Below are 55,011 nucleotides of genomic sequence, written 5' to 3'. Positions count from 1 at the left end.
AATAAACTCACAGAAGGAAACTGGTTGTTTGCCGTGTCGACTCTTTATGAAAAGAAGCTGGATTCAACCTTTCCAAGCTTCTTCACTCCACTACATATATTTGACAGCCACAGTTACTGGTTTCTTTACTAGAGCTGAAATGTTAAATTATGATATGCACTTAACATCATTTTATACATCAGATTAATTGATAATAGAAAGAATTATTATCAGCCCTATATTTAACAGATTAGAATCCCAGAAACCCAATATGATGAGCTTGTAGAATATAGTATGATGGTTCTGATTGCTGAAACCACCAAACAGTAGATAAGAATGTTTAAGATTAGTTCCACCTCGACAAGCTATGACATTGAAATGCTTCGTACATGTTATTGGATTTACAATAATTATCCAATAATGTATAGACTAAGGTAAAAAGGACAGGAGCCATTCTGCTGCACAATGAATTTTGAGTACATTTTGCTGATAATACTTCTGTACTTTTACTTGAAGGTCCAGTGTGCAGGATTTAATGGCATCTAATGGTGAGGTTGCAGAACTGACACATCTCACATATAGGAGAACTATAATGGCTGGTGCTAAAATATTAAAGGGCCTTTTTACAGCCAGTGTTTTGGTTTGTCTGTTCTAAGCTACTGCAGAACAGCATGGCAGACTCAATGGATGAGGGCCAGCTCCCTATGTAGATGTAAATGCCTCAATCAAAGGTAACAAAAACACAATGAATCTTTTTTGGGGGGGTGATTATGAGCTAATGAACATAGTACTATATTCCTAGATACCACTAGATCCTACACACTAGACCTTTAAGACAGAATTTGAATGCCGGGTTTTAATTTGAAATGGAGTATTTTACACTGTGGCACTGCTACTTTTACTCCCACCAATCGTTGTATTATTGATTGTCTGTGCTGGTGATTTAGTTATTGAATTTTTAGTCCTCACATGAACATTTGGCTTATCATTATGAGTCAGAATAGCAATGCCTGAGGTATCGTGATCTGAGGAACACGGCCCACTTAACCTACTGCAGAGCCCTGAGGCAAAATAAACTCTGGGGTCCTCCCACTCTCTTTGCTTTATTATTTCAGTTGATACAGAGCACATTTTCAAACATATGCAGTTTATTGAAATACTGTTTTTGGGGCAGCTCAGGCCCCAGATGCCTGTATTACCTGGTTGGTAATCCAGCTTTGTGGAGAAGGGGATATTTAGTCTCTGGTGTGTGTGGGGGAAACAACACAGTATATGAGAGGCTCACCCCCGAATGTCCTCATATCCATAAACACCCCAGCATACACCTGACCTGCACAGGGCTGCTTGGATTGGATTTGCCTCTTGGCAAAGAGGAGCAAGGACAGTCACCACTGAAAAGTTAAAAACAGGCGATTTATTCATTATATGTACAGATAAATATTAGAATTTGTTTATTAAGTGGTCCCTGGCCACCTATCATTTTGCAAAAGCGCCCCCCGGGCAATGCCAGTTGAATATCCCCTGCTGTACATTATCCTTGCCCACGTTGTCTATAAAAACAGCACACTGCACACTTTCATCCCGTTGATTTAATCCATTTTAATAAATAAATACAGAAAAATAAGTTCATGGCTCCATAGAGACGTGGTCCTAGTTACAATGCAGGTCAGTAGACACAGACACACTGAAGAGAGACAGGCTGCAGTCACACAGGGACAAATAATGAGATTTTATCCCTCCTCTGCACAGATTATATGCTTCCACGGCTGATGAAATGCGAGTGATAATCTGATTTCACGTGACATCCGCTCCGTTTATACAGAAGGCGGCGAGCGTCCCATCACAGGACACACGTTAATAACCCAATGTGTTGTACCCGTGAAGCTGCAGTGACTGACAGGAATACACTGTGTTTACTGAACTATAGGAGGAAGATGTAGTTTATAGCTTTGGCCTTCTTTAACTTTACAAAACATTTCATTTCTTGTCTCGCCTTCGAAAGAGGAAAAATACAGTGCGAATGAGAAAATACAGAAACACACAGAGGCATTATATGGTAAAATAATACCATACAGAGGGACTCCTCAGCTACACAATGACATATCACATCATTCCGTCTGGATGACTAACAAATCTATCCATCAGTACAGGGATACTGTTTGTACAAAGCTATCAGCTACAGTAGTTGTACTGTGTGCAATTCATCATTCAGACGTTTACCTCAAGGTACTTACAGTTACACAAGAACAATGTCCTGTCAGATCCAAGACACATGGAGGTATATTGTGATAAATAACAGTAATAACATGCACAAAGTCACGTATCTCTTCAGAGAATTAATACCTTTGTCACGTTATAATAAAAAAAAAAGATCAACGAACTTCATTTCTGCACATCCAAAATAAGACTGTTAAACTGTTCAGTATGAATAAAAGAAGAAGTTCAAATACAATGGAAGACCTGCATCCCAATCAATGATCAATGATCCTATCAACAGTATTATACAGTGTGTTAGGACAAGTCATTATATCAATCAGACTTTAGGATTAAGAGAACAGAAAATCATATCATCATCTCAGTCTTAGGCATATATTACACAGTATCATATATCATATATCATAACAGTCTCAGTCTTTCTTTAATAGAGCTTATATTAAGAGCTTTTAAACCAAAGAGAGAAGCAGGTTGTGCAAAGGGAAGAGGAAACGAATGCTACTCTGTAGCAGAAGCTGGTTCAAAGTTCATTCTAATTCATATATTACAAAATATGAAATCGTGGATCTACTGGACCATTCTGACCCTTGGAGCTTTTTACAGTCAGAACCAAAGTGACACAGTGGCCATGTACAGTGTGAAACCCATTTCATCGTTGTAGGCACCTTTTAAACAAACAAAACAGACTATAGCTTATTCAATAAAAACTGTTGCACCCTTTACGTCTGTCTCTCGCTCTCCTCGTCAGCCTCCTTTCCTTCCTGTAGGTCCAGTATTGTTTCTAAGCTACAGATTGGACACAGTCTAGTCATTGTAATTCTATGGTTGCTCCTGTAACAGCAGCAAATGCATGAGGTTCTACTAAGTCTGACTACTGTGCTGTACACCACCTCTAGCTTAATACAATGTTTATTACATGAGCACAATGCTAGGACTTTGTAGGTATGAAGCTGTACACGTCCCATCCTGGTGTTTGCATGCTGAGGGCCTTTCCTCTCCCGCCTCAAGGTCTCTGCAGCAGAAAGGCTCAGCGGGCAGCGCAGCGGTTTGCCACTTCACAAGGTATGTGCTCTGCAGCCGACCACCTGCCTGCTGCTAAACAGTCTGCACATCCCAAGCGAGCGAGCAGCACATCACAGGCAGCACAGTTGCACTTATAGCACGTGGCAGCAGTTGTACTGAGCCAGCGGCAGGATCTTGGGCTTGTTGTGAGTCGGTATGTTAAAGGCAAGAGCTTTCTCACACAGAGGGAACTGAAAGAGTCTCTCACGCAGCTTTATGCTGTGTCGCTTCCCCTGCTCCACCCTCGGAGCGGCCTCATCACGCGTCCCCGGTGCATTGTGGGGTTGAGATCTGTCTGTCGAGAGGTCATCTCTTCCGCCCTCCTCTGTTTTGTCGTCTTGTTCTGATTCCCTTCTCATTTCCTTCGCCCTCGCCTCCTTCTCGTTCAGGATGAGTCCAGAGGAGGACGCGGGGATGGAGGGCGCAGAGGATTCAGGGAGGAGAGGAGGAGGTTTGTTGGTGTTGTTGTTCGGCTCTGTTTCCCCGTCCTTTTCTTCCTCTGAGTTTGTGGAGTCTGGCTGCCCCTGACAGCACGGCACCCCAAAACCAGGAAGAGATGGCGGAGGGACTTCAGATGTCTGACAGACAGGCTTGTCTCCATGACTGACTGGTTGGTCTGAAATCACGCACCCACTGTTTTCTTTCTCTATTTCCATCTCCTCCATCTCTTCCTGCTCCTCCTCTTCCTCCTTCACTATCTCCTCTAAGCTCCCTAGTTCTTGTTCCTTTTCCCTGCACTCCTGATCATCTGCACCATCAACCATCTCCTCAGCTTCTTGTTCTGGCTCTGCTACCGACAAAGATACCAAACCTTCACCCTCTTTTGCCAAACTGCCCTCCTCTTCCTCTTCCTCTTCCTCTTCTTCCTCACAGATCTGCTGTAGTGCAGGCAGGTTCTTGGCGACTGGGGGCTCTTCAGCCGGAGGCTGACGGAGGGTAAAGCTGAGGCTGGGCTGCCAGGGGCCAGGGAAGACCTGCTGAGACTGGGGCCTCGTGGCAAGCAGGTCACCACACTCAGGTAAACCTAAGCGGGGGGAGCTGGGTGAGAGGGCCCCTGAGAGCCAGTATGGTGGGGCCTCTGGGCTGAGCAGGGCGTCATCCAGCCCCTGCAGCCAGTGATGGGCCTCAATCTCTTCAAGTGAGGCGCGGCGAGACGGGTCTTTCTGGAGCATCCTGGAGATCAGACTGACGGGGGAAAACACAGAGAGGTTTATTGTTTCATGGAGATGATACGAGCTGCGGTTTGCTTGCTTTATTTTCTGCATCACATTTGGATGATCAGCCATTACAGCAAATGAATTCACACAGACAATGAGCTGATTAAGATCTGATCTGTCTTCTCCACACATCTTACTGAAATTCCCTGAAACCTGTTTAAGTTTAATGTCCAGAAGGTTGTTCTGTTCCATTCTGCTCCCCTTCTGTAATCAAATACGCCATCATGTGGCTCAGGGCTAAGTCATATGACAAGTGCTGGTTCAGATGTACCAGGATGTGTTTGCTGCTGCAGATAATCTAACAAACCACTGGGTTGAGGGTACTTTCTGCCTGTTGCCTTCTAGAGAACAGGAAATCAGTGTATCAAGGCATTCATTCAGGAAGCTTTCAGAGCAAGATCTGCAAAGAGATGTAGCCAGTGTTTTACATGTGCAAGCTGCACTGCTGTTCTGCAAGCTGCAAACCGCACCAACCACTGTTACATAAATTCACATAATGTCATGTTTCAGTATTTTTAAAATGCCAGTTTCACCATCCTGGATGTATGTATGCTCATGTTTAGATAATATTGGGTTTGTTCCATGTTTTTCTCATTGTCTACAGAGTCAATCCAATGAGAAGACCAAAACAACAATGTGTTAGTCTTTGTGTCAGTGCCACTGACTTTCCAAAAAAGCCTTTACAAAAAAGGCTCAGTAACGTCCTCAAACAGCTGGGCACTGTTGATTTTACAAAACATTATTCAAACAGGATTATATAGTCTGTCTTGAGGGGGATATTTCTGACTGCAAATTAAGACACATTTGTTGCTTTGGTGAGTATGTATGCCTCCATACTGGTGTATGTAGGATAAGAACAGGGTAATATGGAGAAAATCCAATGTCATGTAGGGCCATTGCTTGGCCCTAACTTAAAATAATCACAGTTTGTGCTCATGGTAATGATGACACATCACTCGTCAGCCAGTGCAACTGTGTGTCTAACTAATGTGTTTTGTTTGAATTCAGATTTTTTTCTGCTTTATAAACCGTAACATTACATAACATTACATTACAAGACTGGTCCAGAAAAAAAGAAGCACAATAACATGAGGTTATGTAATTATTGTGTACGTCAATCTGATTATAAATGTGTCTTTAATACTGTTTGGGAAACAATGGAGCTCAATGGCACAGAGGAAACAGCTGTATCAGGCTTGGGATACACACACTCTACTTGTTGGCGGGATCAACTAATTGTTGGTTTCCGTGTTTTCATTTGATTTGTGTAGAAAAGCTTGCCCCACCACCTAGATGACAAGATATGATACTTTTTTTTTTATTCTACCTACAGGGTTTTGTCTGAGTTCACCAGGTTAAATATAAGATTTTTAAAGACCAATTTATCTCTCACAGTTAAGTATGTTGGAAAACCAGGAGAGTAAATATGACCTGGAATTATCACATTGTTTCATAACTTCCTGGCAGTACAACAATTATTTCTGATGATAAATTAATTATGTTAATGCGACCTGCATAAGCAGCAGAAAATGGATGGATGGATTAAGCAATTAAAAATGATTAATTAATGTAAATTCATGTATTTTTTGGCAAAAACTGACACTTGCCCGTTATGAATCAATGAGCTTCCTTGCTAGTGGAGCTCGCTGTAGTGACAGTGCTTGTTAGAGGTCTGAGGGTGCTCTGACAAAGACTGAACAGCCTTCTGCACACACAATCCACTGATTAAACTAACAATATTGTTTTAATCTGCGATGAAGCCTGCAATCAGATACAAAAACATTTTAACATCCCTGCCTGCAGACTTTTAAATATCTTCTACGGCCTTGTTTGAGAAGACTTTCAAGACCTGTAGATACCCTTGTACAGGCATTTGGATTTTAACAACAAATGTAAAAGGGGTCAGTGCTTTTTAATGTGGATCTGAATTTCCATTTAGATTTCATAAACCCTTGCCAACCATCTACTTCCTCTATTGATTATTCCTCTGTTAAGTCAATACTGACCTAGTGAAATTATCTGGAAGACTGTGCTTTGAGGTTTTTTTTTTGTTTTTTTTTAAATCTCAGACTAATGTCATTTGCTCTCCAAAGCTGCAGCAGCAGATTAAACTGTGCTGATGTTTACCCTGCAGTCGTGTGAGCTGAGGACAGCGTGTGTGTTTGGATTGGAGGTGTGAGGAGTGAAGGTGAGGTGAGAAGACACACGAGTACATGTGAGTTGTATTTTGTTCCGGGGTGTTTCTGTGTGCCTCCGACAGGACTGAAACATGGTGAGACAGATGTTTTGTATTAAAGACAGCAAAAGCAAAAATATTTGACAGATAACACTCACTGTTTAAAGCCCAAAAAGTGTTCACTGTTTTAGCAAGAAACTCTATTTGCAGCAGGGTGGAGAAGCCTGTGAGATAACGAGGACGCTAACATTATCCACTGAAACGCACGCTAATGAGATGATTTTACGGTCAGCAGCTTCTTAAGATGGAGTGACCCAACACATGTATTGCACAGCAGCAAACCTTTGGGAGCAGAACGAGCCTTTAATGAAAATTCAATTTGCAATCAAGAAATAAAACTGCAAAGATAATAAAATCTTTGTATTTTACATTTAACTCTTTTTTCTAAAGCTGTGATCAGAGACGGACGTGCCAATGATTGCCATGGTTTAACGCTAGTGTCATTAATCAGTACTCACTCTTTGCAGTCATCTGAAACATGCTCTGGGACGCAGTAGCGACAGTCCAGAATCATGACCAGAGTCTCGCTGTCGTTGGTTTCCTGGAAGGGAGGGACTCCGCACACCAACATGTACAGGATCACCCCAAGAGACCAGATATCTGGAACACACACACACGTGCACACAGAACAGCACAAAAATTAGCCTTAAATAGCAAATCATGTCAGGCCTTAAAAAAGCCCAAAATCCCTCTGCTATCAGATCATATTTAGAATTCTGTGAGCTTCATTAGGGATTTTAAAAATAAATGTCCCTTTTGAATTTGACTTGAAAACACCCCTGCAGTTGTTTTCTAAAGCAGCACACAGACAAGGTGAAGGCCTGACACTATTCTATAAATCCACATAAAAGGATCAACTCTGGATCACGGTCAAAATAACAGCATTATTTATTGATTCTATTTTCCCATACCTCCTTCACACCCTTCACAGAGAGGTCAAGGGTCAGGGAAGGAAACATAGCAGTGTTCTTGCCAAGTGGTCCATGAGGTTACATTAGGTTGTTCCTCCAGGACGTGAGAAAATTCAGGAGGAAAGTGTGTGAGTAACAGCTGGGTGACCGGGTTTCTGCGTGTAAATTTTGAGGCCCACGCTGCAGACGGCTGGGCTCAGTGCTCTTGACCCCTGAATCAAACACACCGACGATGACACACGATGACACACACACACACACACACGCACAGGCTTCCTGGTGCTGACCAACATTGCTGACTGTGTGTTCTTTTCCTATCTCCTCCCTTTCCTTCCTCCCCCTCTCCCTCCCTCCCCCTAGCATCCTCACGGAGGCGCACTGACAGGAGCTCCATGCAAACTCAGAACACCCTGAACCAAGCGAGAACACTGCAGCGGCCAGTTCAAGGCAACACACACACACACACACACACACACACACACACACACATGCATGGGAATGAGTGCTGAGGGCTGAAGGCCATAACAAACAGAGGGCTTGTTGTGGTGGTGTGCTATTCTGAGAATGATCTTGCTCTCCCTTTTTTTTCCTTCTGTCTCTCCCTGTGTTTCTACCAAACACTGGAAAAAGGGAACATGGCACACGCTGTTCACATCGTGTGTTAACCCTGATGTAACACTAGAAATAAAGCCAGGTCACGTACCTAATAAACACTGCCTCTGCTAATATCACATTTGTTTCGAGTCAGCTGAAGGACAGTTCCAGTTATTTTCGACCTTGGTCTTTTACCCTAGTTTTAGCTTTCTTAATCTTTCAGCAGTTTTGTCAACACGGAGTTTTACAGCGAGCACTGAACTCCTATATTAAAACACAGAAGCACATGAGTCACAGCACATGAATTTAAAAAATGTTGCTCATTGACTTCTCACTACATTTTCACTTTAACTCACAGTTTGACCATTTTTAGTGTTCTTTACATATTCTGTTTTCTCCCCTGGCTGCTGTTCTGCTGTACTCAGGTTAGATCAAAGGAGAAGAAACAAAAGGCCTTTTTTTTTTTTACTTAAGAGGGATTCTTTGCATTTTTTTACATTCTCTGCATCCACATGTATTTTTAATACTGTATGTGTTTATGATGTTTACCTAACCCTAATGAACAACAGCACCTTTTGTCTCATTATGTATTAGCCATGCCAGTGCTGTAGCTAAAATATCTCAATAACTCTCAGGATAGACTGATATCAAACTCTGAACAAACATCCATGATCTCCACAGGATGAAATCCTAATGTCTCTGTTTTCCTCATAAGGTCATATTTTTTATCTTTTCAATATTCTGATTTATGACCAAATACCTCCAAAACTATTGACATTCTGATCAGCCTCAGCTGTAGTTAAAGGCTCTGTTCGCAATATTCAGTGCATAAATATAGCAGCAAACCACTCTTTGCTATGTAAAGATAGAGTGGAGTAATGGCGTCCTAAACAGACAATAAATGCTACCTGCGTGTGCGTGGTAATCCAAGCTTCTCTGTCTTTTGATCTAGTAAACCAGTCTGTCTGCATGTGCAGTTTAGAGCATGTGTTTATCCACTGGCTAGCTTGCTGATATGGGGATGGCATCCTGACAAAAGTTTAGCGCCCATCCTCTGGTTCCAAGCTGGTTAACATCATTAGCAATGTCAGCACTGTTGTGGATGGATTATGAGACAATGGGCCCCTGGGCACAGACATGAACGCCCCAACACATTTCTTATGTAGGAGCAACACACATAGACTTTGTGGTGGTTTGGCCAACCTAGTCTCACTCCCAACTCATCAAATACTGATGCTTGGTCAGTAGACCTCAGCATCAGCCACCAATGCACAGAGGCATCCTTAGGTAGACACTCCCCTGGCAGCTGCATTTTTTGATGCTGCGGGTGACTACCAAAGTATAAAGACTGGCAAAGTCTGCATAGGGCTGGTGGCAGGGGAGGTGGATGGGTCAAACAAACTCCGGACTTTCACCCAGGAGCCTGCTGTTAGTGTCCCGTGTGAAACCATAATTCAATCAAGTTCAAGTTATTTTAACACAACATAGTGTGTTAATATGTGTAGCATGCTGTGCTAGTGACGTATGTCAGCTGACGTTACGTTATGTTAGTAACAAACATACTTATTTTAAGCGAAAAAATTAATTTTTTTTTCTCAACCTAACCCTGTGCTAGTGTTGCCTAAACCTAAGGAAGTAAACCTACCTATGTTGTAAGTTTATTTTGAAAAAGACTTTATGCATTTAATGAGCCAAAACTGTACATATCCTGTGCAAACAGAGGTTTATTTTGAAAAGGCACAATGCATGTAATGAGCACAAATTGACACTCTGTCCCTGGGTACTCAAAACTGACACAGGAGGAGTACCTGATGAGTCACATTTTACCATGTAGGGACGCTGACCAAATGTCGGTATTTGACGAGTTAGGAGTGAGACAGTGTTGCTGCCTTGTTGGTGTTTTGTGTCTCTTTGTAGTCATGCTCCCTCTTTAAGGTAATTTTGTGTATTTTTTGGTTGTTTTGTGTCTCTTTGCAGTTCATTTGCATCTTTGTGGACATTTTTCTCTGTGATATTCATTTTATGTCATCCAGAGGGCCAGAGCCAGAGGGCCTGTGACACTCTGGGCCCTGGGCCTGTGCCCAGTCGGCCAGTTTATTAATCAATCCATCAGCACTGTTGCCTTGGTACACTGTTATAGTGTGTTAACATGCTAAACCAAGATGGTGAAGGTGATAACATTACACCTGCTAAACATCAACATGTTGGAATTGTCATTGTGAGCATGTTAGCATGCTGACATTAGCATTTATCTCACATTACCACTGTGCCTCAGTACAGCCTCAAAGAGCTGCGGGCACGGCAACAGTGTGAGTATAACTAAGTCTGACATTTATGATCTTATAACTGCTGGAAAAAATGGAACAAAAAATACTTGATATCAACTTTATTATAAAGCTGATATCAAAATTCTTTTCTGATATGTAGATGCAGAGCATTAGATGAGATATGAATGCAGTATCACTGTTTGTGCAAACAGTTTGTCAATTAGTTCTTACTATTTAACACATGTAATAGTGTGATATGTACAAGTTTTAGGATACAGATAATCCTTGCATTGCTGAGATCTGGACAGTTGGCAGGTTCATAAGATTTTACAGTGACATTAATAAGCAATAAAACATAGTGATATCAGTAAAGACCTGCCTTTGTAGAAAAACATTTTCATTATAATATCATAAGCAGATCAGACGGACAGGGATTCATGAATCTACTTTCAGTGCACAATAAAAATCCAGACACTGTGGTTCATTCAGATCCATATCTGTCCATAGATTCTCACGTACCAGTCCCATGTGTGATAAACATCAGCCATTGTCCCACATTATACTCATGATGGTCCAAACAACAGCCCTCAGTCCTTGCCATACAATGTACACTCACATGCACGCTCACGAGCACGCTCTTTTCGGTCAAGAGAAGTGTTATGCAACAGGGAGGAGAAGCCACTGAGTGCTGGGAGTGTACTCTTCTCTGCTCGCTGGGGAATATCACACTTTCTCACCATGCATTAGTTGCCTGCTGACAGCACAAACATCAACTCCACACACACACACACACACACACACACACACACACACACACACACACACACACACACTGTATAAACCAGATGTTAGCTGAAAAAGTTTGTGCGCAGAGTTCAGCAACAGAATGCATGGTCCTGGTTTTGTGGTTGGCTGTGGTCCTTTTTAGGGGCTGCCTCTTTAATGTGCGCATTTCAAGACCAAATACGTCATAAAGGGTCAGCTAAGTCAGCCTTGTTCCAAAGGGACCTCCAAGTTCAGACAAAGAATGCAGCCCTTTTTGCCCACATTTGGAGGACAAAACTGAAATATCCCAACATCCATTGCAAGGCAGTAACATATTAATGGTGCATTCAGGTCATCAGTCACTGATAAACACACTTTATCATATAAACTGGACCTATTATTGAGCCATTTTTCCTCATGATCTTGACAAATTTCATTATTCTGACATGATTATCTTTCAACTCTGATATATTGGTCCTGATAAAGCTGGGAAACGGAGGACTATGTACAGAACAGAGGTGCATTTTTCTTTAACTGATATAGCATAGACATGATTGTCACTACTTTTTTGAGTCCTTGTAGCCACCTCCTAGTGACATTAGAGTAGCTTGGGTGTAAATCCCACTCCGATCTGTCTAACACTGCACTATTTCTTGAGAATCAGATGAGGTTAATGGGTAATGTAAGGCATGTTAGGTGCTCTTAAAATATCAGCAAGACAGCAATTATAACTTTTTTAATATTTGACTTACAAAAGACAGATTTAAACTTTTATAAAATTAAGTTTTTGTCATATTTGCTTAAACTGTCACTACATCCATATAGCAGTACATGACACAGATTATTTATATAAAAAAAATCATGTTCCTCCTCCTCATAGTGCTTCTAATGGCATTTACAAGAATCCACTATGGCTGAACCAAAAACAACCAATTGGAGAAGTCACTAACGCAGCTGTCAAACTGTCAAACTAAGCTTTGCTGATCAAATATGAATTGAGATTCTGTTACTACATCGCTAATTTATCATCTCAAATGTTTTCAGAAATATTTTAGTCTACTGTGCAACAGCTGGTGCGCGGTGCTTGGTTTTGGGTTTTTAACATGGCAGCTGGGTCACAAACTTTCTCATTTCACAGCTAAACAGTACACTAAAATGTTCTTGAAAACATCTGCAACGATAAAATGCGATCCTGTGACGAAATCTTAATCCACATTCGATCAGCGCTGCCTTGTTTGACCAAAATTCACAAGCAGTGACTGACATGATTGACGGCTGCCTTAGAGAATTCTCGGCTCTGACTGGTTGTTGGATTCTTGAATATTCCATTAGGAACACTAAGAGGAGGTGGAGGAACATGATTTTTTTCACAGTCTATCTCTCTCACGTACTACTGTGTGGATAAAGTCACAGTTTCAGCAAATATGACAAACACTTATTTTTATAAAAGTTACCAACCACAGCTTTAAGTTTGTAGTCAGAACAATAAGAAGGACAACTGATGTCAACTTCATGTGTCTTTAGCTCCTCCTTTACACACACTCACTCACACACTCACATGCTGTTCCTTAATGACTCAGTTTAGTGTTGTGTAATTTCCCCCCAAAGTGATGTTACTGTTTTTGGATTTTGTTGCTAAGAGAGATGGTTTGTTGTCTGCTCTGTTATATTTCCAACACATCAAGCGGCGGTGTTCTGGTTTTGGGTTTTACAAGCTCCACTTACAAGTCCTTGTTGATATAAACAGCCCTCAGGTTGATATAAAAACACTGACAAAGAGGTTTTGTCTGAAAAATGATTATCCAACTATTTTTTGATCTGAATGGGATTTTATAAAGGGGCTTTCCATGAGCTGCTCCCAGCTGGGCAACAAGCAAGCATCACCCTCCGCCCTGGAGCAGAGAAATGAGTGGCATCAACTCTGTTGCAGGCAGCCACAGAGGCGGCATGGAAAGTCATTATTCTAAATGAAACTTTTTGCTGTGGGTCAATACATCACACTTTGTGGATACTGGACAGCACATCAGAGAGCTCTAACTTAACTTGACCTCAGACTTCATTACTGTGTCTGACTTATTTTGATTCATCTTCCTCATCTTGTAAATGCTCTTTAAAGGACTGACACCAAAGTCTGTTTTAAAAAGCAGCTCTGCACTGTAAAAAAATAACTGTCTACTTGGCTCAGTTACTGAAGTTTATAAGACAATTGGACCACAAAACAACAGAATAGGCACAGAAAATAGCAAAGCATGCCACCATCAGCTGCTTCCCTTAACAAAGTTAATGCACTTAAAGCAAATCTTCATATTATAAACACATTTAATGCTTCTGTACCTCATAGCATAGATAGGAGAGTGTAGCTGACGCCCAGGGAGGCTTTCAGTATCTGTCAAATGCAGAACTTCCTCCTGCTAAGAACATAGTCCACCAATGTAGGCCTTCCTCCCTTCTTATCTGACATTTTCTGTTTCTATATCGCCAACCACTGCTCTTTCATAACTCACCAAATATGTTTAAATTGTTTTATATAAATATAAACTATAATTTGTGGCCTCCTTAGCAACAAATAACATACCAGGGTGACCCAGTTCTATCAAAATCTTAAGTGCAGATCACTACAACAACAAAAAATAAGCCCATCTGGTCAAGCAAAAAGACAACACAAAGTTATTTCATTAGCAGACGAACATGAACCACATCAATGGTGACAACCTTTCACCAACTTAAAGCCTGTGAACCTAACATGAACACTTAGGCCTGAAAAACTGTTCACACATGTGTGCACACAGTAATGGGAAGATGTTATGTAACTGTGGGCAGTGTTTATCTTTGTTAAAGGCTGTCTCCTCTCCACATCATATGACTATCATCAAACACGCACACCATGTCCTCAAACAGAGCACATGTATACTGTTAAGACTTCTAGCAGTGGAGGAACCACAGCGAATTAAACCACAGTCTGTTTATAGACAGGAATATCAAAGAGACACACAGAGCAGTCTATCTGTGTCTGTGTGTGTCTGTGCGTGAGTGTGTGTAGACAGAGACGGGTTTATGAGTCACCTTACTAAGCTGAGATCACTGAGGGACATCTCTTCCCCTGTGCAGCTCAGGATTATCACACACACCTACATATATTTATGGGTGTGTGGGTGGCTGATGGAAGTGTGCATTTCTAGCAGAGTGATGATGTAATTCTGATATCCACAGGTTGAATCATGTTAAAATAGAACAGAGAAGTGCACTTGAGTTGAGGTGAAGCAGAAAACTGTCTTGGAGGATGTAATAATAGCACACACACACAAATGGATTTAAATGGACGCCCTTCGTGGGGACACTAAAAGAAACAGGAACTAAAATGAAAAAAGGAACTAATGCAACACATGCTGAAGTTACGGATGCATGTGATTAGTGTTTCTTCATGGCCACTCCCTGTCATGCCCTTGGTTAACGAAGAAAACATCTTACCAAGAGTATTACTTAGGGAAGCACTGATTGTGAAATACTGGGCTGATACGGACACCAATGTTCTGTGGTTGTTGTCTATTCTGTTGTTGTTGTAAATTATTCCCACTTTTGTGCAAGAGAAACAAAGAAATTTTCATTTTGAAAAAAATACTGAACTGTTTTAAGTCATTCAGCTAGGGTTGCAACAGTGTGGGATTTTCACAGTATGATAACATCTCAAAAATATACCGGTTTCATGGTATTACACAATTACTATTATCATTATCAGTTACAATGACTCTTAAAGGAATAAAGCAATAAGTTATTTTTAGTTCTACAAACACTGTATATTAATAGAACCTTGAAATCAGTGTGTGTGTAACATGTCTGACAGGCAGTCAGGAGATGCAGGTGATTTTTTCCATCATGTTGCATATTTTTTTCAATACCACAAATTAGCAAATGTACACGGTATGAAAACAATTTTCATACCACGGTATAATTGAAACCGGTATACTGCTGCAGCCCTACATTCAGCCCTTCAAAAGCTTTTTTAGTGTATATAATATCTCATAATTCCTTCTCTAATATCTATTTCATAGTGCTGTGAAAACATCAACACATTTCTCCTTCAAACAACTCTACTGAGTCACAGTTTCACTCCAAAAACTAACTGAAATGCATAAATAAATAAAGGATTACATTTGAACACATCATGATATCATGATTTAGCTTTGCCCAATACTCCTTTCTACTGAATAGAGCTTGAATGCCTCATAATGTAACTCACTGCAACCCATGGATGTATAAAGTTCAACTTCTTAGTTATAAAATTACGCGGATCTTCTGCATCATTGGTCCCATAGAGCAGGCACACTAGAGACCTTTGTGAACCGAGTGGCTACCTCTTCCCAACCAAGCAGCTAACTTCTGGTTCAGCCCTCCAATAACTTGAATGGGTTTAAAATAATTTTATCATGTGGCTCTTCTAGAGTTTTAATGTGATTAGACAAAATGGATCGAATCCTGATGGTGGGACGAGTCATTTTACAGGGGTTGTGATACTCAAAAAAATCATCCACTTATTGACAGAAGTCTCTTTCACAATGTAAGTCTATGGGAAAACCCACAAGTTATAATTCCACTATTTGAAAATCGACTTCAAAGCCCGATGCACTTCCTTTGTTACCTCTTAGCTCAGGCCACTGGCAGCTAACAGCTAACGTTAACTAGCACTCCTTTTACCAATTTCAACACAGATTTGTTCTTCAAAATGTAGCACTATCAGGGGAAAAACAGGGTGTGTGACATGTCAATAGTGAGTTTACTGCCTCCTTCTATTCTGAAGGTGTCCCTGAAAAGGTCTCAAAAGCCAAAAAATGCTTTCAATTGTCCCAGGGACGACATTAGTCTCAAGCGCTGCTCTTTAGCCTGATAATGTGACACAACAGATAAAACATCAGTCACTGCCATCTGTGAATGTCATATGCTGAGCTGCTCAGCTGATAGGCCGATGGCAGTCAACAAGGCGAATATCAACTGATACCGATGTTCAGCCGATAAACTGGTGCATGCTCAGTATTATGAGCAGACAACGAAACAAGGTCATATGAGAAAAAGGAGACTCAAGACTTTTAGTTTCCTAAATAACATGTTCACTTGTTTTGACACATTTGCAACTCATCCTTGCCACAGGCAGCAAAACAAATGCTGTAGATGTCCTTCTGCAAGAACGGTGCCTAATTGCAGTTGGGATACATTTGTATTCAGTGCAGATGCTTTTGTAGTCACCAGAATAAATAGCGCCCACACTCTGCCAAAATCCATCCTAGTCCAGCTTAGAAGATAAAAAAAACACGCTGTGTGTCCCCCCCAGGAGACATGGGACCAAATCCCACAGTTTTCCTCCTGTTCCTATGATGTCAAATCCTGCAATCTATCGGCCGGCCTCACCTCTAATGTCACACAGACCCCAGCAGTGCAGACCAGCCTCTCTGCTGTGGATAAACAGTGACGCATGGCACTTTCTCTTTCTGCTATCTATCTCTGTCTTTCTCTCACTCTCACACTCACACACACACACACACACACACACACACAAATGCTTGCTATGCAGTGTGAGAGACCAGTGGTGAGCTGCAGTGTTTGGTTCCACTGCAGAACGTGCCCAGTTGGCTCATGACTGGCTGGCTTGCTTAGACTGACCCAGATACACACACTAATCCTTTCTGGATATACACACACAAACAAACGCACACAGATATCTATGCATACAGTACACACAGGAACATACAAATACAAGCACATACATATGAAAGGGTATACAGAGCAGACACACACACACACACACACACACACACACACACTATGACACAAGAAAATACACACACACAGGGTCAAAGGGACAAATGTGGCCACACAAACCCTCTCACACACATACAGACAGTGTGTAATGCAAACACACACATGCACACACACACAGGCTCATGCAGACAGTCACAATTTGAAACTATACAGTCCTCCAGCTAAATCTGGCATTTGGACTATTAGTCATGTTTTCAGTTTGTTTTCATCTCAAAGTTCATTCTTGACCTTGGACACAGAAAATCTGCTGATAGTATGGTATGACTGTCAGCTGCTCTGTCTGTGGTCAATTCCTTAAAGTGCTCAGGGAAAAATGGAAATTTGAGCATCTATCACATAACAATTCCCTGACAACTGGGTAAAATCTGATGTGGCATCTGATGAGGATCATGGCATGTGATAGAAAGCATCAGAAAAGTTACTAAATGGCCCTCAAGATAAGTAAGACTGCTCTGCTCAGGGTAAAAAATAATCAACTTAAATCAGTTAAGATAAGGTGAATTTCACTTTGATTAAGATTTTACATTTCAACAGATTTTGATCCATGTTACCTCGACAGCAACACACCAAATTCTGATCTCCGAACAGAATGACTGGGTTGTTGCATTTTGCCCCTGGATATAATTTAAATATATGCAAGTGTATGAAGACTGATTTGTCTTAATATCATTTGTGCAGGGAGACCAACAAATTGCGTGTGAATGTGTAATCTGCACATATAAAACAACTTCCACAACTACAAAATATCTGTAAATCTCCAAAAAAAAAACAGAGCCAATACACAAACTCCACAAATAAAAACTCAAATATTGACTCAGTGTGTAAAATGCAAATCTGCAAGTGCAGAACTGAAATTCGCAAATAAAAACTGGATTCACAAGTATCTCTTGAAAAGTTGTGTATGTTAGAAAGATATTGACAAATGCTTTTCATTTATTTGAACATTAATTGAATATATTCGCTGATATTTTTTTATTTGTGGAATTGTCTGTGCGTTTACAGATCTGTTTTATATTACTAAAATAGTGTTTGAGTTGACAAATCCTTTTTTTGTATTAGTGGAAGGTGCTTTATATTTACAGATTACATATTAACACATGGATTGTCAATCTTTTCACACAAATAATACTGCAAGTGCAAGTGTGTTATGCCAGCATCACAATGTGTGTAACTTGAGACCTGCGCATACTTGCTTGTCTGGGTCTGTCACGTGTCTACCTGTTGTCACCAGTTTAACCAGAGTCTAGTCATTCCAGAATATAAGCTACATTTAGAGGAAAGTCTGACAAAATAAACATAATTTGATAAAGCACAAGTATTTTATGCTTTTCTTTTCTGTCAGTTATCTTGCTACCCTTCAGATTTCTCATGACCCCATGTGGGGGGCCTGACCTACAGGACTGAAACCACTGACCTTGGGGAACTAAAAAAAAATAAATCTGTTCCTCACCCACAGCTGGAGCATCATACTCTTCTCCCAGCAGAATCTCTGGAGCGGAGTATGCCAGCGACCCACAGCTGGTGGCCAACATCGTCCCCGGTTGAAATAAGTTGCTGAACCCAAAGTCTGTCAGCTTCACCGCCCCCTGCTGTGGGAAGAACACCACATTCTCAGGCTTCAGGTCCCGGTGCACCACGTGGAGCTGGTGACAGTACGCCACAGCACGCACAATCTGGGCGAAGTGACGCTTGGCGGTGCTTTCAGCTACACCTCCTTCATGGCGAAGGATGTAGTCGTAGAGGTCGCCCCCCTCAGCCAGCTCCATAACCAAGTAGAGGGTGGTGGGCGTGTCGATGACCTCGTAGAGGCGGACCACATTGGGATGCTGCACCAGCCTCATGCACCTGAAAGTTATTAGTAACGATGGTGAGAACAGTCAGGGTAATCTGAGGAACTAAGAGTATTGGCTTTTAATAGAGTTTTAAATAAGGATGCTTTGAGGGCGCCTTAAAATCTAGACAGGAGCGTTTGTTCCATTCTTGGCTCTGATAAGATTCAGATGGATCACACACAGTCTAAAATCAGTATGTTTGAAATCCCATTAAATCTGACCTACAAAGCAACAAAGTGTTGTTTTTCACTTCTGTTTTTCAAACATTTTTTTGGACATTTTTAAAAACTTGACCTTTTCTTCTCAACCTCAGTCTTTCAGAAAAATTTGTTTTTTTTACCTCACTTCCTGTAAGAGGTGGCTTGTTGCCATAACATCAAGTTTTGTCTTGTCAATCATCTTGATGGCGACAAGTTGCCCGGTGTTGACATGACGAGCCAGTTTGACCACAGCAAAGTGACCCCTGCCCAACGTCCGACCCAGGTGGTACAGTCCGCTGAGATCAGAGCGACCGGTGCTGCTCCTGGGGTCAAGATGACCATCCTGGGCTGAGGTTACGTCTCCAGAGGAGTCCATGTTTGGAACAAAGAGGGGATTCGGGAAGGGAGGACTGGAGAACTTCAGGAAGATGTAGAGTGGGATTAAAAGAAACAGGAGACGGAAAATAGTTGTGTGAAGGTGTCAAGGACAGAGGGAGGAGGGGGTGCGCGGCAGCAAAGTTCCTCAGTGACGGGGAGTTGCCTGGCAAGACAAAGAAAAGACAACACAATGAGACAAAATGACAGCGCTGATGATTGGTGCAAAGGGAAAAGGGCTACGATGAGGTCAGCTTCTGCTAATGCCTCATCCCTTCTAGCACTGGACCAGAAATAGATTGATATGTCACATCTTTTAAAAAAGGCAGAGCAATTTTAAACTAAGTAGCTGCGAACAGATTGCAGTGTATATGATTATACTGTAGTACAACGAGAGCCGTAGAGGGTAAAATATTCTTTTATTGTCTGCGATATTGAAGGGCTGTGTTTGGCTCTATCTCAAATAACACCCATCCAGCACAAATGGCATGCCCAATCAATACTGTAACAGGAAACCATAATGTATGTATGTGTGTGTGTGTGTGTGTGTGTGTGTGTGTGTGCGCGCGCAAGCAAGAGTGTGAGTTTGTGGGTCATTAGTTTAGCTAAGAGGGTCAGAAGGTGGCATTATACCTGATGATGTCATCATCAGATCTTCCCCAGGGTAACAAGTTCATCATCTTCATTACCATAGTCATCAATACATTTACCACTGTCAAGCTCATTGCCGTTATCTATTCATCCTCATCACAGTAAGCAGCTCATCATCAACACCATTATCACTTAGGGACTGTTGGTTATTAATGCCGCAAGAAGGGGGAGGGATTTCAAATAGTTTTTAAGCACGAGGGAGGGACTTACGTTTTTTTTATTTTGGCTTAGAGGAGAGGCATATAAATTTTAATCAGTTGTATTTACACCATTTATCATAGCCAGACACTGTACAACCCGAAATTATCATTGCATTTTCAAATTACTGACAGTCCTTGGACAGCTCATGTGTGATGAATGCTTCAGGAAAACAACATAACCACATCTGGCTTAAAATAGTGACATTTCATTAAAATCACTTTGAAATTTGGCCAAAAATAACCAGCTTGCATGAACTAACCAGCAAGACTTTAAAGCCAAGGCTTTATTCAACTCCAGGATTTCGTCTTCAGCTTTTAACTTCGAACTTTTAAACATCAAAAGGTTAAGTTTTAAAAATCTGTTAACTAGTTTATGGTGTAGGGAGGGTCATGCATTTCCACCAGTCACTCAGGGAGGTTCAAGGAAAATTATTTGAACCTTAAATAAGGCTTTATTGCCACCCCCTCCCCTGATAAGTACAGAACAGTCCTTTATTTCTCACTACATGGCAGCATCACTATTCCCATTAAAGACAACAGCAGCCTCTTCCTCACATGTTTAAAGCCCCTCTCACAGCTCCACTGGGCCAAGTGTACAGCAGCAGGCCTCACCGTGTTAATATGCGCTGATATCCTTGGCTGTACAGTTTTATCAGATCCAAAACACTGCGTAATCTTGCCTACGGGCTACTACACTTGTGCTAAGGCCAGCTGTTCTCCACTTGGCCTCAACTGCAGTCCCGAGTTGGCACATACGCATGTAGTCATCCTCCTGGCTGCTGCTCAACACCTCCAAACAAACGCTACCAACAACCTCGCTAACACTGACAGCGCCGCGGGAACATAACGCCGCTGCTGGACCGAAGAGGCAGCTATGAACACACAGTAACCTCGGTGCCAACTTACCATTGTTGTGCAAATATCCCGTAGCTGCGAGCTGCTCAGCCAACGGCTCTCTCTCTGTCACCCACACTTGGTGTCACCGCTGAATTCAGACGTAGAAAACGACAGCGCCGCGTTCTCCTTCTCTTTCATAACACTCCATGTTCATGTCCATGTGTGCACATACTTTTCTCATGACTGCCTGCTTCAATTCATCCCGGAGTCTCGAGCTGTGTACTCGCGCACCCGCTCCGCAGAAAGAGACACACACAAGACAGAGTGGTGGGACTGAACAGCTCGGGCGCGCGCGCAAACACACTCACACACACACACACGCGCGTGTGTCCAGCTTCCTTCTGACGTCAATACATTCCAACTCGCTCCCGCGGCGCAGCAGCAGCCAGCGGCCGCGAGCCTCCAGTTCTCAGAGGAGAGAGGAAAATCACTGAATGAGTGCTTCGGAAGTCCAACACATTATATAACTGACTAATGTGTGTTTGTCTCTAACTATCAGGGAGGCACAATGAGCTATGCCATAACAAACATAATGACTGACATTCCTGACATACTTCAGATAAAATGACTTTATTCATTTCACAAAGAGGACTCAGGGGGCCACAACGGAAATGAGGATCTAAACAAAAAAAGTTGTTTCTATTTATAAACATGTTTGCCCTTAGAAGCTGGAGTGTTCTGAGGAAAATTCACATAACATTCCTGCAGGCGCACTTTCGTTTTCTCTATAGGGTGCTGTGTGTCACATAGTAGGCCTATTTACTAGTGACCTTAGCATGTACATGTAGGTTTTGTGTCTCTGTGTGTATAGCCTGTTTCCATGTCCATTTATGTATCTGCATGCAACCTCACACTGACACATCCTTAAACTGGCTGAATGTTTAACGTTTTCTGTTTTTGTCTCCTTTCTTTGTTGTTGTTATTTGTCATTTGGTTTTAGAGTTTAAGCATTGTTATATTGAAAAGTCTGCACTAGTCTGTTGGATGATCTCATCCCAGCTGCTCTTTGTTTCATCTAACCAGCCAACCTGCAGAATAATGGGGCCACCTAGTGGTCATTTCCATTCTTTCTTTCTTTCTTTCTTTCTTTCTTTCTTTCTTTCTTTCTTTCTTTCTTTCTTCCTCGAACAAAATTACTTCCAACCCACACACTACAGACAAAGGAAATGATTTATTGGGGTTTTGGGTTTCTCTCTCTCTCTCTCTCTCTCTCTCTCTCTCTCTCTCTCTCTCACACACACACACACACACACACACACACACACACACACACACACACGTTTTCACAATAGAGAGTACACTCAGTTGTCAGGGACATAAGTGGTGACTGCCAGTGATAGCAGAGACAGTATAGTACTAGTTGAAGCTTTTATTTATGACCAAACTGTGGATATGTGGATATTTGATGCTGTCAAATATGAAAATAACTTGTCTGCACCTGTAACCTAGATCTGAGATGGTATTCAGGAGTGGTTGGTATTTAATGACCTTAGCATTGTGGTGTGGTGGTTAGCACTGTTGCCTCACAGCAAGAAGGTTCCTGGTCCAATCCCAGGAGGGAGCCCTTCTGTGCGGAGTTTGCACGTTCTCCCTGTGTCAGTGTGGGTTTTCTCCGGGTACTCCAGCTTCCTCCCACAGTCCAAAGATATGCAGGTTAATTGGTGACTCTAAATTGTCCATAGGTGTGAATGTGAGCGTGAATGGTTGTCTGTCTCTATGTGTCAACCCTGTCCACGCGCCCGCCTCGCACCCAATGTCAGCTGGGATAGGCTCCAGACCCTCAAGAGGATAAGCGGTTAAAAAATTGATGGATGGATGGTCGTAAAGCCTTAAGTTAGAGTCAGAGGTGCAGGCTACTTCAAAAACTAACACATTTGGGCTCTTCATTAGGCCCGTTTCCACCTCAGGAACTTCGGGGTAATTTTACGGGGCCGGGGCCGTTGGTGCGTGTCTCCACTGCAGGAACCACCCCCGAAGGACAGAGTTCCGGAATTTTTACAGGGGCTAAACAAGTCCCTGCCTCGGAGTAGGTACTCAGAATGGCCTGAAACACTCACTGGGGCTTGGGGTTTACTTGGTGCTTATTGGATATACTCAAGGCAGGATGTGACGTCATCAGAAAGCGACAAAATAGCCGGCATTTTTAAAACTCAGCAGGTCGCGCAATGATTACGTCACATCCAGAGCCTGGTAACTTTACAGGAACCTTCCTCCTACTCTGCCCTCTCAGTGGAGACATGGCAGTTGAGAGGGCTGAGCGAGAGGACGTTCCTGTAAAGTTCCTGCCCCCCAAATAGTACCAGGAACCTCTGCAGTGGAAACGGGCCTATTAACTAGCGAACCATCTGGAGGTTTGGAGACATTCATTCTTTTTCTGTAATCACTTATACTATTAGGGGTCACAGGGGGGCTGGAGCCTTTGGGTGAGAGGTGGGGTACGCCCTGGACAGGTTATCAGACTACCACAGGGCTGACACATATTCACACCTACGGCCAAATCACCAGTTGACCTGCATGCCTTTAGACAATGGGAGGAAGCCGGAGTACCCAGAGAAAACCCACGTTGACACATGAAACTCTGTACAGAAGGGTTCCCCCACCACAAGGTTCCAATCAGGAACCCTCTTGCTGTGAGGCAACAGTGCTAACCACTGGACCACTGTGCCGCCTGCATTGCAGCGGATGTGAAAAAATACCTATGCTACTATTGCAGATTTGGAACATGGAAGGTTTGACACAGGAATGTTTGTACATTCTCACTAAGGGTGAAAAAAAATGTCCTTTATTATAAAGTCCACTATTCTGTCATGACGTGCTATGTACATTCCTTTGTAAGCATAACAGCCATTCAAGATGTGAGACATTCTTTCAGTGGTCTGTTCTGTGGTGGGATGCGAATAGCGAGGAACCTGGGTAGTTGGAACCCAGATGGAAAGGTTGAGACACTGTGACAATGTCCTCAATGAGTGCAGTGTTCTTGAGGAATAAATGCACACACACTCACCCACCCACCCACACACACACTTTTCACACTGAAGAAAACAGAATAAGGACAAAGCACAGTAACACTTCATTATAGTCCGTCTACAGATAGTTTACAGAGTATTTGTAACATTGAAAGCACTTATTCTGCAAATGTTTATGTACAGACTATATGTGACAGTTCACTACATATGATCAGAATAATTGAGTTGAACTTGAACTATTCACTCACTGCTGCATGGGTTAAGTGAACAGTTCAACTAAATTACTCAGAGAACATGATGTATGTTCAAGAACTGTCACAATACTGTCACATCTACAGAACATTATAGTAGTTTTACAGTACAACTGATCAATGTAATAATATAATACACATTTCATTTTAACTTTTTTGTAACATAAAAGCCACACTCATAGTAAACTATTTTACAACACATTTTATTTTAATGTTTGGACTTTGTTACCATCTGGTGGTAGAGCCAAGAATGACAGCACCTCTATCATGAAGTAGTTCATGGGCATACATAACGGAGAAACCCTGTCTATGGTCATTTTTACCAGTCATACCTTCACATTACATATATACCACTTTGTTATTATTCAATTAGTATCAAGCATCAAATCTGTGTTTGCACATAATGTTCATGTGAACTGGTTTCAAGAAAACCTCAGAGCCACCATCTGTGGACAGGTGCAACAAGACAGTTATAAAAAAAACAGAGAAACCACAAAAAAAGTCCCCTGGCAGGAATGAAATGCAATAAAAAAATTCTAAAACAAAGGTTGAACTTTTACTCAAGACCCCTACTTTACACAGACATAGTTTTATCAGACTGTAATAACAGTATTTTCTCCTACCCATTTACTCCTTTAAATATATAATAAAGTAAACACAACCACAGTCTGGAAACACAAATAACCTTCAGTTAACTGACACGTCTCTGACATGTAATGAGCCACAACAATGATAATGTTCATGAATATAAAACGCATTACAGTTTAGCAAAGGATTACATTTGATTTAGTAAGGCACTTAATCAGCTGACAAATTCAGTATATTTTTTTACTTCAACTTGGTCTGAAAAAAAAAATCACTTTGTCCCTTCAAGGTGTAAAACTCATGACATAGAAATAAATATCTAAGTTAAATTACAGCATGTTATATTTTCATAGAATTTTAAAGTGCTTTCTGTCACAGAGCTACACTGTAGTACTGCTAAGACAGAATACCTGCTCTTTGGTCACCCTTATTAAAGTTCACTCTTAAATTATCCCGCCCTTTCTCAGCCCAGATACAAAACACCCCACTGTCCAGCAGCTGCAGATCCACCATCACATCTCGAACCCTCTCTCTACTATCAGGGCCTCTGTCAGCCTGTCTCGCATGATCTCCTTGGATGAGTATAAGGGCAGGTACAGAATGGAGTGACATGTCAGAGATTCAGGAAAGTGCTGATCGTAGTGCTGGCCTGTCTGGATTTGTGTAGCTCGAACCTCCATCTGGACCTGGTTCATGCCCAGAATAGGAGCCCTCCTAAAACCAGTCAGGAACCCTGAAGAACACCCATGGAGGGAAAGAAGGGATCTTCAAGTTACTTTTTGTCTGTTACCATCTTTGTCCATTAGCATCATCAGATTACTTTTTGTCTTTCTTGACTCACTTCTTACCCATAGTTGATTTGGTTTAAAGCATAGGCAACTAAAGCTATTAATAATGGCTGCATTCCATTTAGGTGTTCAAGTTCTTAGCTTTGCTAAAAGATGTGACTCACCTGCTTCTCTCTTCAGAAAAAACAAACTTAGATCAATTTTTAATGTCAACATAGACCAGACTTATGCATTCACATGAGCAGGCCCATATATACCTAACTTATGACTCGCTTAGTACTTTCCAGAAGTTTTCACTCAAGTTTTCACAGGATCCTCTATGGACTTTCATCCTCCAACATTGCTGTTATTCAAAAAACCTCTAAGAAGGTGTCAGAATAGCAAAGATTCATATCACGTCATGAATTTCACCTTAGTGCATCTCGACTTGTAAACATAAACATCTTTGCAAATTGTACATTTTTATCAGCGTTTAAGAAGTACACAATGTTTGCTGCTTTCTTTTTTAAGTATGATTATTAATATCTAATAGGGGTGTGTTACAGCGGTGTATGTGTTCTGTGCTGCTGTCTCTTTTTTCCTCCCTTGTAGATCTGCTCAGGTGTGCTGCATTACCTAACGAGGCGCAGCACACCTGGCATGGAGGAGGTGTTTAAGAGCTCCTGTGCCAGCAGCAGAGGAGAGAGGCTCTGGTGTGGGGGCTGCTGGTCCTGCTGCCTCTCACTGAGGGATTTTTGTTGTCTTGTCTGCTTGTTTTCAATCTAATAGATCCCATGGATTTGATTGTTTTAAAGGTGCTTGTGTGATTATTTTGGGTCAGTGTTTGGAGTTTTGTTTGCCCCATAGGGCCGCCTAAGGGTGGGGCGTAACAGGGTGGTATCTTCATAAGCCATTTTTGGCTTCTAACCTCTCTTTCACAATGTTCATACTCTTTTTTTAAAATGTTTAAAATAAGTTCAATTCTTGCTGTCTTTTTCTCTCAAAACATGTATATGCACAAATAAACTAAATACTTAAGTCACTGTACAATACTTACAAAGGAAATCTTTCCTCTGGTCTTCAGTCAGTTCATCAAAAACCTCCCAAAACATCTGCGTGGTGGGGTAGCCAATACGAAGATCCCACATTGTGTTCTAATTTAGGGTAAAAAAAAAAAAAGACTTAAATGTTTGACACAGTTAAATCAAGCGTGTAACAATGTAGTGACTCATGCTGCGTTCCAGGCAAGTTTCCGAGCCCGAAAGTCACCACTTCAAGTCACAACTCACGACTTTATAGCGTTCCAGGCAAGTCAAACTGTCAAAGCAACATGGCAGACTGTGCAGGGTTTGTTTATGATCACTTCTGTCACCAAACGTGCCAGTTCCTTGCTCATTTGAGCGAAACGGAGGAGGAGAAACAGCGCATAAGGTCACAGATGCTATTATACTTTTTATTTTACATTATCTGTGTGTTTGGAAACATATTTTGTATTGATTTATTCTTGCACTGGAAACCAGCTGTTAGAGTGGCTGCCAATAATGCGTTAACATTAGGGTTATTTTATGTCTATTTCTCACCGTGTATCACCTGCATCAACACCGCATCCATAGGGCTGCCATTGTTGTTTAGAGGAGTAAGGTAATTGGTTTAGAGGGCTGTGTGACGTCAGAAAGCGTAACTGGGATCGATCTGGTACGAGTTCACGGGTGGCAAGTTACGGGTTTAACTGCCGTTCCAGTGCACTTTCACGGGTAGAAGGTTGTAAAAACACGAGTTACAGGTTGCCTGGAACGCACCATTAGTTGCAGAGAAAACCGGAGGATCTTTTGTTTGTAACAGTACCTGTTTCAGCTTCGCCCAGTCGTAGACGTCTTGGCCCACCAGCACTAGCTGCAACTCCTCTGGCCAAAACAACTTCACCAGATCCTGGTCACACACCTGGAAGAAGCCTCGCTTGAACTCCTGAAACACACCCTCCACTGAGGTGTTGAAGGCATGACTCACGTAGGCATCCACAAACTCCTTCCTGTTGAGCCGAATAAATATTAAATTTAACAAACAATTCTCTGAGACAGAGCTGATCTGAGTGCAGGTCATATAAACAACTTAGAGGTAAATATTTTTTAAAGGTCTTACTTATTTTGACCTGTCACTGGCTTTCCAGGATTTTGGGGATCAAGGTCAACCTCTGTCCCATCCCAGTTGATCTGTTCATCAGTTATGATAGAAAGGAGGTTAATGATCACTGCAAAATCTTTGGAATACTTTGAGACAGATAATTCAGACATCATCAGCAATTTTTTAGAGTAAAATACCAACCATAAAATCCATGTATAGGTTTTCTAGGTCTTCATCTTCACAGTCCAAGACGTACTGCAGACTCCTTAAAACAGTTAAACAAAAAAACTGAGTTAAATAAAAAAAAAAATGTTTACTAGCTGACTGGACAGTATTTTCAATAATCTGGTAATTTGTATTACTAGATGTAGATGAATACTGACTTTGCAACACTTGGGCTGAATTCCACCATATCCTCCAGTGTCGGCTCGACACCGAGCAGCTTCTTGAACAGAGCCAGTGGGAAGGGTAAGTGTATGATACTCGCATTGTACAAGGCCAATCCACACAGAACCCCAAACAGGAAGAAGTTTGTCTTGTCCTCCTCTGTTGTCTGTATTGATGAAAGTAAAAACAATGAAAATCAAGTGAGAATTTATGTTGATGAAAACTGCATATTAATCCATTGTTGCTTCATGGTCAATGGTTCCTGTATGAGGATTTAAAGTCTTACTTTGGAGGGGAACCAGGCCAGCGTTTCAGAGTCGTTGAACATGAACATCCCAGATTTGGTGGACATCATTTCATGAAACAAGTGATGAAAAAGGTCTTTTTTGTAGACATCTGTGACCTTTGGGTCCTCATCAAAGTAGACCTGAGAAGTTCCATTCAGTATACAAATAATTACAGATACATAAGATTCCAGTACATACAAAATAATTTGGCTATGCTTTAACCATCAGGTCAAAACAAAATATTTACCACAAGTGGCTTCTTGAGGGCACTGAGTTGAGCAGCAGCCAGTTGTTTGAAGGTGCCCTCCCAGAGTGATGCTCGCTTCAGCTTCAGTTCAAAATAATAAGAACTTTGGTTGAGAAACCACCCCGTTGGCTGGTGTTCCATCTGTAATACAATTCAAAGTGTCATTTTAAAAAAGTAATTTTCCCGTCCTAACTGTGTATGATGTCAATATTTAAAGCTGCGTTTATTTTGACCACCTGGGGGCACTGCAACATGCTTTAAAAACAACAGGGACATGTTACCACCTCACAAAGCATGGACAGTATGATTAAGATGAATGACATGACAGCTCCCCTAAAGGTTAGCTAAAACATCTTGAGTGCCCCTTGATGACTGGCTGCAGTATAGGTCATAATCCCCACGGGCCAAACATAAAGATCAAAATACATGTCAAATGAATTTTTCCCAAAGATGGAGTCTGGCATTTTAGTTGGTTCTCATCACCGTGATGTTTGGTTAAGTGTTCTTTTTTTCTTTTAAGTTTGGTTTAAATTAGTTATTGGGCAATTAGTGTACTCGCAATCAATGGCGCACTCAGGTGGGTGTATGGGCTCAGGGGTGGACTGGGACTAAAAAAGCCCTGGATTTTGACTCGGCCCAGCCCACAACAACCGGTGCGCGGAAACTCATCTGCCCCAGACACAGGTGTCAAAATACTTAAATCTTAAAACATGATACTATACCTTTCAAATTATAGCAATAGCGCCGATGTTGACTAGATGTTGTGTTAAGAGCATAGTGTAGAATACTCACTGAGAAATAAACGACACAGTCCAGATGTCTCTCTGCTGAACAGTACAATGCAGGTGACTGCCTGAAACAGGCCCAACATCTATGGGCCGGCTGGCATCCAATTTAACCCTATGGGCCCTAGGCGTTTTTGGGGTATTTTTACTGCCTTTACTTTTAAGCTCATAACACAGTCATTATAAAGGCTACATACACATGCTATATCTTGTTTTTTTTTTTCAGGACAATGTGGGCAAAAATGTGTTTTATCTGAAAGAAACATGCAATGTTTACATCTAAGATCATAGAAAAATAGTCAACCAAGTGCAATGATGTCCTCCAAGATAATATTTGCCACTTTGTTTGCAGTAAACAAAGTTTGTTGTTGTTTTTCAGTTTCAGTTATATATTGGGGGGACATTTTGGGCATGGGGGGGGGGGCACGTGTCCCCCTCAATGTATATGGTGACTACGGCCCTGTCAGCATGCATTAGGCTACAGTTGTCTGGGTGCGCAAAGGTGAAGTGTGCTGGTCTTGTCATACAAAGTTTGATGGAGTGTCAACTGGACAATATGGAGATATTTGCATCTTGAAAGCCGTACTACAAATGTGGATAGACAGGGAGAAACACACGCAAGCCTAAGACGTGGTAAGATACGATATTCCTCACTATATGAAGTGACTGATAACAAGATCTGTATAATGGGTTGTAAAGAAATTCGTCAGGTTTTTATTTTGTAGACAATTAATCTGGATTTATAGCATGATGGGATGACAGCACAATGATGTGTGTGGTATCTCTGGAAAGCTCTGCTCCTGCGCTTTCATGTGATACGCGTGGCATTTCTGTGCGAGCCTGCATTCGCGGGTAATCCATCCAACAAATCCATCCAACAGTAATGTGTGTGCAGAGCTGTATGAAAGCTCTGTTACATAGTTTTAGTGTAAATTTATCATTCTTTTTCGCTGTGAAAACATTGGACTACCGACAAGTGGTCTTGTCGGAAAGCCACAATTCCGCTGTTTCACGTGATATGCATGGCTTCTCGCTATGATGCACGGTTGCGGGGAAAATCAATAGAGAAGAACAGGTGTGAATTTGGACGCACTATGCGTCGTTCGGGCCCATAGGGTTAAAGGCTGCCACCTAGCGGACTAGACGTGGAAACGTAGATTATCAGAGAGAAAAAGTAAAAAAAAACAAAATAAAGATGATGACTGCGTGGCGGCCACCGGCCGTCCTGGAGTACCGGCTGTTCTGTGATTCTCCAGAACCTCCAGATGGCCAGTCCGCCCCTATATGGGCTAGAACTTGATACGCTGATAATCACCACTACGCGGACCCTGAGTCCAAATGTCTTCAGCACAAGATGGCAGCGGCCGTATTGGGGATATTTTAGCTTCATTTTTGTACAGTGGGAGGAAGTGGAGACGCGCTGTCCATGTTTGTACACAGTTATTGTTATAAAGTTGTTTTTACATACTTAGCAAACGGTTGCCTATTTACACATTTAGCAGACATAGCAACATAAGTATTCATTTAGAGTTGTGTTTCTGAGCCATTAGCTCCCATGAAGCAAAGTTCCAGGCTCAAGTTACCTGAGTGCACGCAGCGTTGATGTCAAAAGCCATTTTCTTTGATTTCAGATCCATCACAAATGGGAAGTTACCAAGGATAAGTGGCTGATAATCCATATCCTGAAAAAGAGAATATCAGTATTTGAGTTACAAAAATGTAAACTTGATTCTGTGTGACTACATTGTTTTTCACATGAACACTATGACAAGTGACAAAGAACATCTTGACAGATAAGTTCAAACTTTTCTTTTACCTTGATTTTTGACATTGAACGCCACATCTGCAGATCCTCCTGAAGAAATATTTGGTTAATCTCCAAACAAAAAGTTTTCTCTGGGATTCTTTGACGTCTTGCAGTTCTGTTGTTGGCCTTTAAAACAGGAATGTGTAGGCAGAGTAAATTAGATGAAATATATAGACAAGGTGAGTTAGATTACATTTAGTGCATTTTGAAATTCCCAGGAAATAAAACAAGACAACTGGTACTAACATTGTACATATACTGCAGGACCAGTAGCAGGTTTTTGACTTCAGAGTTGTGAGGAAAACACAACATCACTGACAGGGCCTGCTTCCACACCTTAACATGTTTAACCATGGTGGAGGGCGACAGTGAGGACCACCAGTCTCCTGAAGAAAACAACAGGGAGATTTACAGACATCAGTGTCAGTGAGCATTTTATAATCAAGCAGTTGTCACAGATATGTCTGAAGTGTGCAAACAGAGTAACTGTTAATAATTATTAGACTTTATTATCATTAATAGTCTTAAATGATGATCAATCAATAACCTGATAAAATAACAAAATTATATTTGGATCGAATACATTTGCATTTGTATTGAAATTACTGTTTTAAAGAACTTAAAAAAGAAGTTACAAGAGAACAATCGTTTTTGATAATTCTATATACCGTATTTATAATTTATCCATTGATTCACAAGAATGATTGTTATTCCATTAACTAATTTGTCTGCCTCTCACTTTCATTTTACAATTTAGATGTTTATCCTGCTGTAATCTTTACAATTTCTCTTTCATGACCACTATAATTTATAAACTCCTATATTTAATGTAAATGTGTCAACAGTGTGCCACCTAAAAATTGAAGTTCAATCCACAGAGCAGCAGCAGGAGTTGACTGACCCACTGGCCAATATAACAGGGAGGGACATCAACAAATGGAATAACAAAAACAAACAAAAAAGTTCTCCAGGAATGACTTTTTTTTTGTAGGCCAGTGCGGAAGTTAGTGTCGCCCTGGTCCCCTTGCCAAAAACTCTATGGGATTTTTCCACTGGATTTTGGATTCTTGCAGAAAATAACCTTTGTGGCATTTATGATACTTACATGTTTTGTTCAGAAAGATAATCTTCACAAATGAACACTGTTTGTATGATTTTTTAAGCTTAAATGTAATGACCAGAAGTAAAAACCTAATGTTGGGCTATAAACAAAAAGCTTGAGAACGTTCTATAGTCTTACATTTACCGACGTGTTTTATGTCGTAGAACAAACCGGGACGGTCTCTTAAGCTTGTGTGAACCACAGACGTTATTTCAGGCATCTAACCAAAAAACCCATTGACTTAGAGATGAGGGAACCGGGAATGCTAAAATGCTAATTCTTTTCTGGGTTTTAGGGCTCAATCCTGGAGCTCTATTACTTGGCTACATTGGCACACTTAAGACTCCATAGAAGGACACAACTTACTACAATTAATGTAAAGCATCTTATTGAAGTGGTAATGATAAACAGACTGCATTAAGTGTCTTTCTACCTTACCAGACAAAGCACTTTACAATTCGCCTCTCATTCACCCACTCGTACACTAATTTCTTACACCAGTGGTGGTGCAGATGCTATGCTAGGCGCTGGCCTGTCTGTTGGGAGCAACCTGGGGTTCTGGGTGCTCAAGGACACTTCCACATGCAAACAGGAGGCACCATGGATCACACTGCCAATCTTGTGACTAAAGGACGACCTGATCTACCTCCTGAGCCACAGACGCCCATCAAAATTAAATGTCTCAACTGCAGATGCTGGACTGAGGTGGTAAAAACAACAGCACTACAGGACGACCGAAGACCGACGAGAGAAGACGCATCCTGACCTTCTTCATTCTGACTCCATAGTTTTACTGTAGGTCTAATTAGACACCATTACATGATTCTATGACTATTATTGAATGAAGCCTCTCAAACATTCAAACAATTATCTCTCACGGTACCTATGACTTGGAGGCTTTCAGCAGGGAGTCTTTGTGTGGCAGCAGCGATTGCCTCAGCGAGCTCTGTGCTCGTTTTGCGTCTCTGGATCACATGCAGTAGCTCATTAAGAAGCAGGAAGATCCTCAACCCCTCCACGCCCACAGGCTTCTCATCAAGAGAAGAAAGCAAGTGCAGGACAGCGGCCTCAACCTGTTGAGAACATAACATAATAACTGAATAAAGGTTTAATAAAAAGTTTTAAATCTTCCTTGTTAATCACTGATCAGATACCAAACATACATTGTCACGATTCAGTTTCATACCTCTGCCAAAACAACATCCTTCTGCACCAGTTTCTCGAAAGCAGGTTGCACAAGTGACAAGTTTAAGCCGGAGTACTTTGGTGAGGTCTGGAAATGTTTATCTTTTCTATGAAGACAGAAAGTGCATGTAAATGTGATGTAATTCACCAGATATGAAGACGTGAAGATCGCACCAGCATGGCGTTTACCTTTGGTCAAGAAAGATCTGATTCATACAGGATGCAGAGGAAAACGTCCTGTGGATTTCCCTGTGAGGTTTTCATATGGTTAGTCAATGGCACGGAGAATATAGTGTTAACAGCTTTGGAGCCAAATAACAAACCAGTTATATAATGAGAAAACTAGTATGGTATTATACGTACTGTTTTATGTTTTTCCATGATTTTGAACCACATTTAGAGACCCATTTGTCAATCATCTCATCAACAGAGGGCTGTGTTACACTGTTGACTCTGTCAGTGTTTGACTCCTCATTAACTTCCTGTGAAAGAAACAAGAGTTTAAGACTTTATTTTTGGTTCAGAAAAATAACTATTATTACACCTCCTACAATTTTAGTCTGTACTGTAAGCATTTGTGTTGGTACCTGAACAGACGTGCACGTTGCAAAGGAACAGTTTTCTCCTGCAAAGATGTTTCTAATTATGGGACCATTTGTAGCATCTGGAATAAATACAAAATAAAAGTTAACTCTATCCTTGATAAGTCGACGGTATGACAGTTTCCTCTGGAGTTTCCTCAGAGACCATTACACACAGGCTTGGACCATCTCAAACATGTAGTTGGTATTCAGTTCGTCTTACATGCTATTGTCAATTCATGTCTTGACCACTGTCACACTCCTGACGTTGGAGTCAGTCAGTCATCCCTAGCTCACATGCAGCTAGTTGATAAGATAGCAGCAGAACTAGTAATGGCCAAAAATGAAACAACAAATCTTTCTGAACAACTTTTTTTAATGTCCTGTTTGTGCTGGGTCAGCCAGTCAAACGTCCAAGTGCTCATGAATCCCTAAAGTCTCGTAAAATAGTGTAGCAACGGCACCATAAAAGAATGAGCCAGGACCAATTAAACTGGAGTCAAAACCTTTGCCAGCCAAGGCCAGTGGTGCATTCAGTGCCCCTGGGATAGACGCTACAAGGAAGATGTGATGTATTTTCTTGCTCAGAGCGTTTAAACAACACCTTTATAATGAAAAGCAAATATGATTGGTAACAGATTATCCTGACACCACAGATGCAGTACAGATGCAGTAACTGGAACGCTGGCTACTTGTCCCTCAAAGAACAACGGGTCGTCGATCAGTGGCATTTCTGTTACATCGCACTGACCTTACATAGACCATGTCCATACAAGAAGGATGCTGAATCAATGTTTGTTGTAGTTATTTCATTGTATTTTGTATACACTACTCTACAAAGAAATTCTTGGCTAAACTCTCAATTCAGTTATTTTAGAAATGTAGTCACCTTGTGGCAGTTGAACAGGTAGTGGCACAGATGGATGACTCTCCTCTCCATGTCCCAGCTGCCCCTGCTCTCCACACCCAAAGGAGTAGACCTTCTTGGAGTCTGTCAACACTAATGTGTGATGTCTGATTGAAAAAAACATAATACAACACAAACATAATTAAAGGTTTAGTGTGTGGGATTAATCGGCCTCTGGTGGTGATATTGCAGAACTGAAACTCCTCTCATGTGCCAAATGCATAGGAGAATTATGGTGACTGACACAAAAACACAAAAATGTGAATTGCTCTATTGAGAGTCAGTGTCTGGTATGTCTGTTCTGGGCTACTGTAGAAACAACATGGCGGAGTCTGTAGAAGAGACCTGCTCTGTTTGTAGATATGAACAGCTCATTCGAAGGTAATGAAAACACGATTCTTAGTTTCAGGTGATTATGCATGGATAAAAACACACTTATGAGTACTATATTCCATTTCTGCCAATAGATGCTCCTAAATCCTGCACCCTGGGTGTTTAAGATATATGTTTAGCTGTGGCACTTGTGAACAATAACAGTCACATCTGGAAGCAAACAAAAAAATCACACCATGCTGGAACTGCACTGATAATGAGCAGAACTCGCTCAGAATACTGCATAAGAGTTCAAATTTATAAAAGTACTGTACCGTCCACAAGCAATCCTGGTGACCTTTGCCCCCCAGAGCTCTGCAACAAGCCGAGGTCGTAGTTCATCGTTGAATGAGTTGTGCCCAAGCTGTCCATACTGACCGGAGCCAAAAGTAAACACTGCACCAGTCTGGGGAAGCAACCACAACACCATAGTTTCAAGTCCCACTTATTGTCTGTCAGATCTGAGAAGTTAGTATATGATTGTTTTTGCACAAAAAGCATCTACTATTAATCGTTTTCAGTGAGTAAAGTTACACTTCCACAACGGATACATGTAGTACTTACGGAGCGACCTCAGAAGTAAAGTTAACATTCATCAGAGATCATTCAAAACATACTCCATCATTTCTGTGTCACTTGTAAAGTGAGTTAGAACTGTTTGCTCTTATACATTTTTACACCACCAGTAAAATGTGGTAGATTACAACATGAGAGTGTTAGGCAGCTTTCTATGTCTCACCTTTGTCAGAATGGCAGTGTGGTCCTTTCCACAGGAGATGTGAACAGTTTTCTTCATGTTCAGACAAGGAACAGGAGTTGGTGTATGTCTGTCTGTAGCAAATACATTAACATTCAGGTTTACATGTAACAGCAACAGTAATTATTCCATTTTAATAAATGAAAGATAATGACTGCTTGTTTTTACCTGTTGTGTCTCCCAGCCCGAGCTGTCCACAGTCGTTTCTGCCCCAGCCGAACACACCTCCAGAGACAGAGAGGGCGAAGCTCTGCTCTCCCCCTGCAGCAATCTGGACCAGGGGCATCACTGACAGAGATCGAAGGTGTTGGGGTGAATTGGCGGCGAGCTTCCTCCTCCCCAGACCCAGCTGGCCCCTGGAGTCCTGGCCCCATGTATACACCTGACCATCTGAGGAGAAATCACCATGACTTTCACAACACTTTCCTGACATCCTGACATGTTTGCATTCTGGAAACCACTTTGTAATATCAGCTTTCTGCTTCACTGTATGAACAGATATTATTGTAATTATCATTATCTTGTACTTGGCCTTAATCTTAGCCATTATTGGACTTTGAGTCAACTTTTACCATCCTGTCTCAACGCTGGCTGAGGTGTTTTTTTTCCACCCAGTCAACACGACAAAGGGTTTACAAAATGCAGTTGTGGGATACAAACTGTGATGCAGCAATTATCTCAGTATTTGAGAGTAGTGTTTAACACAGCACTGGTAGAATGTGGGTTAAATGGACTGAGATCAGTTTATTGCCTGCAGATCTTAAACAAGATTGTCTTAGTATTTTCTGTGTTTGTGTCTGGACCCCAGAAGAACGGCCACAAGTGTCATAGGAGTATATTAGTAGCAGTTTACGATGCACTTTACTGTACCTTTGGTCAGGGCGACTGAATGCTGGCTCCCACAGGCAACCTGTGATACAGCTGTGTTACACAAAGCTTCCACAGGCCTGAGAGAAGGATAGACAGAAAACAACAAAGCTCAAATATTTAATTATCGGAGCTGATTAATGTAAATTTAAAAAAAGAAGTTTTTAGAGTCATATTTTTCAAAATCCCTGACATTTTGCACATTTTGTTACAAATTCAGGACACATTTTAGTTTCTCCTTACCTAGGGATGTTAGTGTGAGTTGTGTCCACACAGAGAACTTTCCCTGTCTTAGACAGCAGTGTGACCAGATCATCACCACAACTCACAGCCTCAATCTTCTCCTTAAACTTCACAAACTCTGAAAGAACACAGGAACACAGCAGGTGTAAGTGATACAGCAGGTTTTAAGTCATTCATTCTGCAAATAAGAGAAAAAAACGTCCATTTGCAAGTACCTTGTAAGAAGGAAGTTACCATCAAGTTCAAGACAGAAACATAAGACTGACACTCACTCTGTCTTCCTCTGACTCTTCTCCCATCTGTGCTCTGATTGGTGCGAATGATGAACGCATCTCCATTACTGTTCATAAAAGCGAGCACATTGTGTCCTGCTGACAGATCCGTGATGTGATGACCGAGGTTTAACAAGTGAACTCCATCACCTGTTGAGATATGTGAGCCATCTTTCAGTCGAAAGCCCTTCTGACTGTCCTCTCCCCATGAAAACATTTTGGTGTGTGTCTCTGAAGAGCCGTCAGCTGATTTGTATCACTCAGTTCTGTCAGTCAGAAACGAAATCTGATTGGTTACTTATACAAACTCTGCTGTGATCAAGGGAAAACAAAACTTACAGTACAAAATATGATGAAACGAAAATAGCTCACGCCCAGTGAGTCAGAGGAAGGAGGAGTTTTGACTTCACAGTTGAAAAGGAAAACGAAAGTGAAACTGGGCTGATCGCTTGTGTTTATGCATGATTAGGCCTACAGCTGTAAAATGTGTTTCATAATCAAATAAAGCAAACAGAAATACTGAGCCACTGAAAGACTCACCTCAGGTTACACCAATCATTTGTCCCCTGGAAAAAACCTCTTTATGCCCATTCCCTTCAGTGCTGTAAAACAAACAAACAAACAAAGTAGCTCTAGATGTTGATTTAAACTAAAAAAAAACCAAACAAACAAAAAAAAAACGCAGTATTTATAAAGTTAGTCACAGAGCTGCTGACGTCACTAACTATAATTAGGGATGATTCGTTATTTGAAGGGGGACTGGGAGGTGCAAAAGGGGGAAGCATGTCAAATAATGATTGAGCACTGGCAAAGGGACTTATGTTTTTAATTTGGCTTAGGTGAGATAGTCATGGTTGTATTTATTTTACTGCTGCTGAAAAATCTCGAAAAATCGCCAAAATGACACCATTTATCGTAGCCAGACACTTTAAAAACAGAAATTATAATTGGAGTTCATGTGAGACAAAGGCTTTTGTCAGAAAAAAATATTTCCAAATGTGAGCTTAAAATAGTGATATTTCATCAAAATCACATTATTCTACAACTCATTTAAAATTCAGTTCTATTATTATTCAAAAAAAAGTCTAATTTATTATTCATTCATTTTCTAACCGCTTCGTCCTCTTGAGGGTCGCGGGGGGGCTGGAGCCTATCCCAGCTGACATCGGGCGAGAGGCAGGGTACACCCTGGACAGGTCGCCAGACTATCGCAGGGCTGACACACTCACACTCACACCTACGGACAATTTAGAGTTACCAATTAACCTAGTCCCCAATCTGCATGTCTTTGGACTGTGGGAGGAAGCCGGAGTGCCCGGAGAGAACCCACACTGACACGGGGAGAACATGCAAACTCCGCACAGAAGGGCTCCCACGCCCGGGATCGAACCGGCAACCCTCTTGCTGTGAGGCGACAGTGCTAACCACCACACCACCGTGCTGCCCCTAATTTGTTATTTTAATACAAAAACAAAGCTGTGTTAAAGTGGCTCCTTTACAGTTTTGTGCTTAAGATGTGGACTGCAGTGGCCCGCTGTGTGTGTTTATCATTCTGGACACATTATAGGTGCTGCAGGGGAGAACGTTTTTGGCGCTTTGTAGCCTTTAAAGAAATAAAAAAGTATTATTATTATCATAACTACTACTACTAATGTGATTTTCTGATCGTCTATTAAGAGAAATAGTTTTAAAAAATCAATTTTTCATGGAACTCTACACATCATTAAACTATGGAAATACTGTATATTGACACAAAAACATTTATATTATATTATATGTCTTACTTACTTTCTTTTTTACATTCTTTATTTAAACAACAGAATTTAACAATGATGTAATGTTTAACATCCTTCAGACAAAGAACAAAATGAGGTTTATTATCGATAAACTCACATTTATGGATAAAATACTTTGCCAGACTGATTACCAAATTAATTCTAAAAAGTTTTGTCTGCTTGTGTACTTGATGAAGCCAAACACCACATTATTCCATAATAAGTCTTTACAGATATGGTCCATGAAAAATCTGGTCCTTCCAGAATTTCCTGGTTACTTACAAGGAAACTATAACTTTATAGTTTCTATAACTACATAGTTTTCTTGGTTACGTATTAAAATCTCTTTCTCACCTGCACGTCAGTAAAAGTCACTCAAATGCTCCCTTTTGCATTTGAGTGTGACACAAGCTGGTACATGCTACTGTAAAACCTGAATGCTGGTAAACTGAATTGTTGGAGAAAGACAAACAGTACCAAACAGTACCCTGGTACTGTGCATGCTGGCCCACTGTCCTGTACTGACTTCACTAAACTGAGCCACCATCTGCTACAAAGTCAATATGACAGTTCTGTTTTCTTTTTTACTAGCTGAGTTTAACATTTTACTCTCAGGTATACATAACACCAACAATATAATATAGGTACACCCAAAGCTAATTTTGCCAGGGTTTATGTGTAGCATTTATATAGCACCAGTGAAGATGAATCTAATGAAATACCTCCATAAAAGAAACTTGAGGGCCAGCAGCTCATATGTGACCGTAGTTTCCAGTAACAACAGCAGGTGGCACACTGACCCCGTGATGCAGGTCTGGTGTGTGAGGAGGAAGAAGGGCCCTCTCTTCACATGAAATCCTTAATCAGATACACAGCTGTTTGATGGATATTTACACAAAGTGTTTCTATTAAAGCAATAGAGGTATTTTGGGTTTAAACAGTGCAGGTGTAAAATCAGCATCAGCTTAAGTGCACACCATATAAATGATATTTTCACCACTTTACCTTACACACTAACTGATCAAGGCAGCAGTAGACCAGCAGCTCTCATGTTCTGCAAAGTAAAATAACTGTTTGTCATGGAGTCTGGTGGCTTTGTGATAACGGCTTCAGTTCTCTGTCAGAAAGGGCTGTCTGACAGCAAAGTAAAGCCATGAAATGTTCTACATATAACGTACACTTGAACTGACATTGTTTTTTTTTTCCAGCGGGACTGTTATTGGTTGCTAAAAACTAATCAACTGATTGTTTCATTTTATGTGTGTGCGCCGTGATTAAGTCTACATTTTTATGGAAGTTAGCCCGCTACAATTGTTGCAACCCAATGGCAATAGACACATGAAAATGGCCGAAGCTCTGACTATCCAGCTACAATGATTTGAATGGGAATATCCATTCTGCTTTCATTCTGTGCCTATGACTGAAGGATTGATTGAAGTGTAATAGATACATTTTAATTGAAGTGAATGTGGTTAACTGGCATATGCCCATATTCTGGGAGAATGTTGGTGCCAAAGGCGTATTTCACTCTTTTACCTTTTTTTTTTATTATTACATTTAATACATTTTTTTTTTTTAACTTAAACTGTAGAAATATTGTTTTTATAGTGATGCTCAATCTGATGACACAAAAACATTAAATACTGTATTCAGTACATGGCAACAGCAGCTGATTCTAGTTCAATCAAAACTTGATTTGACTCTCCTGTAAAATCTGATATAACACACTTACGCCTCTTTTGGCTCCAAGCCCTTGAAATGCCATTCATTTTTTTCCATTTATCATAATAACAATAACAAATTGTTGAATGCTGCTTCACATCCAATCCAATTTATCCACTCAACAGTGCAAGGGCAGGTAGTGTTTTAGGCTCCACCATCGAAGATAGCAAGTAATTCCTAATAAAAGCACATAAATATCTGCTCACATATACAGTGTGTAAATCTCCTTGTGTAAGTTGCATGATTTCACCTCAGCTTATATTAACACAGCTGACTACCTGCAGCAATAAGAATGAGGACAGTCCTTCAAGTTGCTGTTTGTTGTGTTTCTCTGAAAATGTCTTGTTTTTCTATCTTAACAATCACTGTATCAACTGGTGAACTGTAGCCTGTAGATAAACAAGAGATGCTGCAATTGAATTAAACCATTTACTTATAAACAGTTTCACAGTGCAGCGTTTAGCAGCTCTATCTCAAGGCATATCTATGTTGAGTTTTATTAGTAATTAATTCCACAGCTGAGAGGCAGAGGAGAATTTATACTTTATTGCACCACCATGAAAAATGTTACATGTTTCAAATATTTTACATTATTATATTTAAGTTTTGGGAAATCTCATTTGATAAACATAACAAACATGCATAGTCTTTATAACACAGAGGGGTATGCTTTACGTTCACATTTATTTTGTGCAGATTTTTATTCAACTTGGTCCCAGAATAACAAACTCTATCACACTCTTTATTATCTGAGGAGATGTAACACTTGTTAAAAGAAATATCATTAAATCACTTACTTAAGACTTCCCTGCAATGTATTTACAAACACTATACTATATATATCAGTGTTATACATTATGAGGCATGTGTTTTTTATTTACACCCAAACATGTGATTATTGCAGAGAGTTTAAAACCCTTGGTGTCTGCTTATACACAGGCAATGCTGTGTTACATGTTAAGTCCTCTGTTCAGTACAGAGACAGTCACAGTACAGTCCCACCATCACTCACAGATTCTTCTGTTTTTGCTCAGGGCCTCTGTCAGCATGGTTTTCATGATCTCTTTGCTTGAGTATAAGGGCAGCTCCAGGGCTGAGAAACATGTATGTGTTTCAGGGTACTGCTGGTCGTAGGAGAGGTCCTGGGCTGGGCTGACTTTGATTGTCATCTTGAACTTTTCCATGTCAAGAACAGGCACCTTGTCAAAACCAGTCACAAACCCTAGAGGAGGGAAAAGTGGCAATCAATGAGTTTCTTGCGTTTTCATTAATTTACGGTGTTTTGCACTGCCCTTCCCTGAGGTTAGAGTGAAAATTCAGACAAAATTTTATCACTGCTCATGTTAAGTAGAACAGTTGTTTTTCAAATCCACGCAACCATCGTTGTTGGTAATACATCATCTACTGTGCAAGTGTACTTCTCTCAAAAGCCTGGATACCAAGTTTACAGAGCAGTAAATGTGAAATCGTTATGACCCATCTAGACTGAAATAGCTCATGTTTGCATTTTACATTTCTGCAAACCAGAATTGTGGTACATTTTTTATGTTTCATATGTATCGGATCAATATTTCAAAAATAATGAGTATATGAGCTGACTTTGTAATGTGGAGGAGACAGTGCCAGGTGGGTGGTGTGTCAAGCAGGTGGGATGCCTGTGAAGTGGCAGACCACAGTTTGAGACCAACAAACAACAAAACTGGTTGTGTTGTGTGTTAGTTAGTCATCACTGTGTTTCAAGACGGGATAGTGCCACCGGAACTGGGTATTTTAAGCTCAAAGATGATCTTTTCCTCACCATAACCAAGTGGTTTTAGTGGCTAAACCTAACCACTTTGACCACAGTGTTGTTGAAATGTAAAGTTTCACCATATTCACCACATAATAACGTACAAAGGTAACATATCCACGGTTTGTGAAAAAGTACGATGCCAGTATTTTTTACCAGTGATTGGGTTGATTAGTTGCCTTCCCTTGATTCAGCTCATACGTATATAGCAAATCTAGTCTTGCAGATTTACAATAAAATACATTGTGATAGCTTTTATATGTAGAATCAGGTATAATACTTACAAAGGAAAGCTTTCCTCTGATCCTCAGTTAGTTCGTCAAAAACCTCCCAAAACATCTGTATGGTGGGGTGTGGTGGTGTGGTATTGAACTCCCCCTCATAACCTGTGTTCTAATAACAGTGAAGTAGACTGTTACGATTACTTCTGTTACAGACTTTTACAACTGTTCGTAACATTTAAATCAAGCACGAAGAAGCGATAAATCTGTTGCAGTTGGAGAGAAATAAGACCATGAGAAGCTCTTGTTTTGGACTGTACCTGTTTCAGCTTTGCCCAGTCATGGAAGTCTTTGCCCACCAGCACTTCCTGCAGCTCCTTTGGTCTGAAGAGCTTCACCAAATCCCGGTCACACACCTGGAAGAAGCCTTGCTTGAACTCCTGAAACACACCCTCCACTGATGCATTGAAGGCATGATTCACGTAGGCATCCACAAACTCCTTCCTGTTTAGCAAATTAAAGTTTTGAGTAAACAAAAAGGTCCGCAAAGTGAGATTCTGGACCTCATTCTCTCTCTTTTACATGCCACCCCTTGGACACATGATTAGTAGACATAATAGCTCTTCATTTCTATGCAGATGATATGCAATTGTATCTTCCAGTCCTAAAAACTCTACTTATAGTAGCAGTTTGGCTGCCCTAGCGGATTGCTTTGAAGATATTAGGCTTTGCATCCCATACTGTCAGCTCAATCAGCAAAAGACTGTATTAAAATGTTTGCAGATGATTAAATGACTTTTTAAAATAGGTGCTGATTATAGAGTTACAAAAGTAAAGACCGATAAATTGAAATGAAATGACAGCATGAGTAACATTCTCCAGGTCAGACAAAGAAAGAAATACTTTGATTTAACACACATTTCTTAACAGGTAAAAGACCTGTGATTAGTGATTTTTTACAGAGGGGTTATTCAGTCTTGTTTTTATCACTTAAGAAGTACATTAACTTTGCTGTCTCTCATGTCCTTTATTTAAGAGGGCTTTTTAAAAAAAAAAAACAGCTGAGAAAATGCAGCCAAAGGGTCAGACCTGAACCCAGGCCTAAGCCTTTCAAAACATGGGGTACATGCACAAAATAAGCTGTGTCTTTTTTTCACTCGCTTTCAAAGCAAAATGCACACGCTAGCCAGGTCAAAATCATTACTACATGAGGTGGTGTTGCTTTAGAAAACACAGTCTTTATTCTGGTCAACTCTACTGCTTTTGTCCACAGGGCACAACAAAATCAACACAAAATGAAGCTTTAAATGACTGAATTATTATGTCTCTGGGTTATATTTTCAAGTTGTAGGTACGCCTGTACCTACTTATTAAATGGTTTCTTGAAGTCATAGTCAAATGACAAAACACAAAAGAAAGTAACAAAAGTACACACATGGTCCTTACTTATTTTGACCTGTCACTGGCTTCTCAGGATTTTCAGGATCAAGGGCAACCTCTGTCCCATCCCAGTTGATCTGTTGATCAGGTATGAGAAAGAAAAAGATTGTGATATCACTGCTTTGGAAAATGATAACAGATTGTCAGCTGGATATCAGACAGAGGATAAATGAGACAAACTTTTGAATATCTGTAAAACACATACAAAAAAATCCATGTAGAGGTTTTCTATGACATCATCTTCGTAGTCTTCCAGGATGTTCAGCAGACTCCTTGAAACACAATAAAAGGAAAAATATTGAACTTCAAAAATGTTTTACAGTTTTTACAGTATGCTATGAGAAATCAGCACCAATAATAAAAAAAAACTTTACACATCAATTTCCTCTTACTCTCCAACAGATGGGCTGAACTCCATCATATCGCTCAGTGAAGGCTTAACACCCAGCAGCTTCTTGAACAGAGCCAGTGGGAAGGGTAAGTGTATGATGCACTTGTTGTACAAAGCCAATCCACACAGAACTCCAAACTGGAAGTATCGCTGGTCCTCTTGTGTTGGCTGGCATTGATGGAAGAGACAATTAATATCAGAAAAACAGAAAATAGGATGATAATTTCTTCTGAGGTAGGACCTTGAGAACTGAACTGACTATTATTTCATAATTACGTATTACCATCAAAAGGAAAACCATTAAGTGTTTTCCTGTGTCTTACTTTGGAGGGGAACCATGCCAGCGTTTTGGAGTTGTTGAACATGAACATCCCAGACTCAGCTGACACCATCTCATGAAAAACTTCATAAAAAAAGTCTTTCATATAGAGTGGTATATCATCAAATGTCAAGTTTTCACCCCAATCAACCTAGAAGACAAAAAGGCATAAAGTATTCCTCCTGGTACAGAAGCTTACACAAAAGTAACACAGTCATAATGCAAGTTTTCTAGTGTGACTTTAACAATCAGAATCGAAATGTTTACCACAAGTGGAAACTTGTAGTGACTGTGATGAGCAGCAGCCAGTTGTTTAAAGGTGTCCTCCAAAACCGATGCTCGCCTCACGTCCAGTTTTAGGAGCACATCTTTAGGCGGCGGTTGAGCGAAACCAAATTCCAAAAAGAAATCCAACAATTTGCGATGAAGTGCCTCCACCTGGAATGGACAGCAAACTTCATTGTGAGGCTTAAACAGGGAACAAGTATTCTATTATACAACAATATTGTATGTGTAAAAGCTAGCTCTCATGAGGCACAGTTCAGGGCTTCATACCTTGGTGCAATCAGCATTCAGGTCAAAAACAAATTTCTTTGACTCCAGATCCATCACAGTCGGAAAGCTACAGAGGATAAGTGGCTCAGCATGCCCATTCTACAAGGAAAAAACCCAAACATGTTAAAGACAATCATTGAAGATCACAGATTAATGAAAGGCCAGTGGCTGAAAAGTGACAGAAACAAAGACGGAGACAGACGGAGGGACAGTGTCATGGCTTTAGCTCACAAACTATTTAGCCATGTGTTTTTTTTACCTTGCGTTTTGACCGTAAACGCCAAAGCCGTAGATCCTCCTGAAGAAAGTCTTTCTCAATAGACAAACAGAAATCACTGTCTGGCATTTTTTGAGGTTCTGCAATCCTGCTGTTGGCCTTTAAAACAAGTTTTACATTCATTAGGTGAAATGTTCATCAAAGTAAAAAGTAGGAAAGAAGGATTACTGATTTAGAATTATGCTGTAAGATTACATCTTATAACTGATACTAACATTGTACATGTACTGGAGGACTAGCAGCAGGTTTCTGACTCCAGAGTTGCGGGGAACACACTCAGAAGACAGGATCATTGACAGGGCGTGCTTCCACACCTTAACATGTCTAACCATGGTGGAGGGTGACAGTGAGGACCACCAGTCCCCTGAAGAAGACAACATGGAGATTTGCAGACATTAGTTGCAGGAAACATTTCATAACTGAGTGGATGTCAAGGACATACCTTTGACCTATTTAAGTTATTATCCTTGATTTTCAGTGTTGGTTGATTTTACCAGGGTTACAGCAAGTGTGGTTTCCTTACACTCAGGCAGTTTGTTTGTCAGGAATACCACAGAAGTGCAGCTGGTGCATTTATTCACAGTCCAGCTCAACAAACTCACATTGTTTTAAGTAATCAAGATGTCGGTCAATAATAATTACAACTGCAATCTGATTTCATGCTGCACACAGCTTGAGTAGTTTTACCCACAACAGCAGGCCACAGTACAGTTGGTTATCCTGCTGAGGAGTTGGAGGTGTGCAGCCTGTCGTCTCCTCCTTCTGCAATATTCATTCCATGTACATTTAGCAATTAGTTCTTGGTAGTGGCGGAGTCCGCCATGTGTTGTCTCTGGATCACAGCCTGACTCTTTACTGTTAATGCTCTTTTTTAAGTAAGTGCCATTACTGCTGTTTCTTCACACAAAAACACACAGTCTCTTCATCAACGGGGAGAAGGTGGAGGAGGTGGAGTCTTCCAAATATCTTGGCATCACACTGGACAATAACCTCAGCTTCAATCAACACACCACGGACATTTACAAACACTGCCAACAGAGACTCACGGCTATACGCAAACTCCTCCTCCTTCTGTACCGCAACATTGCTGAGCCGGTTCTGTTGTATAGTGCCATCTGCTTCTTCCCCATGCTCACTGTTGTTAATAGAAACAAACTTTTGAAAGTAACCCATCTGGCAAGCAAAATCATTGGCTTAACTACTCCTAACCTATCTGACAGTGTCACCTCATCTCTGACCCGTAAAGCACTTGCAATCACACAGGACCCTGACCATCCACTCCACCAATACTTCATTCCCCTCCCCTCCGGCCGTAGGTACAGGCTACCTCTGTGCAAAAAAGCCAAGTTCAACAAGAGTTTCATTCCTGCAGCTATACATGCCCTAAATGTATGAATAACATCTGTCTGACAATGTTCCAGCTTGTGGTGTGTTTGTATGTCTATGTAATTGTCAACGTCATGTAACCCCCGTTTGTCTGTTAATGTTTTTGCACTGACTGTAAAAAGAATTTCCTTGCAAAGGACTAAATAAACTAAACTAAACTTACACACACACACACACATATATGATGGAGAAGTGATTGAGGTCAGTGCTAACTGCGATGACAAATATACTGCATTTCCTGTGACAGCTTCACAATAGTTTTTCCTGTTGCATGCTTGTAATCTGAAGAAACAGCAGCAATGGCAGTAACATAACACAGCCATGATGTAAAGAGAGTAAATAATAAAGAGTGAGGTTGTTGTATAAATGAGATCAAATTGTGCAGGATTACATGCATGCATCATTTCCTGTGTATTCCTCATGCTGGATCCAAAACAGGAATGGCGGACTCTGCCATTACCAATTATAACTTATATCTGATTGTAAATACATTGAATGACGACTGCAGAAAATATGCCAACAATAACTTGTAATAAAAATAGTTTGATTTTATGACTCAAACTCAAAGATTGCAACTTGAATATGTAATATAATATATTCAATGTATTTATAATATATATTTAAAAAACAATAACGTAAAAATAATGATGATGTAACATGTGGTGGTGACAGTACCTATGACCTGCAGGCTGTCAGCAGACAAGTTTACTACAGCAGCAGCGACCACCTCAGCAAGCTTTGTGCTTGTTTGACGCCGTTTGTGTCTCTGGGTTGCACGTAGGAGCTCATTGAGAAGCAGGAAGATCCTCAATCCCTCGACACTCACTGGCTTCTTATCAAGAGAGGGAAGCAGGTGTAGGACAGCAGCCTCGACCTGTTTGAAAAGCAAAAGAGAAATATCGGGAATACATTTTTAACTGTAGCACTTAAATGAATAACTTTGAGAAAACAAAACCTTTCCTACACATTACAGACATTTCAGTTTCATACCTCTGCAAAAACATCATCCTTCTTCACCAGTTTCTTGAAAGCAAGTCGTGCAAGTTTCAAGTTCAAGCCAGAGTACTTTGGTGAGGTCTGGAAATGTTTGTCTTTGCTAAAACACAAAGAAGAAAAGACAAAGCTTAAAGACAAAGCTTAAATCCATATCATCAGCTCTGAGAGGCTGTGCTGAAGTAAAGATAATGCACAGAAACGCTATGTTTACCTTTGCTCAAGAAAGCTTGCATTCACACAGGATACAGAGGAAAACATCTTGTGAATTTGCCTGCAAAGATTCAACAGTTTTAGTCCACTGCACTGAGAAAACAGGGTTAATAGCTTGTCATCCAGATGAAAATCAAATGAATGAGAGTTATAAAACATCAGGCTATTTAACATACTGAAAACTGCAGATGCAATACACTTACTGTTTTATCTTTTTCCATGACTTTAAGTCACATTCAGCGGTCCATTTCTCAATCATGTTGTCGAGACAATGCTGTGTTACATTGTTGACACTGTCAGTGTTTGACTCCTCATGAATGTCCTGTGAAATAAACAAGATGAGATGAGGTTCACATCATTATAACCCCGACCATCATGGTCTGCACCGTGTGTATGTGTGCTGGTACCTCATTAGATGTGCATGTTGCAAATGAACAGTTTCCTCCTGCGAAGATGTTTCTAATTTTAGCATCATCAGCGGTGCCTGAAATAATAATGGATAAAGTGTAAGTTCTTTTGTGAAACCATTCAATGCATTCACATGATTTATTTTACTTATCTAGTTACCCTGTGGCAGTTGAACAGGTAGCGGCACAGATGGATGACTCTCCTCTCCATGTCCCAGCTGCCCCTGCTCTCCACACCCGAAGGAGTAGACCTTCTTTGAGTCCGTCAACACTAATGTGTGATGTCTGAAGAGGTGGTATATTACAAACAACATTTTAATGTCATCAGAGACATGAATGCCTTTTGATTGACAACTTTCATAAACATAGGCTTGATTGGAGCAGCCTCCAGGCCTCTTTAACTACTGCATTATGAAAGGTAATACACTGTACCGTCCACAAGCAATCCTGGTGACCTTTGCCCCCCAGAGCTCTGCAACAAGCCGAGGTCGTAGTTCATCGCTGAATGAGTTGTGCCCAAGCTGTCCATACTGACCAGAGCCAAATGTAAACACTGCACCAGTCTGATGAAGCAACAGCATCACCACAATTAAAGTCCCCCTTAAGTTTATTTTTCCTTTTTTGCTTTTTTTTTAAAAAATTGTTTTGGTTTTTATGCTACAGCTAGCTAGCTAGCTAGCTAACCAACCGCTGTCAGGACTACTCACAAGCTAACGTTAGCCACTGGAATGTTTGCTATTTGCCTACGAGCTAACACCACATTTCAGCTGAAAGTGTTGCCTATGGTTGACTTGCTTCAATGTAGGGCTGCAATGATTAGTCGACTAATCATTGACTTATCAACTATTAAAATAATCGTTGACTATTTTAGTAGTCAACTAATGGGTTTGAGTCATTTTTCATAGAAAAGTACTACAAAAGTACCCCAAAATACTCTTATTGCAGCTTCTTACGTTCAAAGCGGCTTTACACACTCTCCCATAACGGTGAACTAAAACCCTTTGGCGTGAGTACGAAACAAGACATTAGATGACATAATTTGGGGTTTGGGAGAGACAGACCGACATTTTGTAATATTTTAACACATTTGTTGATAAAATGATTAGTCGACCAATCGAAGGAATAATCGACAGATTAGTCCACAATGAAAATAATCGTTAGTTGCAGCCCTGCTTCAATGTTTTAAAGATGAAGTATTTAACGTTCCACACTAATATTTTCACCACAGGGGCCTTCAAAAATGGCCATTGGATTAAATGATGAATCATTTAAAACCTATTGCATCATTCCATTTGTATACAAGTGTTATTTGGTGAGTAAATTCATAGAGAAAGAGTCTTTTTCCAGCAATAAAATGTGTGTGGTTGTTGGTTACAACATCAGAATATTTAAAAACTTTCCAGTAACATTTAATGTGATATCTAAAAGTTACAAAGGACCAGCTGAGGAAAAATAACAAATCAGGAATCAAACCTTTGTCAAAACAGCAGTGTGATCCTTTCCACAGGAGATGTGAATAGATTTCTTCATGTTCAGACAATGAACAGGAGTCGGTGTATTTCTGTCTACAGAGACAAAATTAACCTTCAGGTTTACATGTCATGGAAATACTGCAGTATGAATAAGTTTGTTATTGTTTAAAGAAATCATCTTTAAAGATGTGTAAAAGAGACAAGTTGAATAAAGAAACAAGTAAAGCAAATAGAAATCTAACTTGTTCCTACTGTACCTTTTGTGTCTCCCAGCCCGAGCTGTCCACAGTTGTTTCTGCCCCAGCCGAACACACCTCCAGAGACAGAGAGGGCGAAGCTCTGCTCTCCCCCTGCAGCAATCTGGACCAGGGGTATCGCTGACAGAGATCGGAGATGTTGTGGTGGTGAACTGGCGCCGAGCTTCCTCCTCCCCAGACCCAGCTGGCCCCTGGAGTCCTGGCCCCATGTATACACCTGACCATCTGCAGAGAAATCACCATGACTCTGTTAGCTCAGTAGTGCAGTCTACAAAACTATGATCTGCTTTGTCAAACACTTTCCTGACATCAGCCACTGCTGGTGCATAATTTATTGTCTTCTACACAAAAGTTAAGGTTTACAATATCTAGTTTTGTCACATGTCAATGCACTGACTTATTCAATTCTATGTACTGAATGCTGATAGTATAAAGTAAATACAGACATCAATCAGTGACATCATCACCATATGTTTGTTGTTGAAGGAAAAAGAAATGCAAATTTGCAGTGTTGTACCGTCATAATGAGTTTATTTTGAAAGCGACTGTATGTAAACATTAAATTTCCTGTGAAAACAGAAGTGTATCTTGAAAGAAGACAATGCATGTAACGGGCAGAACTCGACACGGTGTCCAAGAACGTCAACAACTAATGCACCCAGGGTACCTTGCAAGTCGTATGTGGACTTGGAAAGTCCATGACCAGAACATCAATATGTGACAAGGTCGGAGTGAGAATGTGTTGCCTAAATCATACATACTGGACCTTTAATACATAGAGTTGTATTCACCCCCACTGTTTTTGGGTGGAGACTAGTCTGAGTGGACGGAAGTTCGCTGCATGGATCAGCCTCTCATTGGGCGGAACGAGCCACCCGCTGAAGTCCCGCCCTACCACCTCCGGTTGTGTAGCAGTTTTCAACCGTTTTCATCACGTCCTTTACTAACTTTTGCAGTGTTTGATCTTGCTGGGATGTAGCCATTTTTCTGCCATGGTTCGTGTCCTGTAGGCGATATTTTTGTGGGCGTGTTAAACCAAAACCTGTTTCCCCCCGGCAATATTTTTGCAAGCGCAGCGTTGCTGTGGCACCGTCCAGAACGATCGTGATTGCTTGAAAGAAGTACAAGCAGCCAGGGCATTTTTTCCTCCAATCTTAAAAAGAGAGTCGGCCCAGCCAGACCGAGACACAACGCTCAGATATACAGTAAATATCTCCAAACCTTGACGCATAAAGCCACACCTATTTGCATGACTGGATACCAGATCTTGAACGTCAGTAGCAGTTTACGATGCACTTTACTGTACCTTTGGTCAGGGCGACTGAATGCTGGCTCCCACAAGCAACCTGAGATACCACTATGTTACACAAAGCTTCCACAGGCCTGAGAGAAACAGAGACAGAAAACAACAGAGCTCAAATATATAACTCACAGCTGATTAACGTTTTTTTTAGTCATATTTTACAAAATTGCCGACACATAATTTTAGTTTCTTCTTACCTAGGAATGTAAGTGTGAGTTGTGTCCACACAGAGAACTTTCCCTGTCTCAGACAGCAGTGTGACCAGATCATCACCACAACTCACAGCCTCAATCTTCTCCTTAAACTTCACAAACTCTGAAAGAACACAGGACACATTACGTGATGCAGCGGTTTATGTGTCATCATTACTGCAAATAAAGAGTTTTAACTTGTTTTATATGAATAAATACATGCAATAACAGATCATCAAGACTGATACTCACTCTGCTTTCCTCTGACTCTTCTCCCATCTTTGCTCTCATTTGTGCGAATGATGAAGGAGTTTCCATTACTTTTGACAAAAGCCAGCACATTGTCACCTGCCGACAGATCCGTGATGTGATAACCGAGGTTTACATGACAGACCCCATCATCTGTTGTACTGTCGATATGTGAGCCATCCTTTAACCGAAAGCCCCGCTGACTGTCCTCTCCCCATGAAAACATGTTGTCACAGTGCTCTGCAGCACCGACAGCTGATTTGTAGGACTCAGAAACGAAACTTACAGTGAACACAAACTCTGCTGGGAGGAATGGAAAACGAAACCTAAACACAGCAGCATGATGAAAAACGACAACAAGCAGAGTCACGCTGACACACCGAGTCAGAAATGGTTATTTATTACCTTTAAATGGAGACAAATGAAAGTGAAACTACGGATAGCTATAGAATATAGATGCTTATTAAACTTAAAAGTGTGTTTTTGTGTCACACTACATCAGAGTCGTCATTTGTGGGCGTCACAGGTGGTTATGGGTGCATATGGTTGAATGTGCAGATTGTATGTTTTGGTGAAAGAAAGTGACAGTCATCCGCTTTTCTTCTAGTTTCATTTCATTTGCAGAGAGAGAGCACTGAGGGCGGTATTGAGACACTGTCCTAGAGAAGTTGCTATCAGAGATGGGTGTTTGTGTTTGCTAAGTTTAGGAAAGAGTCAAGGTTTGGGTTAAAATGAAGAGATTTCTTTCAGAGAGGGGCAAACTTCCCCCATGTGCACACAGAGGAGGGCAGTCAGGATGAAGAGACTTTGCGTCATTTTGTTCAGTGGGAAATATAGTCTGTCAAAAACTGACATCCGAATGTGCTTAAATCAGGGTAGCTCATTCTGACAATAATCAAAATAGTTAGGAGCAGTATTGACCATAGTGTAAATACTGTGAATGAGGTCCTCCTGTCAGGTAGGATCTATTTCTCAGAATATACCCATCCTTCCCCATCTTATTCCTCTTAGCTCACCCTGAGCAGATGACTGTCAGAACACAGACATATAAAAGTCCTCATTTAACAATGAAAGACCTACACTGGATGTGATGTGATCTGCAGGCTGGCAGCCAGAATATTCAACACAGTTTATTCAGCAGTCCAAAGGAACACTGGATGGTGCTGTTTTGTGTTTTAAGCAGAGACAAGGCTAAATCAGATTTCTTCATACCAACTCAAATATCTTTCACGTTCTTTACATTTCCATCATGCCTGTGATGTAATGCAGGCATGTTGATGGATGTGCCTGTCCAAGGTTGTTGGGTTGTCCTACTGTTTGTTGTTTTTAGCAGTTTTGTCCCTGTAGGCTAAATGTATTTCATGTTAGGAGAGATTTAAACCAATCAGGAGTGATCCTCTATTGGGATCCACAGAGCATAAAGGCTACAGTATGTTGCTATGTTAATCTTTTCAGTCTGCACATCACATAATACTTATGTTACTTTATTAAATGTCACTATCTTTATGCCTCTGTGCTGACGATAGCTATAGCTGGAGGCATTATGTTTCCAAGTCGTCCGTCCATTCGTACGTCCCATTCTCAAAAATGCCTTGAGGGAATTTCTCCAAATCTTGTACTTAGACTCAGCAATGAACTGATGAGATTTTGGTGATCAGAGGTCAAAGGTCACATTGTCTAGTGAACAAGACATCTCAAGACTAACTTGATGGAAATTTCTTTAAATTTGATACAGACGTCGACTTGGATTGAACAATAAGCTGATTAGAATTTGGCGGTCCAAGGTCAAAGGTTAAGGTCAGTGTGGCCTCACAAAACATGTTTTTGGATATACCAGTAACTCAATAATTCCTTCGCTAATCATGACAAAACCTCACACCAATGTCTAATAGGATATAATGATGAAGTGATGACATTTTATATCCAAAAGGTCAAAGGTCAACCTGACTGTGACATCATAATATTCTGCATAAAACACTGTGGATCATTACTCAACATCACATTTTAGGAACCGAAGAAGAGACATCTGGTCAGATACTGAACTGGTGACACTAATTTTGAAACTGTGCTGATTGTATAGAACTTAAAGTGTGTGAAGCGTTCATGTTTGCACAGACATGGATGTAAACTGGAAGACAAACTTGATTGGTCATTCGTAAGACCCAAAAACCTCTGTGGCTGTTCACATAGAAAGTAAAATATTGTGAAATTAACTTGATAACTTCAATATTGATTTAATATTAACATGTAAAATGCCTGTTTATTGTGAAAGACAACAAGACTATTTTTGATGGAACAGCTCCCCCGTGTGGTCATTTATAATGTAGTTAATATTTTGTATCTTCAATCCT

The 55,011-nt window shown here is 40.8% G+C and overlaps 3 protein-coding genes across 3 annotated transcripts; all 3 read right to left on the bottom strand.

Annotated features, from left to right (window-relative positions):
- Positions 1-1,563: 1,563 nt before the first annotated feature.
- snrkb (SNF related kinase b) lies at positions 1,564-21,545 on the bottom strand. The gene is made up of 5 exons (XM_049573936.1): positions 21,221-21,545; positions 19,229-19,629; positions 18,507-18,901; positions 7,167-7,308; positions 1,564-4,440 (listed from the first exon to the last, which is right to left on the bottom strand). The coding sequence occupies exons 2-5, from the start codon at positions 19,462-19,464 to the stop codon at positions 3,348-3,350; spliced, it is 1,866 nt and encodes a 621-aa protein (XP_049429893.1). The 5' UTR covers positions 19,465-19,629; positions 21,221-21,545; the 3' UTR covers positions 1,564-3,347.
- A 3,070-nt stretch (positions 21,546-24,615) lies between these two features.
- Positions 24,616-38,075, bottom strand: LOC125887478 (probable E3 ubiquitin-protein ligase HERC3). Its single transcript, XM_049574328.1, has 23 exons — positions 37,701-38,075; positions 37,429-37,546; positions 37,189-37,265; positions 36,487-36,708; positions 36,301-36,392; positions 35,837-35,967; positions 35,172-35,296; positions 34,289-34,365; positions 34,065-34,183; positions 33,891-33,950; positions 33,703-33,808; positions 33,400-33,589; positions 31,661-31,800; positions 31,424-31,540; positions 31,191-31,289; positions 28,823-28,963; positions 28,575-28,715; positions 28,285-28,454; positions 28,103-28,166; positions 27,920-27,990; positions 27,626-27,809; positions 26,838-26,934; positions 24,616-25,746 (listed from the first exon to the last, which is right to left on the bottom strand). Exons 1-23 carry the CDS (start codon positions 37,915-37,917, stop codon positions 25,526-25,528), a joined length of 2,979 nt encoding a protein of 992 aa, XP_049430285.1. The 5' UTR covers positions 37,918-38,075; the 3' UTR covers positions 24,616-25,525.
- Positions 38,076-41,728: 3,653 nt separating this feature from the next.
- On the bottom strand, positions 41,729-52,922 carry LOC125887477 (probable E3 ubiquitin-protein ligase HERC4). Its single transcript, XM_049574326.1, has 23 exons — positions 52,664-52,922; positions 52,418-52,535; positions 52,224-52,300; positions 50,918-51,142; positions 50,662-50,753; positions 49,621-49,751; positions 49,349-49,473; positions 49,189-49,265; positions 48,985-49,103; positions 48,783-48,842; positions 48,566-48,671; positions 48,251-48,449; positions 46,405-46,553; positions 46,172-46,288; positions 45,913-46,011; positions 45,625-45,795; positions 45,362-45,508; positions 45,040-45,206; positions 44,853-44,919; positions 44,654-44,724; positions 43,528-43,711; positions 43,271-43,379; positions 41,729-42,419 (listed from the first exon to the last, which is right to left on the bottom strand). Exons 1-23 carry the CDS (start codon positions 52,884-52,886, stop codon positions 42,202-42,204), a joined length of 3,051 nt encoding a protein of 1,016 aa, XP_049430283.1. The 5' UTR covers positions 52,887-52,922; the 3' UTR covers positions 41,729-42,201.
- Positions 52,923-55,011: the final 2,089 nt, after the last annotated feature.

The sequence above is a fragment of the Epinephelus fuscoguttatus genome, linkage group LG4 (genome assembly GCF_011397635.1).
Source record: "Epinephelus fuscoguttatus linkage group LG4, E.fuscoguttatus.final_Chr_v1".
Taxonomy (NCBI): Eukaryota; Metazoa; Chordata; class Actinopteri; order Perciformes; family Serranidae; genus Epinephelus; species Epinephelus fuscoguttatus.
This window is presented reverse-complemented; position numbering and strand designations above follow the sequence as displayed.

Excerpts from the sequence above, each read along its gene's own strand:
- snrkb (XM_049573936.1), bottom strand. The coding sequence starts at position 19,464 with ATGGACTCCTCTGGAGACGTAACCTCAGCCCAGGATGGTCATCTTGAC. Across the intron at positions 18,902-19,228 it reads CACCTCTTACAGGAAGTGAG|GTGCATGAGGCTGGTGCAGC; the intron begins GTAAAAAAAACA and ends AATAACTTTCAG. Across the intron at positions 4,441-7,166 it reads GTTTCAGATGACTGCAAAGA|TCTGATCTCCAGGATGCTCC; the intron begins GTGAGTACTGAT and ends TTCCCCCGTCAG.
- LOC125887478 (XM_049574328.1), bottom strand. The coding sequence starts at position 37,917 with ATGTTTTCATGGGGAGAGGACAGTCAGAAGGGCTTTCGACTGAAAGAT. Across the intron at positions 33,809-33,890 it reads CAGATCTTTCTTGACCAAAG|AAAAGATAAACATTTCCAGA; the intron begins GTAAACGCCATG and ends CTGTCTTCATAG. Across the intron at positions 25,747-26,837 it reads CCAGAGGAAAGATTTCCTTT|GGTTCCTGACTGGTTTTAGG; the intron begins GTAAGTATTGTA and ends GGTGTTCTTCAG.
- LOC125887477 (XM_049574326.1), bottom strand. The coding sequence starts at position 52,886 with ATGTTTTCATGGGGAGAGGACAGTCAGCGGGGCTTTCGGTTAAAGGAT. Across the intron at positions 46,554-48,250 it reads TGACAGCCTGCAGGTCATAG|GGGACTGGTGGTCCTCACTG; the intron begins GTACTGTCACCA and ends TGTCTTCTTCAG. Across the intron at positions 43,712-44,653 it reads CCAGTGACAGGTCAAAATAA|GAAGGAGTTTGTGGATGCCT; the intron begins GTAAGGACCATG and ends TTTGCTAAACAG.